The sequence below is a fragment of the Sapajus apella genome, unplaced genomic scaffold, assembly GCF_009761245.1.
Source record: "Sapajus apella isolate SASKATOON/1434 unplaced genomic scaffold, GSC_monkey_1.0 scaffold12, whole genome shotgun sequence".
Classification (NCBI taxonomy): Eukaryota; Metazoa; Chordata; class Mammalia; order Primates; family Cebidae; genus Sapajus; species Sapajus apella.
In genome coordinates this window covers 4,070,267-4,139,998 of record NW_022436952.1, presented here as the reverse complement: position 1 = coordinate 4,139,998, position 69,732 = coordinate 4,070,267, and the positions used below count along the sequence as shown (strand labels likewise).

General features: G+C 50.6%; 3 protein-coding genes and 1 non-coding gene across 7 annotated transcripts; 3 read left to right on the top strand and 1 right to left on the bottom strand.

Annotated features, from left to right (window-relative positions):
- Positions 1-9,304: 9,304 nt before the first annotated feature.
- On the bottom strand, positions 9,305-15,923 carry ORMDL3 (ORMDL sphingolipid biosynthesis regulator 3). 4 transcript variants are annotated; one of them, XM_032279803.1, is made up of 4 exons: positions 15,761-15,923; positions 12,328-12,523; positions 11,427-11,578; positions 9,305-10,946 (listed from the first exon to the last, which is right to left on the bottom strand). In XM_032279803.1, exons 2-4 carry the CDS (start codon positions 12,499-12,501, stop codon positions 10,811-10,813), a joined length of 462 nt encoding a protein of 153 aa, XP_032135694.1. In that variant the 5' UTR covers positions 12,502-12,523; positions 15,761-15,923; the 3' UTR covers positions 9,305-10,810. The 4 variants fall into 4 exon arrangements, with proteins under 4 accessions (XP_032135694.1, XP_032135695.1, XP_032135692.1 ...); XM_032279804.1 differs by having other exon boundaries at positions 12,328-12,518; positions 15,761-15,892; XM_032279801.1 differs by lacking the exon at positions 15,761-15,923 and adding an exon at positions 15,094-15,656.
- A 5,203-nt stretch (positions 15,924-21,126) lies between these two features.
- LRRC3C (leucine rich repeat containing 3C) lies at positions 21,127-33,880 on the top strand. Its single transcript, XM_032279355.1, is given in 5 exon segments — positions 21,127-21,294; positions 22,863-22,979; positions 30,320-30,375; positions 32,838-33,498; positions 33,500-33,880. Coding segments are annotated over 5 exon segments (1,143 nt in total). The 3' UTR covers positions 33,641-33,880.
- A 17,109-nt stretch (positions 33,881-50,989) lies between these two features.
- GSDMA (gasdermin A) lies at positions 50,990-67,042 on the top strand. The gene is made up of 12 exons (XM_032279800.1): positions 50,990-51,255; positions 53,679-53,897; positions 54,401-54,581; positions 58,978-59,143; positions 60,504-60,600; positions 61,107-61,154; positions 61,563-61,589; positions 62,851-62,871; positions 63,301-63,455; positions 63,930-64,044; positions 65,582-65,655; positions 66,438-67,042. Exons 2-12 carry the CDS (start codon positions 53,684-53,686, stop codon positions 66,678-66,680), a joined length of 1,341 nt encoding a protein of 446 aa, XP_032135691.1. The 5' UTR covers positions 50,990-51,255; positions 53,679-53,683; the 3' UTR covers positions 66,681-67,042.
- LOC116553585 lies at positions 59,954-60,111 on the top strand. The gene has a single exon (XR_004269821.1). It is a non-coding gene; the product is annotated as a U1 spliceosomal RNA (small nuclear RNA).
- Positions 67,043-69,732: the final 2,690 nt, after the last annotated feature.

The following is a 69,732-nucleotide window of genomic DNA, read 5'->3' as shown; positions in this document are numbered from 1 at the left end:
TGAGCGACCTCACCCAGCCTCTGTCTGATGATATTCTGCTTTGACTTTTCTTCCCCTCTCCTTAGAAAATCCCACAGAATGTAGGCACTGCCACTGAGTTTGTGAATTTCTCTTTTTCCTAAGCCAGGAAGCTGTTTTCTCCTTCTAGCTTTTGTTTTTCATCTGCCAGTTTCCTTTTACTCTTTAAATTGCTGCTTTATTTGCATCTGAGCTGTGTTCCCCTTTGCCAAGCTTTCCTTACCCCACCACCCATGCACCTGATAAATGTGTCTCAGGGTTCCTCCTGCCTTCTTCCTCCTTTTATGTTTCATAAGCTTCTTCAGTCCCTCAGAAGGAAGAACATAGATAAACTGACAGATTAGTGTGATTACCTTTAGCTCTGTGAGTGGAAAGCATGACAGTCAAAACCAAAACCTGATCTCAAGAAAAAATATTTTTAAAGTTATAAATGGGGAAAAACATTTATATCACTGCCAGGTTTGTGCAGATGTCAGCCGAGAATGGAAATTCTGGGTCTCACTGTAGCAAGCCGCTTATTTCACCAGTAATCTATTCCTCAGAATTGAACATTAAATAGTCAGAAAAGGAACTTTTATGTTTCTCCCTAAGTCAGAGAATTGTAGCTGCCAGGAGGTAATATAACTTTAGACAGCTATGGCACAACAAGGAGTCCTGTAGGTCTGAAGGCCCCTGTAGTTGTAGAAACCTGGTTGGTGTAAAAGTACAGTTCCAGGCCAGGCACAGTGGCTCACACCTGTAATCCCAGCACTTTGGGAGGCTGAGGCAGGCAGATCACTTGAAGTCAGGAATGGAAGACCAGCCTGGCCAACATGGTGAAACCCCGTCTCTACTAAAAAATACAGAAATTAGCCAAGGCTGGTGGTATGTGCCTGTAATCACAGCTACTTGGGAGGCTGAGGAATGAGAATCGCTTGAACCTGGGAGGCAGAGGTTGCAGTGAGCTGAGATTGCACCACTGCACTGCAGTCTGGATGACAGACTGAGACTCTGCCTCAAAAAAAAAAAAAAAAAAAGGAAAGGAAAGAAATTAAATATAATTATGCAGTTAAGCGCTTAACCAAGTGCCCGGCATACATTCTAACCGCTTAATAATTGTAAGCCAGTCTTGTAGGCTGAAATGAGACAAAGAAAAGTAAAGCTAAGGAAGTAGGAGCCCCAGCCAATTGGGAGATAAAACTTAAGCAGTTTTGGTGGGGTGTGGTGGCTCACACCTGTAATCCAAGAACTTTGAGAGGCCGAGGCGGGTGGATCACTTGAGGTCAGGGGTTCAAGACCAGCATGGTGAAACCTGTCTCTACCAAAAACAAAAAAAATTAGTCAGGGTGGTTGCACATACCTGTAATCCCAGCTACTCTGGAGGCCAAGGCAGGAGAATTGCTTGAACCTCAGAGGCAGAGGTTTCAGTGAGCTGAGGTCAAATCACTGCACTCCAGCCCTGGGCAACACCAAGACTCCGTCTCAAAAAAAAAAAAGAGTTCTGTCGCTGTTGTTTGTATGAACTGCACAAGTACACAAGTATAAAGTGAAGCAACCCTGGAAAGTCACCCACATGCATGGACTCTGCCCTGACTGATCAGGCACTAATAAGGTCCTTGGTTCTGAGTCAGTTGCGGCCCGGGGTTCATGGAGGATGTGTGGGCATGCTGAAGGAGCTGTGGGCCTTTGTCTCCAACCTCCCAGATGGGAACCTACAGAGGAGGGAGAGCTCCCACTGCTAGGTTCTGTGGGCAGGGCTGGATTTCCAAAGAAAAATCCATTTTGGAACTGGTGGACATGTGACAAAATTGAAAACAGTGCCTGAAATCACTATTTGTGTGTACACGAGACACTAATGTCTTAGGGATGATTTGCTTCTTGAGAAAGAAAAGGAAAATATCACAGAGAAAAGAAAAATAAAAACTAAGTGCATAAAGAGTACTATATGAAGAAGAGGAAAAAGAGTGACACCTGACAAACATTACCTCAGCCAGGTGATCAAGGTCAACATCAACCGTGATAGGTCAGGTTGATAGTACCTACCCCTGATGTGATGTAATAGCAATAGTACTTTACCTCTGTGGTCTTTGTCCCCGAGACCCAGAACCCAGTCTAACCATGAGAAAAAAACATCAAATTCCAACTGAGGGACATTCTACAATATGCCTGACCGGTACTGCTCAAAACTGCCAAGATCATCAAAAACCGGTAAAGTCTGGGAAATTGTCACAGCCAAGAGGAGCTTAAGGAGACATGACAACTAAGTGTAATGTGGAGTCCTGAATGGGATTCTGGAATAGAAAAAGGAAACTAGGTCAAAACTAAGATGATATGGGCCAGGTGTGGGTGGCTCAAGCCTGTAATCCCAACACTTTGGGAGGCTGAGGCAGGAGGATCACTTGAGGTCAGGAGTTCAAGACCAGCCTGGGCAACATGGTGAAACCCTGTCTCTACTAAAAATATAAAAATTAGCTGGGTGTAGGGGTGGGCACCTGTAATCTCAGCTACTCAGGAGGCCAAGGCAGGAGAACCACTTGAACCTGGGAGGCGGAGCTTGCAGTGAGCCGAAATTGTGCCATTGCACTACAGTCTGGGAAACAGAGGGAGCCTCAATTCAAAAAAAAAAAAAAAAAAAAAAAAAAAGATAATATGAATAAAATATGGACTTTAATAACAAAAAAATCCTATGCACACTTTTTTTTTTTTTTTTTTTTTTTTAGAAAGGTCATTCTCTTTTGCTAGGCTGGAGTACAGTGGTACAATCATTGCTCACTGCAACCTCTATCTCCCGGGTTCAAGCAATTCTTCCCACCTCAGCCTCCCAAGTAGCTGGGATTACAGGCATGTGCCACCATGCCCAGCTAATTTTTATATTTTTAGTAAAGACAGGGTTTCACCATGTTGGCCAGACTGGTCTCAAACTCCTGATCTCAAGTGATCTGCCTACTTCAGCCTCCCAAAGTACTCGGATTATAGGCATGAACCACTGCTCCTAGCCCTAAGCATACTTCAACTGCACCATCAGCATTATACAGTGTCAGGTCTCCATATGCAAGCCTGGAGCCTGAGTGTCTGAAGTCCTGCCTGCCTCAGCTGATCGTCTCCTACCCCCTGGGAGTTCACCATTGTCCGTGATCACCCAGCAGAGCTTCCCTGGACAAGCCCCTCACCCAACCCTGCCATCTTAACTGTTCTTATGATAATGTGACTACCACTCACCCATCCTGCCATCTTAACTGCTCTTCTGCCTCACCCCCACATGCCATTGTAACTGAACTTGTGGTCATGTATACTCCTTGCCCCTACCCCCACCACTGTAACTGATCTTACTCTGCAACACCCCACCCCCCAAAAAACTGCCCCAACCTATAAAGCCAATTCCTACCTTACTCCCTTTGCCTGTCCTTTCTCAGATTTGGCCCGCTTGCACCCAAGCAAGAAATAAAAGTGCCGCCCTCCTTGAGGGCCCTCCTCCCCTTCCCTCGCCTCCACCCTCTTCCCTGTAAAAAAAAAAGACAGAAAGAAAACTGCCTTGTTGTCCACACAAAGCCTGCTTGGAAGATCTCTTTATTAAATGCATTTAATATTTGGTACTATTGGACACGAATAACATACAGTTACAAAATAAATAACCCATTTAAATAGGGAGCAGGCCAAGCTGAAAATCAACTCAAATTATCAATTCTCATCATTGTAAGGATTTTCTTTTTTAAGTTTGGTTTCACCTCTGCCTCCAAACAGATGGGCTTTTCCTTAAAGGAAGCTGACTGACTTAGTCAATTTTTTTTTCCAGACTTAACACATTGCCCTGTCCCTGGGGAGTAATATTATTGTGACAAAACATCCTAGTTCTGGGTCAAAGTATTTTTCCATTTTCAGTGAATTGATCATTTGGCAAACTGACTTTTTTTAGAGCTGGCTTTTAGCACATTGGCTCTTGGCAATTTGCTTTTCAGAAAATTGACTCTGTCTTTGAAAAACGTGAATCTGAAATTTCTCCAAAAGCCCCCTTGCTTGCTTAATCAAACTCTGCTTGTGGAATGGTCCACCACTTCCAAGTAATCTGGGTACTGTGCCTGGTCACTTACGGCAGTGTCTGGCACATTGTTGTGCTCTAAAACTACTCAGGGCAGTTGTTAGAGCTTCTCTCCATCTCTTGGCATGAGACCTCATAAAAAGAAATGCTGTGGGGGGAACCCCACAAGCGCCGTGGCAAGGGTCTGAAGCCCCAGCCTGTTCCCATATAAATATTGATTTAGAAAAGAATTAGAGGCTGGGCGTGGTGGCTCACGCCTGTAATCCAAGCACTTTGGGGGCCAAGGCGGGTGGATCACCTGAGGTTGGGAGTTCAAGACCAGCCTGACCAACATGGTGAAACCCTGTCTTTAAAAAAAAAAAAAAAAAAAATTAGAAATAGAAGCACATACTTATTCCTTTATATAATTCTATATAATCTTATAGTTACTTATAATTATAAAGATACATACTCAATATAACTTTAATTTTACTAATGATTATCGGTTATGAAGCATGGAACTGAGGGGGCGTGACAGGCGTGCTGGAGGGTGCCTCAGCTGTGAGGCAGCAGCAGTGCTGGGAAAGTACCTGCTGTTTAGCCAGCTAGGGAAGGAGATGTCCAAAATGGCCAGATGTCTCCTTCCTCGGGGGAGTTGGGAGAAAACTCCGCTCCCCCAAGCTCTTGCGGTAGGCCTGACGGCTGTCAGGGACACCCACAAACATCCGGGCGTTTAACTGTCTCTATGTGATGCTGTGCTTCAGCAGTCACGTTCCATGTCCACTCTCACGCTCCACCTCTGCACCTGGTTTCTCTTTTTCTTAGAAGATAAGAATTAATAATAGTAACATAATCTTAATGTCCTTGATATTTCTGACAAATACGTGAAAAGTGCTGATGCATTAGGTTTTCTCCTTATCTCAGCTACTTGAAAGTCCTGGGACCCCTATCTCCAAGACATGTGATTTACCTGACCCTATCACTGACCACCATTCCCTCACCTTACCTTGCCTGCCCCCTGCTTTGTACTCAGTAAAAGTCAGAGTGTCCAGGCACTCGGGGCCACTGCTGGACTCCATGCTTTGGTTGGCAGTGGACCCCCCAGGCACAAACTCTGTTTTTTTCTTTCTTGGTGTCTTGTGTCTTTTATTTCCACAGTTTCTCGTCTCCACACCAGCAGAGAGGGGCTCACAGAACCCTGCAGGGCTGGACCCTAGAAAATGGACTGTATCAGAGGGGACTAAGCTATGAACTCCTTGCCATTTTTCATATTATGAAATATTTTTTCACATTATAAAATATAATGAACTCCTCACCATATTCCAGTGTGGGCTCCAAGTGAGAGCCTCAACACTTACCCTGGGGCTTCTGAAACCCAAGTACCCCAGGAATAACTGAGATCAGAGGCAGGGGGATGGAATCATTGACTCTTCCATAAATTCCCTCAATACCTTAGGGATTTCTGCTCATCAGCAACTTCCCTTTCAGTCGTGATATCCAGGGAACATGAAAGGGTAATGAGAATCACCACCACCACCACCACCAGATGATGGGAGCAACTTTTACTGAGTGCTCCTTTTGAGGCAGGCACTGTAACAAATGATTCACGTAATTTATTCTCATTCGAGTCTTACAACAGTCCTCTACAGTTGACACATGAGGAAACAAACTTAGAGCAATAAAACAACTTCTCCAAAGGTCACCTAGCTGATAAGAGGCAGAGTCAGGCTTTGAAACCAGGTGCTTCCAGCCCTAAAGCCTGCACTCTTTCTTAACCAGTCAGCAAACTGCCTTCATTACTTATCCACTTAAATGATATATACATGAAAAGAGCTCAGCTAAATTAAAAGTAGATTATTTTACAAGGGAAAAAAAATGGTAAAGGAAGGGCATTCAGGAATGGTTTCCAATGTAAATACATCTCCATCTCTCCCACTCTCCTCCCACCATGCTTTTCTGTGCATTTCTTAAGGTGTGTGGATGTGTACAAATTCCACAGTTTTGTTGTTGGTTGGTTGATATGGTTGATAACAATGGGGAATTAAGAAGGAGATGGAGTACAAGTGGTCAGGGCCTCCTGGCTGGACACCTCTCATCCACCTTATACTGACCTTGGAGCCCAGAATCCGGTTCATCTAACAGCTCATCCCCTTCCTCTTTCTCCAGAATGTCCACGAGGGTGAGGTCTGTCAGGTAGTACCGGCATCCAAAGAAACTTTCCTTCTCCCTCACCAGACAGAAGCAGTGTAATCTACCAGCATCAGTGAGGCTTCTAACGGCAATCATACCCGCTCCAGCATCCATTTCCTGAACTACAACTCTTGTGATTTCCTCAAATGTGCTGACCATTGTGCCTGGACCAGCTGGGAAACAGAAGTCAATTTCAGTTTTGGGGAGGAGGGAATTGGTTCGAATATTTAAACCTTCCACGTTTGGCAGCCTGAGGTCAAGGAAGAGCCAAAGGTTCCGGGACGACCAGGACCTGGAATGATTTCCCTACCCTACTTCTAGAAGGTGAGGCAGTCATGACTCAGTAAAGAGGGGTAAACGTCACAGATTCCAGATTCTCCTCTGCCTCTCATGGAACCCACCTGGAGGAAAAAAGTAGCAGCTATTACCCCAAATAGGGAAAGTGAGACCCATTTTCTACATCTCCCGCAGCAGAGTTGTCCCCTTGGAACAAGGGGCTGAGGGATGAAAAGGCAGGCCCACCATGCCCCAGCCAGACCCACCCCAATGTTGATGAACAGAGGAACCAGGGAGGGACAATGGGCATGGCTGCCAGACTTCACATTACTAACCTCAACTGATCGTTTTCCCTTGGCTCTGATTCTTGGGCTCTCTGTCTTGCTGCATTCTGCAAGGCAGTTGGATGGGTGCCTCCCTACCAACCATTTACGAGGTGATGGTAAGTAAGCCTCAGAAGAAACAAAAGCTTCCTGGGATTCACTTCCTCATCCTGCCTCTGGCCACGTTACCCTACATCCCTTCTGCCTGACCCAGGCACTTATCCACTCACGGTTCCCTTCTCTTGCCTCTGCCCCCATCATGGTGGTTGACCCTCAATTCACTACCAACCTGGGAATTTTAGGTGTCTAGAAAGGGTGCCCATCTCAGGTGCTACCCACCTCCTCTCCGACCTCAGCTGTTCAACAGAATGGAAATTGCGAGGATCCCCTCTGCAGATCTCTGCACAGTTCCTGGCCTCTGAATCTCAGGAAGCTAAAATAATGAAATTGAAACTTGTCCAGGTACAAGGACAGGTGAGTAGGGCTGGGCGCCCCACTTCCCAAGCCTTTAGATAAGCCACCTTATAACTGATCTGGAGGCAGATAAGGCCAGAACTCCTTCTTCTTCTTGGACCCAAGGAGTGGGCAGGAGATCCTGATATGTATTTGAGGTGAGTTTGGGCCAGACAATGGTGCACACCACGGCACGCTGGGCCATGCGATCCAGTGTATTTGGAATAGAGAAATTGAATATGGGTGGGTATCAAGTGGCAGCAGGCAATGGCTATGGCCATGCCCAGGACATGTGGACAGTAAGCCAGCAGAACCAGCTGCCCAAATGCCATGCTGTGGTCCACAGTGAAGACCTAGGACAACAGCAGCTAACACCTGGAAAGAACAGGGTGGGCCTGTAAGGCACACTCAGCCTCCCTCCCCATCCCATGCTCCCATGTACACATGCTGGTCTTCCTTATCTGGATGCCACCCACCTTCTCCACCTACTTCCTTCTCCAGGGAGAGAGGCCTCTGGCCTCACCCATGTCCTCTCTCAGAGATAACCACCCGGGTGAGCCCAGCCTGTCTTCCAGCCTTTGCATGCCTCAGTTCTGAAAGAACATTTAAAGAGATGACAGAGGCCAGGCACAGTGGCTCTGCCTATAATCCCAGCACTTTGGGAGGCCAAGGTGGGCAGATCACTTGAGGCCAGAAGTTCAAGACCAGCCTGGCCAACATGGCGAAACCCCATCTCTACACACACACACACACACACACACACAAAAATTAGCCAGATGTGGTGGCACACACCTGTAATCCCAGCTAGTTAGGAGGCTGAGGCAGGAGAATCGCTTCAACCTGGGAGGCAGAGGTTGCTGTGAGCCAAGAGCGCACTGCTGCACTCCAGCCTGGGCTACAATAAACACACAAATAAATAATAAATAAACAGACAGACAACAGTGGTGGTGGTAACAATTACAATAATAATAATATGGCTACCATACATTATTTACTATGTGCCAGGCACTGTGCTAACGCTCACAACGGCCCTAAGAGGCATTATCCTTACACATCAGCGGAAGCAACTCAAGCTCAGAAAAGTTGACAAAGCAACATGGCTAATAAGTGGCAGAGCTGGGATTTGAACCCAGATCATTGTAGATGTTCCCCAGTATCTCACGCTGACTGTACTCTTGCAGGCTGGTGAAAGCATCCAGGGCACCCCTACTCACAGGAGTGAGAGGAGTAGCCACGTTTCTCTTCCCAGTACTGTGTGGGCCCTACTCAGAGAGGGGTGGTGGCTGGACTTGGCCACATATCCCACACTCTTCCTGACACTCACTCCAAGGGTGCTGTGATGCTGGACCAGGGCCAGAGATGGGGCAGCTCCTCCCTTCTACCTGGGACTTTGTGCCTGTCCTGAGAATAGCAGCTGATACTGCCCACAATACGCTGGACGGTCAGTGCCCTCGGGAGATAAGGATTCCTTGCTATAAGACTCCTCTCTCTCTTAGCCGTGTTGGCCTTGGAAAGTCCCCAGGGGTTACCTCTTCCCCTGTCACTCAGGCTTATGGTGGGAGGAGGAAGCATGAAAACTCCCTACACAGAAAGGTCAGAAGGAAATGCAGCATTCCCAGGGGAGACATGACTGGGGAAAGGCCTAGGAGAGAGAAGTGAGAAACTGGAGAAGGGCTGGGGGACTCATCAGGAAGGTGTGGGCACCACTTGGGACCCTGGCTCCATGTGTAAACCATTGCTGGATTGCCCCCTCCCTGGCCATGGCACAAGTCACCCCAGCCTGTGGAGCCAAGGTACAAGACCTGTCAGAGAACAGTCAGGCAAAAGCACAGAGAATGTTGCTGTCTGACCACTGCTGCCACTGTCAGTTCCCTCGTAGCCCCCTTGGGGGATTTCCCTGCTGAAGGCAGCACAAAGCCCAGCAGTCCCGGAGCCCCTTCTGCCACCATCAGAGCTGCACTGATGTCCCACCAGCGCCTCAGCAGGAGCTCTGCCCACACCCCTGCCCCCTCCCCTCAGCCTTCCAGGAAGCAGAGGCCAGACACAGGGAAACAGGAACACGCTGCCCTTTTATTTGCGTTTCTCAGAATACTGTACAAAGGGAGTAAAAATCCTATTCACACGTTGCTTAGAAAGATTTTAAGGTGAAAGTTCCCTATGATACATGAGGTGGGAGATGCAGGGCCAGGAGGCAGAAAACAGGGCCAGTGACCTCTCCTGCTCCTCCGGGCCCCTGGAAGAGGATACAGGTACCCACGCCTTTTCAGAATTAACACTGCCCTTAGTCAGCCAGGGGAAGGGAGAAGGCTCCAGCCCAGGCTCAGGCTCCCGGCCTCACTTTCTTCTCTGCAGGCTGAGACAGCACCTACAGGCCACGCCTGGCTCCTTCCCCTGTGCTGCTTGACCAAAGGTCCTACAGGACTCTTGCCACTGACCCCATGTGGGGTGGCCTCACAGCACCACATGTGCCTGCCACAAGAGAGGCCCTGCACAGTGCCAGCCTACACGAGGTGGTGAAGGGGTGAGGGCCTGCAGAGGACCACAGCAGCCATTGTTTGTCACAGCTTCCCTGTACCCTACAGAAGTCAGGGCCAAGTCGGACCTGTACTAACAATAACTCATGGACCTCTTCCCCACCTGTCCACCCAACAGCCCACTCAGGAGTTAAGCCCACAGCAGCCTCCTTCCCCGATTACCATCACACTCTGTGGGTAAAATAACCCTCCAAGCCTGCTTCCCTCCCTGCCCACATCCCAAAGAAGACTGGGTCTAGCTTCCGTCCCGTCCCCTCCCTCCCTTACATCGGTGCTCTGCTGCTCCACGGCCCCGTTCTTCTAACTCTCCACTCCCTATCCCCACTGCAGCTCCCCAACCTCTAACAGGCCAGGATGGCAGCAGCCCTGGCCCCCTCACCTCTGGGACCAAGCCATCCACACTCCACCCCATCTTCCCCCCACCTGACCCTCCCCACTCCCAACCAGGACCCAGGGTGGGTTGCAAGGAAGCTGCCGAAAGCCCAAAACTCGGATTAGACAGCTCTCTGCCCAGAAGGGCAAGGCCCCGTCCCACGCTTGCTTTCATACACACAAGCACACACTGCGTGTCATCGAAAAGACCTCAGAATTACAGTGAAACAATCCAGAAGCCGTACCGCCCTCGGCTCCCTACGCAGGGGTTAAAGTGCTTTGGCTGCTTGAAACAAGTGAGCAGGGGTTTCCCCCACCCCACCCCGCCTCCTGTCCCAATGCATGGTCCATGTCAGCCCAGGAGCCCAGCCGATTCCGTGACCACCCCCATGGAGTCTCTATTCAAAAAGCAAAAGGAAAAGATCAAAAAATTCAGAAAAGGTCAGAGCCCAAGGGGGCCCCACCCCAACCCCACTACAAGCTACTCCAAGTTGGCTACTGGGGGAAACGAGGGGGGAAACTAGGCCCAGAGGCTCAACCCCCACCTCGACAGTGTCCAGAGGCTTCTTCCTTCTGTCTTCAGTGTCGCAGCACAGGCCTTTTCCCCTACCCCTCCCCTGTCACCCTGGGCAGAGGAAGGGGCTGCACCCTCAGTACTTATTGATTCCAAAAATCCGGACTCCATGGAGCTGGGGCAGCTTGGGGATGAGCACGCTCATCAGGGACACGGTGTTGAGGATGAAATGGATCTGATCGTACTTGGTGTAGAAGCTGGTGAGGAAGTACCTGGGAGGGGAAGGGTGGGGAGAGATAAAAAAGACTGCACTCCAGCCTGGGCAACAAGAGCAAAACTCCATCTCAAAAAAAAAAAAAAGACTGCTGGGAGGACCCCTTCCTCCCTCACTTCCTGGGTGCGGGAAGGCAGAATCCTGACAGCCAAAGAGTTACAGAAGAGGTCTCCAGGCCAGAGTAAGAAGCAAGAGATCTCAGGCTAAAGATGCCCCTTCTGGACCAGCGCCAACCTCCTTCCCAACTTCACCCCAAGCCTGTGGGCCTATCTCACTAGCAGGAAAGAGGTTCTAACGGAGGAAACACAGGGCCAGGGAGCACAAAGCCTGAGCCCAGTGTAAGACCCAGGAATATTCCAACTTCCTCTGTTCATCCCAACACCAGCAGCCAGAGCAGGGCTAATAAGCATGGCTGGGCCCCAGGGTCCTCCAGGCCTTGCCCTGCCTGCTGGTGTCTTCCTGAGGCACTGGCACTCACAGTACGATGGGTGTGATGGTCAAGAACTTCCGAGAGGCCGTGAACTGGACCCCATAGTCCATCTGCTCCCAGTGGGTTAGCAACCTCGCCTTGCCCTGGTCCGGGGTCTCGAATGGCGTCCCCTTCACCGTGTGCAGGAAGATATACATGCCCTGGAGGAAGACGTCTTTGTTGGAGGCTACAAAAGGCAAAAGGCCCTCCAGCCCAGCTCCTACACCCAGTCACAGACAGAAGTAACTCCCAGTGATCTGGGGCCTCCCTGTGCTGGGTAGGGAGATATGGGCTGAAGGTCACGATGGAGCAGCTGGGAGAATGGCAGGAGAAGAACAAGGTGACCCCGGGGGACAGGCTAGGCTTGGCATGAGAACGCATGGGGGGAGCTGGCCACAAGACAGGCACAGAGATGCTGCCCCTCCAGGCCACTCATAACCTCGCTGTGCCAGCTGGGAGGAGGCAAACTGATGGGACTAACCCCTGCTTACCAGCCAAAGGGTGCAAGGTAGCAAACGGTGAGGGAGCAGAGAAGGGCAAGAGTGGAAGATGGCTAGCGAAGGAAACTTGAGAAAAGGGCATTTCTGCACCAGCCTAGGCACCAGGACTCCCGGGTCCTGGGAACTCTCTGGAGCCCTTTGTTCAGCTCTCAGGGATGCGTCTTCCAGGCCCACAGCCACCCCACCCTGGCGATGTGGACAAATCTGCAGATTTGATTCCTATCATAGTGCACAGGGCAAGAACGCAGAACGGGGAGCAAGGCAGAGAGATAAGGGCTGGGCCTGGGCTCTGAAGCAGATGTCAGTACATCACCCTGACATCCGGGCCAAGACCAGCAGGCTCCTCCTATCCTTCACCCCTGCCAAAGAGCAGCTCACAGGGCAGAGGCAGGCAGCAGGCCGGCTCTCACCATGTTGTGGATGAGGTTGGTGAGAGTCCAGACGACAGGGACACTCACGAAGGGGATGCTCAGCAGCACGACATGGAGGAGCCCGATGGCCAGCACGTAAGAGAGCCAGATGCCACGGCTGTTCATCACCCGTGTGTTGGGGTTCACCTCGCTGTGCGCTGTGCCCACATTCATCCTGCCGCCCCTCTCCGCTGTTCTGTAAACAAGCAGCACAGGTCAGACAGGTCACACGGCTTTCCCTGCCCCCTCTCACCCTCCGATTCGCTGGAAGGCAGGTCCTTCCTTCCCTGGGGACTCCAGGCAGTTCCACTCTTTTGACTCTCAAGCATGGAAGGTAGAAAAAATCCACGTGGACTTAGCTCTACTCATTTCCTGCCACTGGGCTGGGATAAACCCCAGGCTGCCCCATGCATCATCCCATTGGGACAGGGGCCTGGCAGGGCTTTGGAGGACAGGTCATCAAGAGGCATGCAGCCCCAGGGCAGAGAAGTCAAGGCCCATCTCCCAGCCTCACTCCTTAGAGCATTCCCATGAGGGCCCTCTGCTGACAAAGGCCCCAGCAGAGAGTTCTCACTCAGCATGACCCCTGTTGGACTTCCTCTCACGAGGGCCTGATTTGGGATGTCTCCTCTGAAGCCCTTCCCATCAGGAGGGAAAAGAAGTGGGGTCTGTGGGTACAGGCAGCAGTGGATGAACTATTTTGAGGTCACTGCTTCCGCTCACCTCCAATTTTTTCAGTTCTGGATCTCCCCAAACCCTAACTTAGGAGGAGTGATATGGTTAAAAAAAAAAAAAAAAAAAAGGAAGAGGGGAGGGAAGAAGAAATGAGAAAACAACAGACTAGGGACAACCTCTGCCCAGATCTGGAAGGCACCCCTTCTGGGTGACACAAAACAACCCATCCAGATGTTTTTTCCATTTGGCAGCCACTCAGGCCAGCCCTTGTGATGCCACCCACTCTGCTGCCAAACCACCAGGGCCCTTTTCCCCACAAGAGGGATGAGGACAGAGAACGTGGCCAACACCTAGAGCTCCCACGGAGAGCTGGAACCCCCATCAACATATGCTTCCCAAGGGCACAGACCCGAACCTGTGGCCTCCCTCCTGTCCCCGTTCCTCTCTGTCCTACCCATCCTCACCTCAGTCTCCCTCAGCACCTGTTTCCAGCTGTACCTTAGCCCATGCCTTCCCCTGCCCAGCGCCAACAGTAGGAGGCCTGTGGCAGGAGGAACCAGGAGGTGGCCACAACCCACAGTGAGCGGGGGGGGCGGGGGGAAGCAGAGAAGGAAGGGAGGGGAATGATCTGCCCCTTGTCCAGAGCTTGGCTGTGTCCAGATCCCTGAGTGACCTGTGATCAGGAGAAGGTGGGGACAGATGGTGCCTGTGTACTGGCTCACCTCCCTATCTGAGGTAGGGTCCTGCCTGCTAAAGACCATAAGGTCATCACCATGGTAACAGCAACATCTTTCCTGGGAATGCAGAAGACTCCCAGATGGAGATATTATAGAAGTACCCAGAAAGCCACCTCCCTCACGCTCCTACAGTGACCCCTCAGTCCCAGATGCCATCTATCTCTGATAGGATCCTAGCCAAACCTGCAAAGGAGCCTGAATCCTCAGGGGTCAGTTCTTTACTTCCAGGATAACAGGAGCAAGTGTCCTCTTCTCAGACAGCTCCACACTTAGAGACCTCAGGGAAAACGTGATCCACAACACACCATCTCAACAAGCAAACACCCCTGCGCCGGCCTGGAGTGCACTCTGGGTGAAGTGACACTCCTGGGACTCATCAGCACAGCCCATTAGGCTGGGTAATTGAGCCTCACAGAAATCCAAGGATCTAAAAAGCCAGAGCTGGCCCTGACTGTTTACCTTCCCAGGGCCTTGGGGCTTCAGTTACTCTAGCAGCCCCTGGGACAGCTACTACACAAAAGCCTCTACCTTAGAGGGGAGGGCAACATGTAGCTGAGAAGTGAGGGATCTGAAGGACTTACCTCTGATTAAGGAGAGGGAGAGTTTCCCAAGTCTGACCTGGGAAACTGCCACCCCATCACTTCTCTGTTACCCACCCCCCTACGGGTTGTTGGTGTAGAAAGCCCACTAACCCTTCCTAGTATTTGTTCCGGAGTGCCAAAAGCCTTGTGGAATCCCGGATCACAAGACCCCATACCCCTTTCCGGCTTTCACAGGGCAGCCAACAAAACTTGACAAGCCTAGGAAAAGCCCAGACTTAGGTCCTAGCCGACACCCTCAGACGCTTCTCCCTGAAGCCTAAACACTAGGTGCCCTGAGAGCAGAAAACCACCAGAGACCCCTGAAAAAAAGAGATCAATAAACTAAGAAAAGGACTAGCAGCCAAAAAACACTCGAGACTTTCCTGTGTCTATGGGCACACATCACTTCCATTAGTAAAACAACCAAGTGACCCCTTCCCTAGATGAGGAGAAACAGAAGAGGCTGGCAGTGGTCTACAGCAGCTGAGCTGAAAAGTTTTACTGCCATAGTTGGCAGGTGGCTGCTGGTGCCAGGCCCTGATGTGGTTTCATAACCTGCCTCAAACCAGAGCCTGCAGCAACTCTGTTCTGTTAACCACTTTTTTTGCTGGTAGCTCTTTTCCCCTCCTTCCCTCCCCACCCCCTTGGCTCCACACGCAAATATCCGGGCCCAGCCAGTATGCCAGACACTCAAGCCAAGGCTGACCGTGCCCCAGGTCAGCCACCAGGTGAGCCCTTCTCATTCCCTCCCCCAGAAAAGAGCAGCCCTTAACAACAGCAAACCTCCTGTCTTCTGGATGAGGGGCACAAAACATCCAGGACTGGATGGGGACCCCCCAACGGGGAGTCCGTGGCAGCACATCACAGTGCCATTTCCATTCCGCCCACCCCGTAAGCTGCAGGACCACAGCCGATCACCTCTCAACTTTGGCCCAGCCAAAGGAGGGCGGTGGGAGCGGAAAGCTTGTGCTAAGGCGAACCCGCACTAAGCCGAGAAGAGGAGGAGCGAAGGGGAGGAGTCCTCACTGTTAGGGTTTTCTGAGTGAGACCTCTGGCGGGGGGCCGGGGGGAGGGGTCCCGCTCTGTTCCCCAGCCTGGGACCTCGCACTCGGAACCCGGCCGAGTGAGGGACCCCAGCGTCACCTCCACAGGTTCACCCAGCTCTGCAGGCAGCCAAACCTTTATCCCCAAAGCCCAGCCTCTCCCCGCCTCCCACCCCTAGCCGAAGCGCTCCTCCCCGACGTTCCACCACCTGACTGCGGCTCGTACTTTCTTCCTTGGCCACCTCCCCAGCCGCTGCACTCCCTCGGCTGATGCACTCCCTCTACCCCCACTCACTCTGCCCGGGTCTCTCCAGCCCAGGGCGCCTCCCTAGCAGCCCCCACCTTCTCTCCCGCCCCTCCTCTAGCCCTGGGGCCCCCTGGTTCCGTCTGGGCTCACCGTGCGGGGAAGGAGATCGAGGGCCCGGGAACGGTTCCCGGGAGCGGGGGCCGCTGCTGCTCCAGCAGCTGTAACAACCCGCGGCGGCAGCCTCCCCGCTGGCAGCTCCGGCCGAATCAGACCTCCGCGCCGGCCCCCGTGACGTCACCACTCCGCGCCGGCCCGGCCGACGCCTCCTGGGAGTTGTAGTTTTTCTGGGCTCCTTTCCCGGCCTCTCCGGGGCCGCACTGTTGGAAGCTGCACCGTGAGGCAACGGTCAGATCGCATGATAGAACTTTGGTGCGTAACAATTCCAACTTTTGCTTCTGTGCCTTTCAAGTGTATTTTACCCTTGCCCCAGTTTTGCAGATGAGGAGACTCGGACTTGTAAGTCACTTGCTGTAAGTCTTTGCTGGGTCCCAGACTGGCTCGAAACCCAGATATTCTGACCCCAAGTGCAGGGTTTTTCCACTGCACTTGGCTGCCTTCCGCCCTGGCCCCAGATTGGCTCCTCCAGAAACGGACTGGCCCGGCCCTTTGCCCTGCCGGGCCCTCCTGGGAGCGCGCTTTTCACCTTGGCTGAGGTGAGGGTCTGGAGGGCCCAGAACGGAGCCTGCCTTCTTCTCAGTCATGCTTGGCCCAGGCTGCCCCGGACGGGACCACATCCTTGGCCGCCCCGCACCTGACGTCAGAAGAGGCCACGTATCATAGATTCCTTGATAAGTAGTTAGGAGCCAGAGTTTCTGTCTCAGGTTAGCTTGTGTGGTTTTGAATGAGAGGCTCTGGTCTGCAGTTTTCACATCCGCATCCTCTAAAGGCAAGGGCACAGACTACTGCCTGGTCGACATAGGGTAGGCCCCCCCTTTATTGGCAGTGTGACCCTGGGCAAATTACTTGTCTTAATCTCCAATTTCACACCCGTGAAACCCCACCTCCAAGGTTGTGGGAACCCAAAAGAATGTATGTAAAGCACTTGTTGCATTGTAGGAATCTATTTAATATTACTGTGGGAGGTTGAACTAAATGGCTTTTGAGGTCTCCTGGGTCACTCCCATTCTCCATGTCACCAAGAGGCCTTGTCTGGGTAGTTTCAACTCCCTCCCCAGCTTCTCTCTAAGTCCACTCTATGCAGGGCAGGGCTAGAATAGCAAGATCAGATTAAGTCATCATGGCATGCCAGCCCGACTCTGAATGGCAGTTCATGGCACTCTGAAGTGAAACAGGAAGGAAGAGACTACCCCAGGAAAACTGGGGAGCACTTCACTTGGACTCCACCTACCCTTCCTTCCCCAGGGGGCTGCCAGGAAACAGTTATCACACAGCTGGAGTGGGACCCCCAGAGGCGCTTAGTGGTCACCAGGCTGGTGGATGTTTGAACCACCCAGAGCAGAACAGGCAGCTTCTTGAATATTTCCAGGGCCAATGGCCCCAAAAGAGTTCATCCCAAGATCGAAATAATCTCCCGAGTCAGAAATAGCTCTGCCTATGTCCTAAGGAAGTTTTTCTTGGTTTGTGGAGGTGCCTTTCCTTATAGTCATCTTTCTGCAGACATAAGCAAACCCAGTGTTGTTCTTTTCACAGAAACCTCCCCAGCATTAAGGCAACAAGGTGTGTCTATTTTTTCCAAAGTGAGCCTGCTTGACTTTTTTTATTTTTCTCTGGGATTCTTCATCCTCCATCAGGTTGATCGAGCCCTCTGGATCTTGATCAGTTTCTTGATATCTCTATGAAGTTCAGTGACCCAGACTGAGACATGTCTCAAATAAGGTTCTGACTAATGCACAGTCTAACAGAAAGATTACTGGACATGTCATGCACTATTAATAACTCCTTTTATCAAGGATTTTTTTTTTTCACAATAGGAATGAACAGAGTTCTGACTCACTCTAGGTTTGTGGTAAATTACAGATCACTTTCTGCTTTATTTAGCTGGAGTCCCTGTCATCATTTTTCTCCTTCTCTAACTCTTTGCCCTCATAATTACCATGTCTTCCCTAAACATCCTTCAGCTGTGAACAGCCCTAAGCACTATTCAGAGTGAGTGACAGCTCTCTTATTTGGTGCTGGGAGACACACAAACTCTTGGACAAACAATTGTCACTGTGTGCCAAGAAGCTGAAAAATTCTTCATGCCTCAGAACCATAATTACACTTTGGGTAGCATATTCTAAGGAAGTTATCCCATGTACAGGAAAAGCTGCAATGTGTCAGGATGTTCATTCCAGCAATATTTATAGTTAGTGAAAAACTGAAAGCAACCTAAATGCACACAAAAAAAATTACAGTATCTCTGCTGGATAGAATAGTATGAAGTCATTTAGGACAGATTGTGAAAACCCTGTGGCAGTATGGGGAAATGTTTGCTAGCTATATGAAAAGATAACGACACAAAATATCAGAAGACACATTCCCCAGGGATATAGTCAGCAAAATCTAGAATGAAGAAAATTAGGACAAATACCCAATTCCCTTAACAAAATTGGGGCAAGGTATGGTGACTCACGCCTGTAATTCCAGCACTTTGGGAGGCCAAGACAGGCAGATCATGAGGTCAGGAGTTCAAGACCAGCCTGGCCAACATGGTGAAACCCCGTCTCTACCAAAAATACAAAAGCGATTAGCTGGGTGTCGTTGCGTGCACCTGTAGTCCCAGCTACTCAGGCAGCTGAGGCAGAAGAATCACTGAACCTGGGAGGCAGAGGTTGCAGTGGGCTGATATCAGGCCACTGCACTCCAGCCTGGGCAATAGAGTGAGACTCCATCTCAGAAAAAAAAAGAAAAAGGAAAAAAAAAAAAGGCCAGGTGTAGTGGTGCATGCCTGTAACCCCAGCACTTTGAGAGGCCGAGACGGGCAGATCACCTGAGGTCAGGAGTTCAAGACCAGCCTGGCCAACGTGGTGAAACTCCATCTTTACTAAAACTATAAAAACTAGCCAGGTATGGAAGTAGGCACCTGTAATCCCAGCTACTCAGGAGGCTGAGGCAGAAGAATAGCTTGAACCCGGGAGGCAGAGGTTACAGTGAGCCAAGATTGCACTGTTACACTCCAGCCTGGGCGACAGAGTGAGGCTCTGTCTCAAAAAAAAAAGATTTTATTAAGTTATCAGGCAAATTTGAATACTGACAAGGTATTCAATGATATTAAGGAATTCTAAATGTTTAAGCATGAAATGGAATTGTGGTAAGTTTTTTTTTTAATTTAAAAGGGCCTCCTTTCAGACATATATACTAAAATATCTGTGGATGAAATGATACAGTGACTGCATTTGCTTCAAAATAATCTGGGCTGGGAACAATAGAGACATAATAAGATGAGCCATGAGGTGACAATTATTGAAGCTGTGTGATGAGGACATTAAGTTCCTTATATTATTTTCTCTACTTTATTTTTCCTTTTTTGAGACGGAGTCTCGCTCAGTCACCCAGGCTGGAGTGCAGTGGCGCAATTTCAGCTCACTGCAACCTCCACCTAACAGGTTCAAGCAATTCTCCTGCCTCAGCCTCCTGAGTAGCTGGGATTATAGGCACATGCGGGCTAATTTTTGTATTTTTAGTTGCGACGGGGTTTCACCATGTTGGCCAGGCTGGTCTCGAACTCCTCACCTCAAGTGATCTGTTCACCTTGGCCTCCCAAAGTGCTGGGATTACAGACATAAGCCACCATGCCCAGCCTATTTTCTTTACTTCTTTATGTTTGAAATTGTTCGTAATAAAAAGTCTAATCCTACTTGTTTGTTAATGATTAAGATAAGCAAAAATAGAGCAGCACTGGTAACGTCCTGTGGCACAAGACTGCCAGAGGTCAACTCCCAGCTCCTCTAGTTACCAGCCATGTAACCTTAAGCAGGTTACTGAACCTCTCTGTGCTTCAGTTACCTCATTGCTAAATGAAATGGCAGGTGACGCTGGTGTTCAGAAAAAAGAAAGTAAATGAAGATGGTAATGATCATCATAATACCCACCTCATGTTGTGAATATTAAATGGGCCAGTAAATGTGAAATGAAACACTTGAAACAATTCCTGGCACATAATGAAGTGCTCAGTATGTGTTGCCTTTTATTAATTCATTCCACATTTGAATGATATTTGAGCATGTACTTTACTAGTTTATGGAAATTCAACAAAATAAAAACAGACCTTGGGGCTGGGAACTGTGGCTCAAGCCTGTAATCTCGGCATTTTGGGAGGCTGAGGCGGGAGGGTTGCTTGAGGCCAGGAGTTCAAGACCAGCCTGGGCAACATAACGAGACACTCCCCACACACACTCACACACACTGCTGTCTCTACAAAAATAAATAAATTAGCCAGGCATGGTGGTGCATTCCTATAGTCCCAGCCACTCAGGAGGCTAAGGTGGGAGGATCATTTGAGCCCAGGGAGTTTGAGGCTGCAGTGATCTCACTAGTTCGCTCTAGCTTGGGCAATAAAGCAAGCCCTGTCTCTTAAAACAACAACAGGCAAGGCGTGGTGGCTCATGCCTGTAATCCTAGCACTTTGGGAGGCTGAAGCAGGTGGATCATCTGAGGTCAGGAGTTCGAGACCAGCCTGGCCAACATGGTGAAACCCCATCGCTACTAAAAATGCAAAAATTAGCCGGGCACAGTGTCATACCCCTATAATCCCAGCTACTATGAAGGCTGAGGTGGGAGAATTGCTTGAACCCAGGAGACAGAGGCTGCAGTGAGCTGAGATCGTGCCATTGCACTCCAGCCTGGGCGACAAGAGCGGAACTACATCTCAAAAAAAAAGAAAGAAAGAAAAACAACAACAAAAACAGTCTTGAATCAGAATGGGGGATTTAGGGGGATCTTTTTCATTCTCTAGTTTCAAACTTTGCATAATGTGATATTACCTTTAAATGTTTTGTGAAAAGTTTTAAAACAAAATGAGCCTAGGTCAGAGGCTCTCCCTGCCCTCTGGGGAGCTCCTTAGGCTGCTGAGGTAGACACATTCCTCAGCTCAGTGCGCTTCCATCTGGTGACTTGGGAGTGGTGATAGGGCCTCTGCCTGTGAGAGATATACTATACACCCTCTTGTGGGCTGAGATAGGATGATAAACAAGGAACACGTCCCCCGGATGCTGCTGGATGCGTTCAGAAGGTTCAGAAGCCGGGAGGAGTGGTGTCAAGAAACAGAGCCCCTTCCCCTGTAGGAAAGAATGTCACCCTCCACTCCTACTACTCCCGCCCCCAACCTGCTTCCTGCAAGGAAGGAAAGAGCTGCTTATTTCATTGACAGTTGTGTTTTTATTTTTGTTTGGGTGGGGGATACCCCAGGTATGTGATGGGAAGGGGGAGGGGGAGGGCAAAGGTTAAGCAGGCAAAGGAGCAGGGAGTGACCCTCCTGAGAACTACTGAGCCACTCAGAAGCCAGGAGTGGGTGCAGGATGGCAGCATCGCCAGCGGGCACCCTGTTCTGCCTCCCCCGCCCAGGCCTGTGGTTGGCTATTTTGGGCTGTGGAGAGAAAGGGCTGAACCAGTCAGGGCCACTGGGCCCCCATCCTTCAGCCTGTGCCTGTGAACAAGAACCCCCCTGGGGAACCAAGTGCAAGGTGGTACATTGGGAACCCCTCAAACTGCATATTCTTTGATATGGACAATTGACACTCTCCCGTGCATAAAAGCAGTCAGAAAACTGGAAATATTTCAGATCAAAAGGGCAATGGATATAAAAACAGTAGCTTCAAAACGAGACCCCCTAACTCCCTACCAACTGAGTTCCTACTCCTAGCCTCACCTATCCAGAAATTCTGGGTGGCCCCTGTCCCCAGATCACCTTCTCCTGCCTAAGGCCAGCTCCTCCTTCAGTGACGATCACAGCAAACATTATTGTTTGCTATGTTCCAGACACTGGGCAAAGGGCTTTATTTGTATGTTACAGAACTGCCCCCAGCTAGTCTGCTAGGCTTGCTCCCTGTCTCACATTTGCGTTTCCTGAACTGTGAATTCTCAATAAAAGTTAACTGAACTATGTAACAGAACTGTTACCGCAAAGGGGTCCCCTTCCAGACCCCAAGAGAGGGTTCCTGGATCTCGCACAAGAAAGCGTTCAGGGCGAGTCCACAGCGCGAAGTAAAAGCAAGTTTCTTAGGAAAGTAAAGGAATAAAAGAGTGGGAGCAACCCCAAGCAGCTGGTTGTCCATTTTTATGGTTATTTCTTGATGAGACGCTAAACAAGGGGTGGCTTATTCATGCCTCCCCTTTTAGATCATATAGGGTAACTTCCTGACGTTGACATGGCATTTGTAAACTGTCATGGCACTGCTGGGAGCATAGCAGTCAGGACACCCAGAGGTCACTCTCTTCACCACTTTGGTTTTGATGGGTTTTGGACAGCTCCTTAACTGCAAACTGTTTTATCAGCAAGGTCTTTATGACCTATATTTTGTACTGACCTCCTATCTCATCTTGTGACTTAGAATGCCTTCACTGTAGGGTTCAGCCTGATTTTACCCAGCTCCTATTTAAGATGGAGTTGCTCTGGTTCACACGCCTCTGACAGAACTGCACATCGCAGACCACAGCCAAACTGCCCTCCCTTGTTCTTGTCTCAGCCTCCTAGCCTTTTCCATCCGACAGACTCCTATACATCCCTCAAGGCCTAGCTCACTTGTCCCCTTCTCGGTGCAGCCTTTCCCAATGTTCAAGCAAAGTCCACTGCTCCATCCTCCAGGCCCCTCTGACCCTGGCAGATCCCTCAGTCCAAGCCCACCCCTAGGTGATCAGATGGCTCTATTTGTGCACACACCAGTCTTCCCTGATTGGCTGGGGGACATTTACTTTTCTTAGCCAGGCGTGGTGGCTCTCCACAAAAATACAAAAGTTGGCGGGGCGTGGTGGTGCACGCCTGCAGTCCCAGCTACTTGGGAGGGTGAGGTGGGAAGACGGCTCGAGCCCAGGAGGTTGAGGCTGCAAGTGAGCTGTGATCATGCTACTGTAGTCCAACCTGGGTGACAGAATGAGACCTGTCTCAAAAAAATTTTAAAAAAAGCAACTCTGAATCCCCAATGCCTAAGAGGCCCTGGTACGCAGTACGTGCTCAGATATGTGCTAAGTAAATGAAAGAGTACCTCCAAGCATGGCAGATTAAGTGCATGTATACAGCCCTTTCCCTTTTCCACAGGGAACAAGAATAGCAGAGGACTTTGTCTCCCTCCCCCCGAAGCTGCCCAGTAGCCTGGCATTAGATGGGTCCCTGGCTGACCTGATAAAGAAGCTAGCCCTCCTCTTTTCCTTTCAGGTATCCCCCGACCCAGGCTGGACATGGGGGTCTCCAATATCAGGGAGGGAACGGGATAGAGGTCTGCTGAACTTCCTTCCCCTATGGTCACATCTTTGGGATATAGAGTTACCACCCTCAGAGGGAGGAGCTGTGACTCAGACTGCCACGGGTGGGGGCCTGAAAGTCTCACTTTCCTGGGCCCTGACCTTGGGAGCCAGGACCCTGCTATGCCTCAGACTCTTCCCTGCTTGCCATCCTAGACACACATCAGGCTAGAAGGGATCTCAGAGACTGTGAGGGTCCACAGAACGGAAGGGCCAAGGGGATGGGGAACGGATGTGTCCTGTGGCACAAATGTCTGCTGGTCTTGGACCTAGCCCAAGAATTTTCCCAGGCCATTCACAGGCCAAGGCAGAGCATCGGCTTTTCAAGTCCCATGCCATGTGTCCCTCAGGTCTTTATGATCTCACACCTGGACCTTTGCCATAACCAGTTTTCCTGCCACCAATACATCCCCCACACAACCAACAGAGTGATCCAAATATCAAATCTAATTTTAAAACCTTTCAACCTGACCAGATGTGGTGGCTCACACTTGTAACCCCAACGCTTTGGGAAGACGAGGTGGGCAGATTGCTTGAACCCAGGAGTTTGAGACTGGCCTGCGAAACATGACCAAATCCCATCTCTACACAAAAATACAAAAAAAAAAAAAAAAAATTAGCTGGGTGTGGTAGCATGTACCTCTGGTTTTATCCCCTTGGGAGGCTGAGGTAGAAGGATCATCTGAGGCTGGGGAGGTTGAGGCTTCAGTGAACTGTGATGCCACCCTGCATTCCAGCCTGGGCGACAGTGGGACATTTTCTCGAAAAAAATACAAATGAAAACGTGGCCAGGCACAGTGGCTCATACCTATATCTCAACACTTCGTGAAGCCGAGGTGGGAGGATCACTTCGCATTAGCAGTTCAATACCAGCCTGGCCAAAATGGTGAAACCCTGTCTCTACTTAGAAAAAAATAACAATAATACAAATATTGGCCGGGCGTGGTGGTTCGTGCTTGTAATCCCAGCTACTCAGGAGGCTGAGGTAGGAGAATCCCTTGAACCCAGGAGGCAAAGGTTGCAGTGAACCAAGATCGCGCCACTGCACTCCAGCCTGGGTGACAGAATGAGACTCCGTCTCAAAAAAAACAAGTAGTATTTTTGAGTGCAGTGGCTCACACCTGTAATCTCAGCACTTTGGGAGGCCGAGGCAGGCAGATCACCTAAGGTCAGGAGTTCGAGACCAACCTGGCCAACATGGCAAAACCCCGCCTCTACTAAAAACACAAAAATTAGCCAGGTGTGGAGGCAGGCACCTGTAATCCCTGCTACTCGGGAGGCTGAGGCAGGAGAATCGCCTGACCTGGGGAGGCACACGTTGCAGTCAGCCGAGATTTCGCCACTGTACTCCAGCCTGGGTAGAGAGCGAGATTCCATCCCAATAAATAAATCAATAAAATAATAAAAAACAAATAAAACCTTTCAATCCATAAGCCACAAAATCAAGTCCCAGTGCATCCATGGCATGCAGGCCACAAGGATCCGCTCCCTTTTTACTTCTTTACCCCTGGCCTTTGTCACCACCCCCTCCATCCACCCAGTGATCTGGAAGCCAAGCCATTTCATGCTCCCTCGCTCTTGCACACTCTGTTTCTCCACCTGATTAGGCCAGCCTTGAAACCCAGCTCAGATGTCAATCCTTGGTGAAGACTTGCTTGATGGTATCCTAGAGAAGTTGGTGTACCAGGTAAGGATGCTCTCAGCTGAAAGCAACAGAAAACCCAAATAAATATTCTTATCCCAGGTTTCCATTAGAATCACCTGAGGAGCTTCTGAAAATTCCCATCACCTGGCCAAGCACGGTGGCTCACAAATATGATCCCAGCACTTTGGGAGGCCGAGACAGGTAGATTACCTGAGGTCAGGAGTTTGAGACCAGCCTGGCCAACGTGAAGAAAATTCTCTAGGTGGGGTGCAGTGGCTCACACCTGTAATTCTAGCACTTTGGGAGGCCAAGGTGGGCGGATCACCTGAGGTCTGGAGTTCAAGACCAGCCTGACCAGCATAGAAAAACCCCATCTCGACTTAGAAAAAAAAAATACAAAATTAGCCAGGTGTGCTGACACATGCCTATAATCCCAGCTACTCGGGAGGCTGAGGCAGGAGAATGGCTTGAGCCTGGGAGGCGGAGTTTTCGGTGAGCCAAGATCACACCATTGCACTCCAGCCTGGGCAACAAGAGCAAAACTGTGTGTGTGTGTCTCTCTCTCTCTCTCTCTCATACACACACACACAAACAAAACAAAACAAAACAAAAAACTACTAAAAATACAAAAATTAACTGGACGTGGTGGTATGTGCCTGTAATCCCAGCTACTTGGGAGGCTGAGGCAGGAGAATTTTTCGAACCCAGGAGTCAGAGGCTGCAGTGAGCCGGGATCGTGCCACTGCACTCCAGCCTGGGCAACAGAGTGAGACTCTGTCTCAAAAAGAAAAATATATTCCCATCACCAGACACATGCCAGATTAACTCAATTAAAATCTCCGTGGGTGTATCCAGGCATCAGGAGTTTTCAAAACTGCTTATATTCTAATGTGCAGCCAAGTTGAAAAGCTCTGAAATTAGGGGGTTCTCTTTCTCATATGCTGAGTCTAGGAGGCGGTTGCGGGTGTTGGGTGAGGAGTTCAATGGCCTCCAGCCAACAACTCAGTAATACTCAATCTTCCCTTTATGCTTTGTTGTCCTTTCATGTTGAGCCTTTCATGTTCAAAGTAGGGGTCAGGCATAGTGGCTCAGGCTGTAATCCCCAGCACTTTGGGGAGCCAAGGCAGGAGGCTTAAGAGTTCAAGACCAGCCTGGGCAACAAAGTGAGACCCTCATCTCTTAAAAAAAAAAGCTGGTTAAGATGGCACATGTCTGTGGTCCCAGCTACATAGGAGGCTAAGTCAGGAGGATTGCTTGAACTTGGTGGGGGTCAAGGCTGCAGTGAGCTGTGTTTGTACCATTGCACTCCAGTCTGGGCAATGTGAGACCCTCTCACAAAAAAAAAAAAAAAAAAAAAAAAAAGCTGGGTGCAGTGGCTCACACCTATAATCTTAGCACTTTGGGAAGCTGAGGCAGGTGAATCATCTGAAGTCAGGAGTTCAAGACCAGCCTGGCCAATATAGTGAAACCCATCTCTACTGAAAACACAAAAATTAGTGGGATGTGGTGGTGTGGGCCTGTAATCCCAGCTACTCAGGAGGCCGAGGCAGGAGGATCGCTTGAATCCTGGAGGTGGAGGTTGTAGTGAACTGAGATCACAGACTTATCTTACTAGTAAATCAAAGACTGTCCCAGACTGTCAAAGACTGTTTGCAGACTTCTGCTTACATGTCATTGACCAGAATTGGGCCACCCCCAGCTACAAAGGAGATTGGAAAAGTGGACAACAGGATTTCTGATGGGCTGAGAAGCTCAATCAGGTTGAATCGTCCAGGACTCAGTGCATTGCCACTCCTAAAGCCATGTGTGTCATCTGGTAGTAGGAGAGAAGGGATGGATACCAACAGCACAGCCAGCAGGTTCTCCCGTGTTAATACTTATTCTCTCTCTGTACACATCACTTTGGGAAGCTCTTTGTACACACATCAATTAATGAGGGCATCACATCAAAGCATGTCTGTGTCTCCCTCCAGACCAACCACTCTCAACTCAGGCTGCACATTAGACATATCCGGGGAGCTCTTGAAAGAAACCAGTGCCTAAACCCCATGCACAGAGATTTGAATGTAATTGTTTCAGATGAAGCCCCAGCATAACTAATTTGTAAAAGCTCCCCAAGTGATTTGAATGTGCAGCTGTTTTGAGAACCCTGCTACAGACCCAGCACCTTAAGAACCTTGTCTAAGCTGGGCACGGTGGCTCACACTTGTAATCCCAGCACTTTGGGAGGCTGAGATGGGCGGATTACAAGGTCAGGAGTTCGAGACCAGCCTGGCCAACACAGTGAAACACTGTCTGTAATAAAAACACAAAAATTAGCCAGGCACAGTGGCAGGCGCCTGTAATCCCAGCTACTTGGGAGGCTGAGGCAGGAGAATCTCCTGAACCCAAGAGGCAGAGGTTGCAGTGAGCCGAGATCGCGCCACGGCACTCCTGCCTGGGTGACAGAGCTAGACTCTGTCTCCAAAAAAAAAAGCCCTGTCTATATCCCCTTCAACTAGCATATAAGGCTCACAGGAAATCCTCACTGAATGAATAAATGAATACACAAATAAATAAATGGCAGAGAATTTCTGTTCCAACTCTGCAGTCCCTAGCCTGTAGTGTGCACTGTTCTAAGTGTAGTTCCTCCCTCCCCTCAGATCTGCCTCCTTCACTGAGTTTGCACTCAGCCTCCCTTCATTAACCACATCTGCAGCTCCAGCTGGGCTCCTGCTTCTCCCATGGCTGCTGTGCTGGGCATCCTGGTCCCACTCTTTTCCTGGAAGCTGCCCTAGTGTTAGAAGGAAATCACCCTCCATCCACAGGCTCAGCTTCTGTGCCTCAGTTAAAGCCCCTGTCCAGTGTGAGAGAGAAAGGAGGGAAAGGGAAGATTACTCAGCTTTCTGTCCCACATTCAGCTGCAGTTCCAAAATGGACACCCAAGTAGCCAGCAGCAGAGCGTCTGGCCTAACTAACAAGCAACCCTCAGACAAAAGTGTTGCTTGTTGCTTCTGCTGCCTGAGTATAGAAAATTATCTGATTCCTCAGACAAATGTGAGTCTGTGAAATGCCCGCGTTGACATGGCAGGAATGAGTCCATGGTGAGTACATCCTCAGAGATGACGTCATCTAGTATCCTACCATCTAGTCTGGTCCCCATCATGCTTCTGATGCCTGTCGTTTCTGAAACTGCTTGTTCAAAGGTAACCTACAAGGCCAGCCGCACAGGCATGCGGCTGATGCATTCCCACAAGACTCATGCCCTGTGCTCAGAAGAGCCCTGGACTTGGTTCTGTACTCTGCTGCTGTCGTCATCTTGAAATTCTTTATTTATTTATTTTTTTAATTATTTTTTTTTTTCTCAAGATGGGGTTTCACCATGATGGCCAGGCTGGTCTTGAACTCCTGACCTCAGGTGATCCACCCACCTTGACCTCTCAAAGTGCTAGGATTACAGGCGTGAGCCACCGTGCCCAGCCTGTTTTTATTTTTTTAGAGACAGAGTTGCACTCTGTCGCCCAGGCTGGAGTGCCGTGGTGCAGTCACAGCTCACTGCAGCCTCTACTTCCCAGGTTCAAGCCATCCTGCCACCTCAGCCTCCTGAGCAGCTGGGACTATAAGTATGCACCACCACGCTCTGCTAATTTTTTTTTCTTTTTGTAGAAAGTGTATTTGGACAGGCCAGGCATGGTGGCTCACGCCTGTAATCCCCACACTTTGGGAGGCCAAGGCAGTGGATCACCTGAGGTCGGGAGTTCAAGACTAGTCTGATCAACATGGAGAAACCCCATCTCTATAAACAAAAACAAAAAAGAAAAATTAAAAAAAAAAAAGTGTATTTGGACAAATAATTTTGTTATTGTTGTTTGGTTTTGTTTTTTGTTTTTGAGACAGAGTCTCGCTCTGTTGACAGGCGCCAGGCTGGAGTGCAATGGCACAAGCTTGGCTCACTGCAACCTCCACCACCTGGGTTTAAGCAATTCTCCTGCCTCAGCCTCCCAAGTAGCTGGGACTACAGGCACATGCCACCATGCCTGGCTAATTTTTGTATTTAAGTAGAGACGGGTTTTCACCATGTTGACCAGGATGGTCTCGATCTCTTGACCTCGTGATCCACCCACCTCGGCCTCCCAAACTTCTGGGATTACAGGCGTGAGCCACCGCGCCCGGCCTATTTGTTTGGTTTTTAGTAGAGATGAGGTCTCACTATGTTGCACAGGCCAGTCTCAAACTCATGAGGCTCCTTGGTTCTTAGCCTCTGAAAGTGCTGCAATTACAGGCATGAGCCATGCACCCAGTCTTGAAATTCTTTTTTTTTTTTTTTTTGAGACAGGGTCTTGATGCGTCACCTAGGCTGGAGTGAAGTGGTGCAACCTCGGCTCAGTGAAACTTCTGCCTCCTGGATTCAAGTGATTCTCATGCCTTAGCCTTCCAAAATAGCTGGGATTACAGGCATGTACCACCATGGCCCAGTTAATTTTTTGCATTTTTAGTAGAGATGGTGTTTCGCCATGTTGGTAAGGCTGGTCTAGAACTCCTGGTCTCAAGTGATCTACCCGCCTCGGCATCCCAAAGTGCTAGGATTACAGGCATGAGCCACCGTACCCAGCAAGGCCTTGACATTCTTAACCGTTTCAGCAGGGCATAGTCCTCACTGCATGAGCCACTACAGAATTTAAGGCTGGGTGCATGGCTCATGCCTATAATCTCAGGACTTTGGGAGGCCAGGGACCAAGCAGCCTCATAAGTTTGAGACTGGCGTGTGCAACAGAGTGACACCTTGTTGAGACTCTGTTGAGATCAGGAGTTAGAGACCAGCCTGGCCAATATGGTGAAACCCTGTCTCTACTAAAAATATAAAAATTAGCCAGACATGGTGGTGGGTGCCTGTAATCCCAGCTTTTCAGGAGGCTGAGGCTGGAGAATCACTTGAACTTGGGAGACAGAGGTTGCAGTGAGCTGAGGTTGCGCCACTGCACTCCAGCCTGGGCCACAGAGTGAGACTCCATCCCCCTGCCAAAAAAAAAAGAGCTGAGCACGGTGGCTCATGCCTGTAATCCCAGCACTTTGGGAGGCCAAGGCGGGCAGATCACCTGAGGTCAGGAGTTTAAGACCAGCCTGGCCAACACGGTGAAACCCTGTCTCTACTAAAAATACAAAAATAAGCCAGGCGTGGTGGCAGGCGCCTGTAATCCCAGCTACTCCAGAGGCTGAGGGAGGAGAATCGCTTGAACCCAGAGATGGTGGAGGTTGCAGTGAGCCGAGATCACACCATTGCACTCCAGACTGGGTGACAGAGGGAGGCTCCATCTCAAAAAAAAAAAAAAAAATTTGGCCAGGTGTGGTGGCTCACACCTGTAATCCAAGCACTTTGGAGGCTAAGGCGGACAGATCACTTGAGGTCGGGAGTTCAAGACCAGCCTGACCAACATGGTGAAACCCTGTCTTTAAAAATATATATATACATATATATATATATATATACATATGTATATATATATATTTTTTTTTTTTTTAAAGAAACTCTTAACAGGTTTTTGAAACAAGGGGCCCCTCCCCACCATTTTTATTTTGCACTGAGCTCTGCAATTCCGTGTCCCGTCCTGGTCACCACAGTCTTGCAAAAGCCAGCAAGGCTGTCCTCAGCAAGGTCTCCACTGCATATGACCTCATCTTCCTTCGTGTAAGTATATCCTGTCTGGTCTCTGTGACACCCCACTCTTCCACCTCTCTGACCTGGCAGGAGGGCTTCTGGGTGCCACACAATACCGTGGGCACCATCAGGCTCAACATGCAAGGATGTAGGGTATGGGTAAGTGTGGCACAGAGACCAGAGGTGCTAGCAGGCAATGGAAAGCAGCCGGACACGAAGTCAGAAAACAGGGCTCTGGTCTTTGACCACTGACTCACTGTGTAACTCTGGTCACACTCTCGGCCTCAGTTTACCCATCTGAAAACTAAAGAGGGGTCAACTGGCTGGCCCCTTCCTTTGAGCTCTATCAATCACTGAAGCTCTGAATCCCAGCACCAAACTGGAGATAGTGTGGGTAGGATGGTGCCACAGGAGGCACCACGTGGTTGGACTTGAATGTCAAGGGAGTTCAGGGGAGAAGCCACCATGGGCTAAGGAATGAGATGGGTCATTCACATGGATCCCATCTATGACCCCTTGTCACCCCTGCCCCTGCACAGCATACCAGAGGAGGTGGTGGGAAAAGCCTGGCGTGGTACTGAAATCATGGAGGAAGACCCGATGTGTTCTGGAAGACAGTAATCCTGCCAACTCGCCACTGCACAGTACTTCACAAAGTGCCTTCACATCCGCTCAGCCCTGGTGGCTCTTCCCAACCAGCAGCGTCAGGTCACATGCTCAGGTCACACATGAATCTCATCCTCTGCCTTGAAATCCTTCCTTTCCACTCCCCAGTGAACATTAGGAGAGGTTGGTATCACAGAGTGTCGTGGCCTGCAAATGATGCTTGGGGCCGGGACACCCTGGGGAACAAGTCATCCAAGCCCTCTTTGGTGCCCAGGCCTGAAGGAGGGTTCAAAGTGCCACCCTGAGAGTCCAGGGCTCCAGCAGAGAGAACCTGAGTTGGTTCTCATCCAGATCATAAAATCAGCAGGAAAACTCAGAGACGACCACATCAGGCTTCAGGTGCCTTAAAGAATTCCTTCCGACTCCTAGAGAGGCCATCAATCCACCACGCAGAGAACAAACTAAAGGTGAACCACAGCACCCCTGGCAGGCAAGACGGCTGGGCACTGTGAGGAGCCAGGAGATGTGGCCCCGGACAGACATGTTTTCCAAGGAAAGGCTAAGGGAAGTTTGCTCACCATGGAAGAAAGTGCCACAGAGCGTGAAGGAAGGGCAGAAGCAGCCGGGTATGGTGGCTCACACCTGCAATCCCAACACTTTGGGAGGCCGAGGCAGGCAGATTACCTGAGGTCAAGAGTTCAAGACCAGCCTAACCAACATGGAGAAACCCCGTCCCTACAAAAATACAAAAACAAAACAACAACAACAAAACAAGAAGGGCAGCAGATGGTGGCAGGGGAGGATGGAGTTGGGGGTGTACAGGTTGCTGGAGACAGTGGATGTGAGATGGGGCCCACCCAGTTCGGTTCTGCCCCCCAGGCCTGCCAAGCAGGGATCCTTCTGCCCAGCCAAGTTCTGGGCAAGAAAGAGGGGTTCTTGGAAGCAGAGTTTTAGCCTCGAAGGCTGAGGAAAGATGGCAGTATCAAGGCTGGGGAGGGGAGCCTGGGGCAGGGAATGGAACTGGGGCCTGGTATCCCCATGGCAAAGTTCATCAGGGTCCAGGATCTGCCCTCTCTTGGCATTGCCTGGCCACACCATGGCTCAGGTATCCGACACCTGGGCCCGGAGTCACATGCCAGGAAACCCAACACTCTTAAGTCCCAGCCCCCAACTTCCAGCAGCTGTGAGCAAACAGGAGGAGGAAGCGGGTCTCCAGAGCCTAGCAGCGGGGAGCCGGGAGAGGGCAGCTGCACTGGAGAAGGCTCTACCACCAAGAGGGGTGAGAGGAAGGGAGGAGGAGAGGGAGGAGGAGGGAGGCCGTGCAGGGCAGAGAGGACAGAGCTGGGCAGGCAGACAGGTGGGTGCTCCCAGAAGAGGGGTTGATGGGCATATAAGGTGGGCCAGAAGTCCATTTTACCTAGTCACCCGGCCTAGCTGGATGCCCTGGCACCCTATCACTCATCTGTCCCACTTGTCTCCATCACACGAGTGCCAACCAGACCCTCTGGTGCCTACCTAGCCCACCTGGCAGCCACCCAGGTAGGTAGGGGAAAAGACTTTATTCCAATGAGAGAGATTAATACATAGACAGAGGCAGAAACTTAGAAACCCCTGGACCCAGAATGACCAACAGGGCCTCATAGATTAACCTTCTAGAATCAATAGACCCTAAAAGAGTTTGAAGCACAAGAGACCCTTTGCCCAAAAGGCCCTATTGAGGAGCCTTAAATCAAGATACCCCAAGAAGGAAGTGAACAAGTCACCCAGCCTTGAGAGGAGGCCCCGGCCCAAAGGGACGCCCCAGAGGGACCTCAGGAGGAGAGAGCTGGCAGTGGGCATGCGATTCTGTTTACTCACTCTTCCTTTATGTGACCTTTCCTCCCCAGATCCTACTCCACTCCAGGACTATGCCAACTTGTGGCCATGCTCCCACCAGCAGGTCACCTCTTGTCCCTCCTGCTGGTGATAGGCACAGGGGGTACTGTGCCCAGTCCCCGGGTGCCTCCCCGGGGCTGCTATGTGGCAAAGGAAGCAGGTGAACGGACGTTCCGATGCAGCCAGGCAGGCCTGAGCGCTGTGCCCTCCGGCATCCCCAACGACACCCGCAAGCTCTACCTGGATGCCAACCAGCTGGCATCGGTGCCTGCTGGTGCCTTCCAACACCTGGCTGTCCTGGAGGAGCTGGATCTGTCCCATAATGCCCTTGCCCACCTCTCGGGGGCGGCTTTTCAGGGCCTGGAGGGCACACTGCGCCACCTTGACCTCTCTGCCAACCAGCTGGCCTCGGTGCCCGTGGAGGCCTTTATGGGACTACAGATCCAAGTGAACCTATCTGCCAACCCATGGCACTGTGACTGCGCCCTCCAGGAAGTGCTCAGGCAGGTGAGGCTGGCACCAGGCACTGGGACAGGCATCGTGTGTGGCCCCGGAGCCCGACCAGACTTTGTGGGGCAGGAGTTCCTGCTGCTGGCAGGGGAGAAAGAGCTGTGTGGGGCAGGGCGGGGCGGGGCCCGAAGGAGCACTGATGTGGTCCTGCTGGTCACCATGGGGGGGCTGGCTGACACTCGCAGTGGCTTACCTGGTGCATTATGTGTGGCAGAACCGAGATGAGACCCGGCGCTCCCTCAAGCGGGCCCCAGTGCTGCCCCTGCGTTCCGAGGGCTCCTCCACGCACAGCACAATGGTCTGAAGACCCGGGGAGCTCTCCAGCCACACCCCACACTCCTGCCCCTATGCCGTGTCCTTTCCTCTGACCTCCTCTGCCTCCTCTGCCCCCAGTGCGTCCCACCCTTTTCTCCTTTATTCCCCCTATACCTACTCGCTCGCTCCCTCGCTCTCTGTCATCTTACCCAACACCATCTTTGGTGCCTGGAACTTTTTAGTGCCTACTGTGTGCCTGGTTTGTGCTCAACTCAGAAAATCCAGAACAGAGAATGACCGCAGGTGGGGTGGGAGCAGGGGAGGAGGGGCTGGGGGGAGCAGGTTGAGGAGAAGCCTGCACCTGGCCCAGGGTGATCTCAAAGCCTTCACTGTAGGATGTTTAAACTGATTCTACTTTTGTTTTGTCTTTGAGATGGAGTCTGGCTCTGTCACCATGCTGCTGGAGTGCAGTGGCACAATCTTGGCTCACTGCAACCTCTGCCTCCCAGTTAAGTGATTCTTCTGCCTCAGCCTCCCAAGTAGCTGGGACTACAAGCGTGCACCACCATGCCCGGCTAATTTTTTTGTATTTTTAGTAGAGAGGGGAGTTTCACCATGTTGGCCAGGATGGTCTCCATCTCGTGACCTCGTGATCCACCCACCTCAGCCTCCCATAGTACTGGGATTACAGGCGTGAGCCACACGCCTGGCCTTTTTCTTTTTGAGACAGTCTCGCTCTGTCGCCAGGCTGGCATGCAGTGGCACGATCTCGGCTCACTGCAACCTCCGCCTCCTGGGTTCAAGCGATTCTCCTGCCTCAGCCTCCCGAGTAGCTGGGACTACAGGTGCACGCCACCACGCCTGGCTAATTTTTGTATTTTTTAGTAGAGACAGGTTTCACCCTGTTGGCCAGGCTGGTCTCGATTTCTTGACCTCGTGATCTGCCTGCCTCAGCCTTCCAAAGTGCTGAACTGATTCTTAAAGAATGGGGAAGCCGAGCACAGTGGCTCGTGCCTGTAATCCCAGCACTTTGGCAGGCCAAAGTGAGTGGATCACCTAAGGTCAGGAGTTCGACACCAGCCTGGCCAACATCGTGAAACCCCGTTTCTACTAAAAATACAAAAAATTCGCAGGGCATGGTAGCGTGCACCTGTAATCCCAGCTACTCATGAGGCGGAGACAGGAGAATCGTTTGAACCCGGGAGGTGGAGGCTGCAGTGAGCCAAGATTGTGCCACTGTGCTCCAGCCTAGGCCACAGAGCGCGAGACCCGGTCTCAAAAAAAAAAAAAAAAAAATAGGGAGAGCTTTGGACAGAAAAGAGAGAGGAGAGACAGACCCTAGATGAAAGGTGTGGAGAAAGAAAGGAAGATTTACAATGACTCAGGATGTCTGCACAGCAGCAAGGCTCACCCTAGGGCAGGAAGAGAAGGCGCAATGAGGGGAAAGGGGAGGGTGGGTGGGAACAAGCTGGAGGTGAAGACAAAAGCCAGGCTGTGGCCAGATTTAAAAGGACACTGTGGGCTCCCCTCTCTTCTCCCTCTGCCGCTGCTGAGAGCCTCCCCTCGCTTCTTGCTTCTCTTGCCCCCAGGCTCCTCCTCTTCCTGTCCCTCTGCTTGGGATCTCCCACTCCCAGAGAATCCCTATCTCTCTCCATCCCCTCTTTTAAACACCGATGAGTTTCCTGAGCTCCTTCTCATGGGAGGAAGGTGGTTTCTATTACTGAGCTGGGGATGGTGACTGGAGAGCTGGGGGAAGTGAGGAGACCCCAGGACGTCCCTGGACAACTCAATAAAGTCACTTTTATCACTGCTTCGATCTCCTATTGCTAATTTTTCCTGGGCACGTGTGACCTGGTAGTGAGGAGGACGGGTGCTGAGCTTGTCCCCAGCCCTTCCACCATCCCTTTGGTTGCTCCCGCTGGGCTGGAGGCCAACTTCCTCTCTCCCCTTCTGCCTCCCAGCCCCTGCCACCAGAGTCCATCTGCTAGACTGGCCAGGGCTATGCCGACACACTCAGAGAGGCTCCTGACTGGAACAAGTGCGCACAACCCCTGGGCTCCTCCCTGAGCATCCTGACCTCAGGCTAGTGCTTGTCCACTGGGCAAGCAGGAGGGGTGGTATAACTGGCCTCACTCCCATCCTCACCTCTGCCATGGACCAGGGATCATAGGACCCTGGGTTCTGAGAAACCACTGAAGCCTAGTGAGGCAGCTGGATGGCCTCAGTGATGTTGCCTGCTTTGGCCCTTCTGCCTGGGACAGAGGGAGAGAAAAAGCACGCTATTCTGGGAGACACACCACATCAGTCCCAAACTCTCCCACACGGAAGTGCTGGAGCCTGACTCAGGAACCAAGACAACCCAGCCTCCTGCCGGGCCAGGCCTGAGGCAAGAATCCCCGCGGCCTGGACCCAGGTCCCAGCTTGTCACCACAAGCAGCATCAGGGAGCCATGGGCTGTGATAGGAGGAGAGAGAGGCCTAAAATTGCCTTTGCAAAATTATGACTGAGACAGTGTAAGAGATTTAACTTAACTGACTCCATCTTGCTTGTAACCTCCAAGCTGTCCTCGTTCATTCCTGGGCACAGGCTGAACTACCTTTGGGAAAATCTTTGTTTATAGTTTACAGTTTAAACAAAGATGGTGACAGCCCTTTCCCAAAGCAGACCTCCTTCTTGCCTGGGGGACTAGACTGCCTTTGTAGATTAGCCACAAGATTAGAAATTATGGCTTAGAAGTTGTGCAGCTGGAGGCTACAAGCTTCTTATCCTCTCTAAACTGCTCCTAAGATCAGGGCTTGAGATATTTTGCAGACCCTGCACTTGATGGATCAGCTGGCCCCACCCAGATTGATTAACTGGCTCATCTGATCTTATGGCCCCCACCGGAACTGACTGAACACAAGAAGTAGCCTCGACTCCCTATGATTTCATCTCTGACCAATCAGCACTCCTGGTTCACTGGTTTCCCCCAACCCACTAAGTTATTTAAAAACTCTGCTCCCAGCCTGGCTCGGTAGCTCGCACCTGTAATCCCAGCACTTTGGGAGGCTGAGGCAGGCAGATCATGAGGTCAGGAGTTCAAGACTAGCCTGGTCAACATGGTGAAACCACATCTCTACCAAAAATACAAAAGTTAGCCGGGTGTGGTGGCGGGCACCTATAATCCCAGCTACTCGGGAGGCTGAGGCAGGAGTTGGAGTTTGCAGTGAGTCGAGATCGTGCCACTGCACTCCAGCCTGGTGACAGAGCAAGACTCCATCTTAAACGATAAACAAAAAACAGGCCAGGTGTGGTGGCTCACGCCTGTAATCCCAGCATTTTGGGAGGCCGAGGTGGGCAGATCACAAGGTCAAGAGATTGAGACCATCCTGGCCAACATGGTGAAGCCCGTCTCTACTAAAAAAATACAAAAATTAGCTGGGCGTGGTGGCATGCACCTGTAGTCCCAGCTACTTAGGAGGCTGAGGCAAGAGAATTGCTTGAACCCAGGAGGCAGAGTTGCAGTGAGCCGAGATCATACCACTGCACTCCAGCCTGGCAAAAGAGTGAGACTCTGTCTCATAAAAAAAAAAAAAAGAGAAAAACAAAAACCAAAAAAACTCTGCTCTCCGAATGCTCAGAGAGACTAATTTGAGTAATAATAAAACTCTGGTCTTCCACGCAGCGGGCTATGTGTGAATTACTGTTTCTCTATTGCAATTTCCCTGTCTTGACAAATCGGCTCTGTCTAGGCAGCATGCAAGGTAAACCCCTTGGGTGATTACAGGCCCACACAGCCTGTCCACCACTAGCTTCTTCCTGCCCTGCGGAGCTGAGGCCTGGAGCAGCAGAGAAAGCCAAGGGTACCCTCGGGGTACCCAGCCAAGGGGGAGTGACGCCCCACCCTTTTCTGAGTTGGGCTCATAAATAGAGGCGTCAAGCGCAATCCTGAGACTAAGGTCTCCTACAGAGTGAGGGGCATCAAAGCCAGAGGCAACCCTGGGAGCTTATTTAAGAAGGAGGGACTGCCTCCCCCATTGGACTCAGGGGAGTTCAAACTGCTAGAAACAGTTTCGCCTTAGCTCTCCGAGACTCCGCTGTCATCAACCTCTCTCACCACCAAGGAACAGCTGCCCCAAACTAGAAAGGCAAAGGGAAAGTAGAACAAGGTCTCCAAGCTGCCAAATGGAAGCCACCACAAGCCCATGCCTTCATTCAACAAGCATCTGTTGGCCGAGCGTGGTGGCTCAAGCCTGTAATCCTAGTATTTTGGGAGGTCAAGATGGGCCTTGAGCTCAGGAGTTCGAGAGCAGCCTGGCCAACATGGTGAAACTCTGTCTCTACTAAAAATACAAAAATTAGCCGGGTGGGGCCAGGTGTGGTGTCTGGCCTGTATTCCCAGCACTTTGGGAGGTTGAGGGGGGTAGATCACCTGAAGTCAGGAGTTCAAAACCAGCCTGACCAACATGGAAAAACCCTGTCTCTACTAAAAATATAAAATTAGCCTGGTATGGTGGTGGGTGCCTGTAATGCCAGCTACTTGGGAGGCTGAGGCAGAAGAATCACTTGAAACCAGGAGTTGGAGGTTACAGTGAGCCAAGATCGCACCACTGCACTCCAGCCTGGGCAACAAGAGTGAAACTTCATCTGGGAAAAAAAAAAAAAAAAGAAAGAAAGAAAGAAAACTTGGCCAGGCACGGTGGCTCATGCCTGTAATCCCAGTACTTTGGGAGGCCGAGGCAGGCAGATCATGAGGTCAGGAGTTCAAGACCAGCATAACCAACATGGTGAAGCCCTGTCTCTACTAAAAATACCAAAACTAACCGGGTATGGTGCCGCACACCTATAACCCCAGCTACTCAGGAAACTAAGGCAGGAGAATCATTTGATTTTGGTGAGGCTGCGTGCCATTGCACCCAGCCTGGATGGAGAACAAGACTCCACCGCAAAAAAAAAAAAAAAAAAAAAAATTTAGCCAGGTATGGTGGCGTGGGCCTGAATCCCAGCTACTTTGGAGGCTCAGGCAGGAGGATTGCTTGAACCAGGGAGGCAGAGGTTGCAGTGAGCCATGATCACAATGCTGCACCCCAGCCTGGGTGACAGAAGGAAACTCTGTCTCAAAACAAACAAATAAACACCATCTGTTGAGTTCCTACCGCATGCCAGGTGCTGCAGCTACAAAGATGAGGAAGTTGTGCCTGACCCTGGGGACCTGACAGGCTAGTGTATCAGTGATGACAGTCCAGGAAGACAGGACCATGCACAAGGGCCATGTGAGCCCAGAAGGGGCCTCTCAATCAAACGCCAATGAAGGGTCATGTACTTTGCTCACAGGAACCCTCTCTCAGAACTCATTTATTCTTAGTTTACAAGAGCTCTAGTAATTTCAGAACTATGGTTTCCTGCTTATAACAAGTTAGAAACAATATGTTTGAAGTAGCAAAAATTATATTACAGAGGGTCAGAATATCAGCAGTGAGAAAGTATAGCCTAGCGGCAGGAAGGGACATTAGTAAAAGTCTGAGAACTCAGGAGGCATTGCAGTAGGGCATTTTAGTGTCTCTTAAGTGGCCCTATGTGGAAAACTGACTCCCCCTGCCTCACAGGGGCCTATGCACATTGGCAAAATGCATGAGCTCAGTCACACTGACTTTGGGTTACCTGCAGAAAAGGTCCAGGCTTGGAGCGTCCATTCTCAGAAGCAGGAAGCTGGTGATGCACTTGAGAAAGAACTTCCATCTTATCAGGACTGAAGTAAATAAGGCCGAATGACTGTTGGAAAATTCTAACTCAACCTCAACTAATTCCTTTTTCCTCCTTTCTTCCCACTGGTCCAAGATCTGCCCCTGGGACCATGCAAATCAAAGCAGCCTGAAAGCTCAATCTTTGTCTTTCTTTCTTTTTCTTTTCTTTTCTTTTTTTTTTTTTCTTTTTTTTTAATTTTTAATTAGAGACAGGGTCTCACTCTTTCTCTCAGGCTGGAGTACAGTGGCGTGATCATAGATCACTGCAGCCTCAAACTCCTAAGCTCAAGCAATCCTCCCGCCTCAGCCCCCCCAAATAGATGGAACTATAGGCACAAGCCACCATGCCTGGCTAGCAAGCCCAGTATCTCCTGAGCACCACAGCCCTTTGGAAAGACGATGGCTCTGGAGTCTCCAGCACTGGGGGTGGGCACATCACGCTTCTTCACCGTTCTCTCTGTCCCCTTTCATGTCCTGCTACCACCACACATGCACATGCATGCATACACATGTGTCTGTCTCAGGCCCCTGGAATCCAGGTGATCTTCCCCAATCATAATATACCTTTCTGCTGGGCGCAGTGGCTCATGCCTGTTATCCCAGCACTTTGGGAGGACAAGGCAGGTAGATCACCTGAGAGGTCAGGAGTTCAAGACCGGCCTGGCCAACCCAGTGAAACTGTCTCTGCTAAAAATACAAAAATTAGCTGGGTGTGGTATCGGATGCCTATAATCCCAACTACTTGGGAGGCTGAGACAGGAGAATCACTTGAACCCAGGAAGCAGAGGTTGCAATGAGTCGAGATCATGCCATTGCACTGCAGCCTAGGCAACAGAGCAAGACTCCATCTCAAAAAAAAAAAATACATATATATACATTTCTACACTCACGACAATTGTCATCTTCCTCTTTTAGAACACCAGGCAAAACTTAAGTCCCCACACTAATATCAATGCCTAAGGTCAGCCCTCAATTCTCATTCACTTTTAGAGCTAAGGCAATTTATCAGGGAACGCTTCCTGCAGAGGGTATGTGGGAACAAGTACATGGGCATGTCTCTCCTGCAGATCTAAGAAAAGACTCAAGATCACCAAGACTGCAGTCACAGGGTCATGGTGATTACCTCTCTCACTGTCAAAGGCAAATGCCAAAACTCCCCCGACATCCAAAACCTCAGCCATCATGGTGAATGATGTGGAAAACCTGAGGAAGAGGTGAGCTGCAGGGTGGGGTGAGGAGGCAAGTTGAGGATACCAGGCCAGATGCTGAGGGCTGGCACAGAGGAGCAGGACCCACCCAGAACCACATGGACTGCACAAGCTGGCAGGGATCTTTATTATACAAAAGGACCCAAGAGGGGCAGCGAGTTATCCAAGGTCACATGGGGGGGAAGGAAGAAGCAGGACTAGAATCCACAGGGCCCTGACCCTCTGGGACACATATACTCTCTTTCCAATGGAATGAAATAAGGGAGAGACACGGAAAGACAACCGTGGGCCCAGGGTGCAGCTGAAATGGGCACAGGGTCTACCCACTGGCAGCCTCTGAGTCTAGCCCCACCCCTTCCACAAAGCTGAAGTAGCCAGCGCAGTCCTTCCTCCAGAAGCTTGAGGAAGGTGGGGAGAATCTATATGTGGTGACCAAGACCATGGAGATGCTGAAGGAAGCCATGCTGGAGAAGCAGGGCAAGGCCAGAGGAACAGCTCTATCCCCACCTTGCTGCTGTAGGGCTCAAGGTTGACAGTCTCTGAGACGCCTTCTCTGCCCCACCCTGTAGGGCTGAGGGCCCCACAGGGTCGTGGGGTGAGCCTTATGCTGTGCTGAAGCGCAGGATCCGAGAAATAAAGAGACAGGACACAGAAGTACAAAGAAAATGCAACTGGGCTCAGGGGGCCACGCCACCTATAAGCGGAGTCAGGTGAGGCCCTGAATGTCCAGAAGCATGAGTATTTACTGTGTATAGGTTAGGGGGCAGGGCAGTGAGTGAAATAATCTTTAAGGATAGTGATAGGGTCGTGAGCAATAAAACATGGGGTCCACCCCCATTAGGTCACCTAGGCCGGGAGGTGGACAGTGCGCAGCAAGGGGCCCATTCCCACAAAGGCAAGGGCCGTGTGCAGTAAGGGGTCCACCCCCATTAGGTCACCGAGGCTTGAAGATGGGCCGTGCGCAGTAAAGAGGGTGCAGTGTGCAATCTTCTATCTATGGGCAAACTACTTCTAAGAAGATTTATAGGAGGATGCTTTAAGTCACATAGCAGTGACAGAGCTGTCAAGGTTACCGCCACCTTCTGGCAGCTTCCAATGGGTTCTATGGGAAGAATAGAACAGCAGCGCAGTAGCAAGAGCTGATAAAGTTCACAGTCACCAAGGTGGATTGCCGGTCTGAGGGCAGCCTTCCACAAGAACTGGAGCAAGGTCCTGCAACTTCTTTATCAGGAGGAGTGGCTCTTGCCCCAAGCCTTCCATACAGCAGGTATCTTTACGATACTGAACGCTGCCGCCTGGGCCATGGATTCTTGTCCTGGTATAACTGTTTTTCCCTTAAATCATGCTCTGCACTGTGTCTGCTCTAGGCATTCCTCCGATTATAAACTGCTTATTCCTTAATTCATGCTCTGTACTGTGTCCACTCTAGGCATTCCTCCGATTATGAACTAAGATATAATTATAGGTATATACGTAGTGAAATATTCTTTAGGCACTCATACTATCAACTATTAATGATTATATATAGAGGATTATATAAAGGGATCCTTCAAGCCCTAATTCTATAAACTAATACATGATTATGTAAAGGATTATATAACAGGAAATAGCTGAGTAGTAACATTATAAAGTGAGATATTCCTCAAGCCCTAACTGTGCCAGGGTTCTGCTTAGCTCTCATTCCTCAGTGCCTATATGGGGGGTTACCCACACCACCCCTTCCATGCACACTTGCCCCCTCCTTCCCCCACGCAGCCCCCACTCTCCTCTGCATGCTGTGCCATTCCCCTTCACACTTTTATCTTTGTCAAGGACTTTTTTCATCTATCATCTCACAGGAATCCTGGGAAGAAGGCAAAACTGCTATTGCAGTCACCACTTCATAGAGTTTAGGAAACTGGACTTTGGAAAAGTCCAGGGACTGACCCAAGGTCAATCTGTGAGCAAAGCCCAGGTTTCCAGGTTCTCAGCTGGCACTTTCCCCAGGCGGCTCCACTGCAGCCAGCGTTCTCCCACCCTCTGCCAGGGTTCCCTTCTTTCATTCTATCCCATCTCCTCCCCTCCCCTCCTGCCCTGTGGACCGCTGTCTTTTCCAGGGCTCTCTGTTTCCACACAGGAGCATCATCATGGCCTTTTGCCCCAAAAAGCAGCGAGTCTGTGGGGAGAAGACCTGGAGTCACAGCCTAGAGTGCGAGGGAGGGGAGGGGAGGCGGCCTCCCAGGGATGGTTCCTATTCAGGGCCAGGCCCTCAGAGCTGAGCTGAAATTTGGAAGTTTGGAGCCTTCCAAACCAGCTGGTGACTCCACTCTCTCCTGGGACCCTTCCAATCCTTATTTCACATCCCCTGCTGTGTGACTCCCTTATGCCTGCACCCTGCACCCACCTGTCTCCTCCTGGAGGCCACACTATATGTGTTGGGTGTGGGGCAGCAGGGATGGGGGGAGGTTGAGAATCGACAGAGAGGCCAGTGCCCAGTGCCCCATTTCTCTCTTTTTTTTTTGAGGCAGAATCTCACTGTATTGCCCAGGCTGGAATGCAATGGCACAATCTTGGCTCACTGCAACCTCTACCTCCCAGGTTCAAGTGATTCTCCTGCCTCAGCCTCCTGAGTAGCTGGGACTATAGGCATGCACCACCAAACCTGGCTAATTTTTGTATTTTTAGTAGAAACGGGGTTTCACCATGTTGGTCAGGCTGATCTTGAACTCCTGACCTCGTGATCCACCCACGTGGGCCTCCCAAAGTACTGGGATTACAGGCGTGAGCCAGGGCACCCAGCCTGAGACAAGTCTCTTGTCACCCAGACTGGAGTGCAATGGTATGATCTCAGCTCACTGTAATCTCCACCTCCCGGGTTCAAGCAATTTTCCTGCCTCAGCCTCCCAAGTAGCTGACTACAGGCACACACCACCATGCCGGCTAATTTTGTGTTTTTAGTAGAGATGGGGTTTCTCCATGTTGACCAGGCTGGTCTCAAACTCCTGTCCTCAGATGATCCGCCTGCCTCAGCCTCCCAGTGTTGAGATTACAGGCATGAGCCACCAAGCCCAGCCAAGTGCCCCATTTCTGACCTTCACAGACATCCCCATCCGAGAACAAGAAGCTGAAAATGCCCTCAGAAGGTGGGAGAAGGAGAGGGCTCTTCTCCCCATCCCCGCCCCAAGGGTGGACAAAGCCTTAGAAGGTAAGAGGGACACAGAGACCCCCTTCCTAAGCAAAGGAAAGAAACCTGTCAAGTCAGCAACTGAAGCCCAGAGTCCCTTCTCAAGGGAAAAACTTTGGGGTGTTGGTGGTGGGTGGGTTGCCGAGAGGTCTCCTGGACATTGGGGGAACGTAGTGCTGACTGCGATGGTAGCCACAGGTTTCTTGGGCCTTTTCGGTGCATCCTCTCCCTCAATCCCACCACGCTGTTCTAGGTAGGTTGAGGCTAGGCCCACCCAATACTGCACCAAAGCGCAGGGCGCCTCTTCCATTTGGGCTTTCCATCCTCGTACTTTCGCTCTCCATCTATGGCAGTCATCCATGGTGACAGGGTGTGTCCCTTTCCCCAAGACAGGATCCTCAATACCTATCGGAAAACGTTGTAAGGCGTTGAGCCCCCACGCGCCCCCACCGCAAGACCCTGCTCCGACCATCTTTTCCTGGTGAAGAGTCTGCACAGGGGAACAGGGCGCCACGCCCCAGAAACGAACCTCTGCCTGGGAATGAAGGACTTGCTCAGTAAAATGAGGTCGAAGAGGGTGGAGAGGGGTAGGGTCCCCGTCACCACTGTTCTGAACCCTCAGCTCAGTCCGGGCCCGAGATGGCCCCACAGGTGCACACGGGGTTTCAGGCACTGCAGGTGGAGGTGAAGGAATTGCTGCGGTGCACAAGGGCCAGACCCGGGCCGCAGAGCTTCTGCGGAGAGAATGACAGGAGGGGCGGGGTGGAGGCGGTGCTGGGGCGGTGGGGGCGGGGCTGAGGAGGCGGGGCCGGAGGGCGGTGGGCTTACGTGTGAGGGCGGGGCTAGGGCAGAGGCGGGGTTGGGGTGATGAGGGGCAGCTGGGGCTTTGAGGACCGGGCTTGGGCGGACCTAGGGCTGAGGCGGTGAGGGCGGAGCTGGTGCGGAGGTGGGGCTGAGGCGGTGAAGGCGGGGCTGGAGCGAAGTGGGCGGAATTGCGGGCTGCCAGGCAGAGGTGGCGATGGAGTTCAGGGGGCGGGGCTGGGTGGTGACAGCAGGACTACTAGGGGCGAGAGGCGGGGCGTAAGGTCGCAGGGGGCGGGGCAGATTGCCCAGGGGCGGGGGCGGGATCTGGGACAGGGCTCAAGTGCTGAGAAACACACTTCGAGCGCCGGAAGACCGAGCCCGGGTTAGCGGGTAAGACGGATGGTGGGGGATGATAGGCTGGGCTTAAGATTGCTGAGGGCGGAGCTACAAGCTGGTAAGACCAGAGGAGGGCTGGATGGGGCGTGATCGGCCTCCTCCCCAGAGATCTTAGCCCACCTGAGGAGGCTTCTTCCTGGGGAAAGAGACTGGGCTCTTGCCCTGATGGAATGGCCATTCTGAGCGTGAAGACCTGCGTCCCCTCCTTCAGGAAGCTCGCTGTCTAATTGCCTGGGGATCATCACTTCCCATCTCTCTGCCAGGTTGATCTAGTCCTGGATCTACAGAGGGAGGACTGGGGGTAGGAACAGAGTCTCTGAATGGCTGCAGGACTGCAGGAGACTTCAGCAACCTCAACTCCATGCTGAGGGAACATTCTGTACCTGCTGGGGGCTCTGTGTGGTGAGGGTCAGGAATGAGGGTGAAGGCCATCCCTGATGTGCCAGGCCTACTAAGTTAGGCCCAATGGTACCAAGCAAGACCTACCACAAAATTTACGGGTCCCAGTGCAAAATGAAAATGCAGGACTCCTTGTTATAAAAGTTATTAAGAATTATATTTGGCCTGATGCGGTGGCTCACACCTGGAATCCCAGCACTTTGGGAGGCCAAGGGGAGGCGGATCACCTGAGGTCAATGGTTCAACACCAGCCTGGCCAATATGGTGAAACCCCATCTCTACTAAAAGTACAAAATTAGCCAGGCATGGTGGCACACCCCTGTAATTCCAGCTACTTGGGAGGCTGGGGCAGGAGAATCACTCGAACCCAGGGGGGCAGAGTTTGCAGTGAACCGAGATCACGCCACTGCACTCCAGCCTAGGCAACAGAGCAAAACTCTATCTCAAAAATAAATAAATAAATAAATTTTACTGCAGATCACTTCTGAAGTTGGTGGCTCCCTAAATGCAAAGCATCCTGTGATGTTTTTTCTCCACTGTGCAGATGGAAACTATCCTGGACTAGAATTTCTTCCAGGGGAAGGTGGGGCCCTTCTGTCTTTACTTTGAGCTACTTTGAGGTGAGGAGCTGGAAGTGGTCAGGCCCTGATGGGACTCTGTGGCCTTGACATACAAGGAGACCAAGGAGACAGACCCTCCTCACACCTGGGAGCCAAATGCCTTGACCCCACTCTGTGTCCTGTAAGCCAGCCTCTCCATATTTCGGGTGCTGGCCAACAACAGCTGGCTCTCCAGATACTTTCTGCATCAGGGATCCCCAGCCCTGCCCGCCCATGGCTAGGGAAGACAGGGTGGGGCTTGAGGACAAGCCTGGGGGAGCTGGTGAAAATACAGAGAAGCGGCTAGGCACGGTGGCTCTCACCAGTAATCTCAGCACTTTGGAAGGCCGAAGTGAGTGGATCACCTGAGATCAGGAGTTCAAGACCAGCGTAGCCAACACAGTGAAACCCCATCTCTACTGAAAATGCAACAATTAGCTGGGTGTGGGTGGCGGGCGCCTGTAATCTCTACTACTAGGGAGGCTGAGGCAGGAGAATCACGTGAACCCGGGAGGCAGAGGTTATAGTGAGCCAAGATTGCACTTCAGCCTAGACGACAGGAACAAAGCTCCATCTCAAACAAAACAAAACAACAACAACAAAAAATAAAAAACGGGAAAATAAGGAAAAACGAGTAAGGAAACAATGCTCTGCCACAATGTCGTGTCTGTCTGCAGTGCACTCTATAAGTCAGAGAGACAGGAAGGGGCCCACGGGGCAGGTGGCTGGGGCTTCCTCTCCTAAGTCAATTCCCTCTCCTCATCCCTATCTCCTAGCAACCCCACACAATCACAAGCTTGGTCCCCAAATCAGGGGTGATTATTGTCCATCATTACCTTGATTAACCACCAGAGGGAGGTAGAGAGCAAAGTTTACCACCTGCCTGAGCTGCTCGCACCCCTTGGCCTCCTGCCTCAGCATTCTCTTTTAATTGGCCTGAAGAGATCTTACAAGGCGGTCTAACTTAAATATCCATCAGCGCAACTTAAATTCTGCCACAGGCCAGGCGCAGTGGCTCACGCCTGTAACCCCAGCGCTTTGGGAGACTGAGGCAGGAGGACTGCTTGAGCCCAGGAGTTCAAGACCAGCCCGAGCAATACAGGAAGACCTCTTTCTCTACAAAAAATTAAAAACTTAGCCAGGTATGGCCGGGTGTGGTGGCCCATGCCTGTAATCCCAATACTTTGGGAGGCTGAAGAGGGCAGATCACCTGAGGTCAGGAGTTCCAGACCAGCCTGGCCAACATGGTGAAACCCCGTCTCTACTAAAAATACAAAAAAATAGCCAGGCGTGGTGGTGCATGCTTGTAATCACAGCTATTCGGGAGACTAAGGTAGGAGAATCACTTGAACCCGGGAGGTGGAGGTTGCAGTGAGCCGAGATCGCACCTTTGCACTCCAGCCTGAGTGACAAGAGTGAGACTCCATCTCAAAAACAAAAACAAAAAAGTTTGCCATGCATGGTGATGCATGCCTTGTAGTCCCAGCTACTGGGAGCAGGGAAGGGGTGCTGAGATTAGAGAATCCCATAAGCCCAGGAAGTCAAGGCTGCAGTGAGCTTTGATTGCACCACTGCACTCCAGCCTGGGCAATAGAGTGAGACCCTGTCTCAAAAATGTAAAAGAAAAAGAAAAAAAGGCAGCCAGGTGCGGTGGCTCACACCTGTAATCCCAACACTTTCTGAGGCCAAGGCGGGTGAATCACCTGAGGTCAAGAGTTCGAGACCAGCCTGGCTAATATGGTGAAACCCCGTCTCTACCAAAAATACAAAAATTAGTTGGGAGCAGTGGCGTGCACCTGTAATCCCAGCTACTTGGGAGGGTTAGGTAGGAAAATCTCTTGAACCCAGGAGGCAGAGGCTGCAGTGAGCAGAGATTGTGCCACTGCACGCCAGCCTGGGAGACAGAGTGAGACTCCATCTCAAAAAAAGAAAAGAAAGGAAAGGAAAGGAAGGAAGAAGGAAGGAAGGAAGAGAGAGAGAGAGACAGAGAGAGAGAGAGGCAGGGCACCCTGGATGGGAGGAAGGAGCAGCACCAAGACAAGGCTACATGTGGATATTTTCGTTCCAAAAGCACAAAAGCTTCACCCTGGCTGACCCCACCTGCCCATGTGTCTCCTCCCTGCCTGGAACCCACCAAGCCCCCTGCTTGGAACGTCATTAGGCCATCTGCGGGAATGAGGCAATGCGGTACAGGCAGGGTAGGAAGGACACCAGGAGTGTGAGGACAGGCCGGGCAGAGGGCTCTGAGATCAGAGTGAAGGCAGGAGAAATGAAAGAAGCAAGACGTCCCGGTCAGAGAGCTGGCTAGATGGGCTTTGCGGGTCCTTGGGGAGAGCAGAGCCATGTGTGGCTTTTCAAAGCCACTGTTCCCGAGATCTTTTCAGAACCACTAGACTAGGAAACTTGGCCTGCAGCCCATGAGAGGAGGGTCATCACTGGAAAGAAACTCCCAAAAGTCTAACCGAGGCTATGCCAAGCTGGTGAGAGGGTGGGAGTGGGACCACCTTCCCCGGAGGTGATTAAGGCATAGGAGACTGCACAGCCTCAGGACTATATGCTGAAATGCAGGCTTCACATCAGTGTAGGGCGGAGAGGTACAGGAAGAGGTGGAAATCCAGGAAGCACTGGGAAAACAGACAGAGATGAAAAGGATTTAACACATACAACAAGTTTCTATGTAAATATGTATTGTGATAGGGACAAGATGACTAACGATAACCTTTTTTTCTTTTGAGATGGAGTCTCACTCTGTCACCCAGGCTGGAGTGCAGTGGCACAATCTCGGCTCACTGCAACCTCCACCTCCTGGGTTCAAGTGATTCCCCTGCCTCAGTGTGGGTGGGAGACCCCGTGGGAGACCCTGCAAGAGCCGAGGCAAGGGTCTGAAGCCTCAGCCTGTTCCCATATGAATACAGAATTAGAAAAGAATTAGAGAGGGCCGGGCATGGTGGCTCAGGCCTGAAATCCAAGCACTTTGGAGGCCAAGGCGGGCAGATCACCTGAGGTTGGGAGTTCAAGACCAGCCTGACCAACATGGTGAAACCCTGTCTTTAAAAAAAAAAAAAGAAAGAAAAAAAATAATTAGAGATATAGTTACATAGTTATTCCTATACATAATCATGAATAATCACATAGTTACCCATATGTAATCACAGAAATATATATACTCAATATAATCTTTTAATCTTACTAATGATTATTGGGTTATGAATCATGGAACTGAGGTGACATTGTGAACAAAGTGATCCTAAGGCAAGATGCTCTAAGCCCTCTGTCACGCCCGCATAAGGGCGGCTGGACGGTGCCTCAGCTGTGCAGCAGCACCAGCTCTGGGAAAGTGCCCGCTATTTAGCCACTAGGGAAGGAGATGTCCAAAATGCCCAAGACATCTCCTTCCTCGGGGGAGTTAGGAGAAAACTGCGCTTCTCCAATCTCTTGTGGCAGGCCTGACGGCTGTCAGGTAGACCCATACACATCCGGGGGTTTAACTGTCTCTATGTGATGCTGTGCTTCAGCGGTCACATTCCCTGTCCACTCTCATGCTCTGCCTCTGCACCTGGTCCCTCCTTCTCTTAAAAGATAAAATCAGTAATAGTAACATAAATCTTAATGTCTTTGTTCTTTCTTGACAAGTATGAAAAAGTGCCGTCGCATTAGGTTTTCTCCTCGCCTCGGCTACTTGAAAGTCCTGGGACCCCTATCTCCAAGACACGTGATTCACTGACCACCATTACCTCACCCTACCTACCCTTCCCCCTGCTCTGTACTCAGTAGAAGTCAGAGTGTCCAGGCACTCGGGGCCAAAGGACTCCGTGCTTTGGTTGGCAGTGGGCCCCTGGGTCCAAACTCTGTTTTCTCTTTCTCAGTGTCTTGTCTTTTATTTCCACAGTTTCTCGTCTCCACGCCTGTAGAGAGGGGCTCACAGGACCCTGTAGGACTGGAGCTGTGGAAGGAGGATGAAGTCACGGATGGCTGCAGTGAGCCGTGATCGCACCACTGCACTCCAGCCTGGTGGCAGAGCGAGGCCCTGTCTCAAAAAGGCATAGGGTGGATAAGAAGGGATGTAAACAGAGAGTGTGCGGAGAGGCAGGGCCAAGGCTTGGTTTTGTTCTTTTTTAAGATGTAGAGAAGAAATATTTGGGAGCATCTGTCAAATTGAATGAGACTTTGGGGACACAAGTGGAGTGATGACATTTTTAGGGAGTTTTCCTGAGTGTGGAACGGTCTAGTCTCATTCACCACCAGCCCCTCACAAAAACCTTCAGTAAACATGGAATTTACTCTTCACGGCATTCAGGGTTGCGTTTCTTTTTCGATGAGTGATACTGAGAGGGGCCTCCAGGTGGGAGCAGAAAGGCTCAGCTGTGTCCGGTTATACCTGCACACATGCACGGCCACATAGCCCAACACTATCAGGGCCTTGCTTGTAAGTCCCTTATTCTGTCCTCTAGGGATGTGACCATGTAGGCAAAATTTGAAATTCTTTTAAAATCCCTCCAGGCAGAGATTTAAGCTAAGAGAAGGACTTGAGTGACCTCTCGTGTGACATCTGAAAGCCCACGACAAGCACCCTGGGCTTTTCCACGAATATCACCGTGCCTCTGCCTACGGATATGCGTATGTGTGTATACAACATTCCGTGAGGAGCAGAGACGAGGAGCACTCAACAACAGAAAACCATTTGGTCTAACTCCTTCTCTGCCTACTCAGACATCTGCTTCTAGCGGTACCAGAGATATGTCCATGCAGCTAAAACAAATGGAGTGAGGCAGCGCTACGCAGGCTGACAAGCGCAGGGCTGGAGGGCAGCACTGCAGATGCTCTGCTGTCTGCTGGGATGTGTGGACAGGCAGTACTCCTCATCCCTGTGTCGCACCCGTAGACCCCACCATGAATCCGAGATGCTCCCCAATGACCATGATGATGACAGAACAGAGACATCATCCCTGGGCACTCACACTCACACACACACACACACACACACACACACACACACACTGCCTCCCTCTGCACCCCTCCCAAAGGCACCTGCCTTCCTCTCCTCTCAGCCCGCAAGCCAACCTCCAGCTGCCGCCTCTCTATCAGCCTTGGCTACCCCCACCCACGCTGGCACCTGCCTGGCAGCTCCCCATCCACCCCCTCAGCCCTCAGGAGGCCAGGGCACACGTGGAACAGGTTGATGCTGTTCTCCCGGAAGTGGAGCGGGAGGGGGGTGGGGTCACTAGGGCAGGCGGGGTCCCTGGAAGCCTCTGACCCTGCATAAAGCAGCCTGTCCTGGCAAGGGACGGTCATCCTCTCAACCTACAGACCAAGCGAGTCCTAGGCCCTCACCCCAGACCTAGCTGCCCGACAGGACCCAGCCCTGCTCCCAGGTAAGGACTTGATGACAGCAGGGGAGGCAGGGGTGTTCTAGGGACACAGGGAGATGGGTGGACCAAGAAGGGCATGGAACTCCCCTAGAGTCCAGTGGGATAAGTATTCCGATAGGCCTTGGGAGGGATGGGAGAGGCAGGCCTGTGGGCATCTGTCCGGCGAAAAGGAGCCTGCCATTGCCCAAGCCCTTCCCAGGTGCACCCAGATGGTGCCAGGAGGTTGTCCTGCCCCGTTCTGGCCTTTCCAGGAAAGAGGGTTAAAAAAAAAAAAAAAAGAAAAAGCTCCTCAAAGCTGGCAGAACAGCCCCACATACCTGTACTGTGCTTCCTGTCCCCTGCTGCTGTGACATGCCTGCGGTGGACGTGGGGTGCCTCCATGCCAGCTGGTGTGGCCTCTTCCACCCACAGGGATAACTCGGGTATGCCAATCGGCCAGAGCACCTGGACTCAGACTTCAAAGACAGAGACTTAAGATGTTGATCCTCAGCCTGGGTGCAGTGGCTCACACCTGTAAGCCCAGCACTTTGGGAGGCTCAGGCAGGTGGATCACCTGAGGCCAGGAGTTTCGGACCAGCCTGACCAACATGGGGAAACACCGTCTCTACTGAAAACACAAAAAGTAGCCAGGCATGGTGGCGGGTGCCTATAATCCCAGCTACTTGAGAGGCTGAGTCAGGAGAATCACTTGAACCCAGGAGGTGGATGGTGAGCTGAGACCGCGCCATTGCACTCCAGGCTGGGCAACAAGAATGAAACTCCGTGTCCAAAAAAATAGATGTTGACCCTCAGGCTTTCATGGGCCCCACATTCTCTAGGGTCCTCTCACCCTAGCACATGTCTCTCGGGGCCACATTCATTGGTTCTTTCCACACACATTTGCCAAGCTCCAACTCTGTGCCAGGCATGGTATTTGCCACTGCTGCTGCTGCAGAGGTGACTAAGGCCCATTTCCTGCCCTCTGGGAAGTCACAGGCGAGGAGGAGAGAGGGTCAGGTGAGCAGATTGTAACAACAGGAAGGGCAGGTGTTCGGCAGAGTGCTTTGGGAACACAGGTACAGTCACCAGCTGGCTGGAGGAGTGAGGGAAGAGGTCACAGGAGGTGACCTGAATTGCGTGTTAGAGGACGACTAGGGGTTGTTCAGATGCGGAAGGGGGTATTATTGTAAGCAGAGGAGGCAGAGGGAAAGAGCATCGAAATGCCTGGATCCTGGCCAGGCGCAGCGGCTCACGCCTGTAATCCCAGCACTTTGGGAGGCCAAGGAGGGCGGATCACTTAAGATCAGGAGTTTGAGACCAGCATGCCCAACATGGTGAAACCCCATCCCTATTAAAAATACAAACATTAGCCAGGCATGGTAGCACATGCCTGTAGTCCCAGCTACTTGGGAGGCTGAGGCAGGAGAATCACTTGAATCCGAGAGGTGGAGGTTGCAGGGAGCAGAGATGGCACAACTGCACTCCAGCCTGGGCGACAGTGAGACTCTGTCTCAAAAAAAGAAAAAAAGTCTGGATCTAGGCATCCCAGGGGCTGTGAGAAGAGAGTGTTTCTACTCATACCTGTGAGCTGGGAGGCACGCACGAGGAAAGAACAGGTGCAGGGACGTGTGCCCCACACACAGAGAGGGCAACTGGGGCAGGTGAACAGCTCGGCCGCCCAGGTCCTTAGTGCCAGCAGCACCTCCTTCCCTCCCCTGTGTCCTCAGACCCTGGCTACTGCTAGTCTCTGGAGTGAGGAAGCTTTACTTCCATTGCTAAATGAATGCTCTAGATAAGGCACAGTGGCTCACACCTGTCATCCCAGCACTTCAGGAGGCCGAGGTGGGAGGATCACTTGAGCCAGGAGTTTGAGACCAGCCTGGGAAACATAACAAAACCCTGTCTCTACAAAAAAGACATTTTAAAAATTAGCTAAGTGTGTGACTGCAGTCCCAGCTACTCAGGAGGCTGAAGTGGGGGGACTGATCAAGCCTTGGCGGTCAAGGCTGCAGTGAGCTGTGATCACGCCACTGCCCTCCAGCCTGGGCAACAGAGTAAGACCCTGTCTCGGAAGACAAAAGAAGGGAAGAGGAGGGGAGGGGAGGGGAGGAAGGGGGAGGGGGAGGGGGGAGAAGAAAGGGGAGGGGGAAAGAAAGAAAGAGAAAGACATGCTCCAGCTGGGCTCCCTGGCAGTGAAGAAAATGAGCGTGGGGTGAGAAAAGGGCCTTGACAAAGAAAAGGGAGGTGTGGCTTTGCTGGCCATCTATGGAACTTTGAGGCAACTGTTTCAACTCTCCAGCCCTAGGTTCGTCATCATAAAATGCAGACTCCGTTGGTTCTTTCCAGCTATGGCAGGAGACAATCTAGGCATCTCTGCAGGGGCCTAGCTCATGTCCCGGGCTCCTCAGCAGCCGCCTTGACACTCTCCTGTCTCCCCATCTCCACAGAGACCATGACCATGTTTGAAAATGTCACCCGGGCCCTCACCAGACAGCTGAACCCTCGAGGGGACCTGACACCCCTTGACAGCCTCATCGACTTCAAGCGCTTCCATCCCTTCTGTCTGGTGCTGAGGAAGAGGAAGAGCACGCTTTTCTGGGGGGCCCGGTATGTCCGCACTGACTACACGCTCCTGGATGTGCTTGAGCCCGGCAGCTCACCTTCAGGTCAGCCTCGAGCAGGGCCGGGAACGGAGGGATACTGAGGGGCAGGGGCTGGGCACCTGGCCTGTGAGGAGGACCTCAAAGCTCCCTCTGGCCAGAGGTGGTTAGATGTCATCTAGCCCAAAGCTATCATCTGGAGCTGAGGAGGCCAGGAGTCGGGGGTACCTCTCAGCTTAGCCTTTTTTTTTTTGGAGGCAGAGTCTCACTCTATCCCCCAGGTTGAGTGCAGTGGCGCGATCTCAGCTCACTGCAACCTCTGCCTTCCGAATTCAAGTGATTCTCCTGCCTCAGCCTCCCAGGTAGCTGAGATTAAAGGCACCTGTCATCACCTGCAGCTAATTTTTGTATTTTTAGTAGAGATGGGGTTTTGCCATGTTGCCCAGGCTGGGTCTCAAACTTCTGGGCTCAAGCAATCCTTCCATCTTGGTCTCCCAAAATGCTGGGATTATAGATGTGAGTTACCACGCCCAGCCAGCCCAGCCCCTTTCATCTTTTCCCTCCTGCAGACCCAACAGACACTGGGAATTTTGGCTTTAAGAATATGCTGGACACCCGAGTGGAGGGAGAAGTTGACGTACCAAAGACGGTGAAGGTGAAGGGAACGGCAGGGCTCTCGCAGAACAGCACTCTGGAGGTCCAGACGCTCAGTGTGGCTCCCAAGGCCCTGGAGACCTTGCAGCAGGAGAGGTGAGAGTCAGCAGGATCCAGGGGCGACTGGGAGGTGGGGGGGGGGGCAGTGTGTGGAAAGGGTGCTTTGGGCCTTGAGTTGAAAGGTAGGACCCTTGCTCTGACCTTTGCCAATGTGGTCACCACAGGGGAGCTCTTGAAGGCAACCCTTCCGGCCCATGGCTGCATCTGGGCCATTTCCTAGTCACACCTCCAGGTCTGCCACTGCCTCCAGGACCACCTCCCCACTATCACACATGCACAGGGAGGACTACGTCCACACCAGCTTGCTGTGTGATCTTGGAAAAGTCACTTCTCTTGGGACCTCAGTTTTTTTTCTGCAAAATGATGGGATTGGATGATCATCTCTAAGGCTCCTTCTAACTCTAAGACTATGCGATACACTAGAAAGAGGAGGGATGGGTCTTAACCGCCCCCAGCTGAGGCCTGAGCGCTGTGTTCTGCTCCCATAAATGAAGCCTCCTGCCTGGCCCCAGTACACACTAGGCACGCCCTCGGGAATGCTGCCCCACAGCACAAGGGTGTGGCAGGTGCCACCTTGATCCCGGGCACCATGGATGTTTGGCTTGACACGGGAACTGGCTTTTAAGTAGTTAAGTAGTGGTTGAAAGAAGGAGGTAAGGACTGGGAAGGTCAGAAGGAAGGGCTGGGGTAGTCATCTAGCAAGCATGTATATAGTAAAGCACTCTATTACGGGCTTGGGTGCACCTAGAACATCTTTGTCCAAGAACCTTGCAATCTAGGAAGGTGAAAAATTTTAAAATCTATGCAGGCTGGGTGCAGTGGCTCACACCTGAAATCCCAGCACTTTGGGAGGCTGAGGCAGGCGGATCATGAGGTCAGGAGTTCAAGACCAGCCTGACCAGCATGGTGAAATCCCGTCTCTACTAAAAATACAAAAATTAACTGGGCCTGGTGCACGTACCTGGAATCCCAGCTACTCAAGGGGCTGAGACAGAAGAATTGCTTGAACCAGGAAGGCAGAGGTTGCGGTGAACCAAGATTGTGCCACTGCACTCCAGCCTGGGCGAAAGAGCAAGAGTCCATCTCAAAAACAAACCAACAAACAAAGCCTGTGCAGCAGTAATTATAATTATAATCCAAGCCAGGAAGTGGTTAGTGCTGTAGGAATGGTTTGACTGAGTCTTGCGGCAGGTCAAAGGGACTTCTGGTTGGAGAAATAAGGGACGATCTCATAGACATGGCAGCCTCTGTTCTGGGCCTTGAAAGATGAGCAGAAATTGGGCACGCAGGGTTGGGAGAAGGGTATTATCAAGGCACACAGGTGCAATCTCAACCACCAGGGGCCAGCATGGCAGGGGCAGATGAGGTGTGAGTAGAACGAGCAGGAAATGCAGGGTCAACCCAAACTACGGAGGAGCCAAGTGGCAGGTCCAGGAGATTGAATTGTTCTGTAGGCATCAGGAAGGCCCTGAAAATGCTGTGATGTGTCCCATGACTAATCCAGCCAGATGGAGGAAGTGTGTCAGATAGGGGAAGAGGGACAGGGGTTGGAAGCAGTCAGACCAGGCAAGATACTGTTTTTTTTCTTTTTTTTTTTTTTTTTTTTGAGACAGAATGTTGCTCTGTCACCCAGGCTGGAGTGCAGTGGTGCAATCTTGGCTCATTATAGCCTCCGCCTCCCTGGTTCAAGCGAATCTCCTGCCTCAGCCTCCAGAGTAGCTGGGATTACAAGTGCCCGTCACCACACCCAGCTAATTTTTGTATTTTTGGAAGAGACGGGGTTTCAGCACATTAGCCAGGCTGGTCTTAAACTCCTGACCTCAGGTGATCCACCCACCTCGGCTTCCCAAAGTGCTGGGATTACAGGTGTGAGTCACCGCACCCAGCCAAGACACTGTTTATTCTATCCCACGAGCAATGTAAACTGAGGACCCGAGCTGAGGAAGAGGGATAGGAGTGAAGAGGAAGGAATGGAGCAGGGCATATTAACAAGGGCCGTAGAATGGCCTGGACTTGGTAGCTGATTGCAGGATGAGGGAAAGGGTTTTGTCAAAGGTGACTGTGAGATTTGACTCAGGTTGCGATGTTATAGGACATTAAAGGTACCATTACCAGTGACAAACAGGAAGACAGAGGTTAGAGGTAGATTTGGAGATTGTGAGTTCCTTTTGGATGTTTTGAGTTTCTGGCTCTGCTGAGACATCAGCTGAGAATGTTTACCAGGTGGTTGGAAATAAGGTCCTTGAGCTCAGGAAAGAGGTCAAGGTGAAGATACACACGGGGTAATCAGTGATATAAAGATGAAAACTGTAGGGGCCGGGGGAGGAGATTCACTCTATCATCTCAACACTTCAGGTAGCCGAGGCAGGAGGATTGCTTGAGCCCAGGAGTTCGAACCAGCCTGGGCAAGATAATGAAACCCTCATCACTACAAAAAATGCAAATATTAGCCAGGCGTGGTGGTGTGCCTATAGTCCTAGCTATTGAGGAGGTTGAGGCAAGAGGATCACTTGAACCCAGGAGTTCAAGGCTGCAGTGAGTTACGATCGAGCCACTGCACTTCAGCCTGGGCAACCGAGTGAGACCTTAAAAAAAAAAAAACACTGTAGGAGTGAGTTGGGCGTTTCAGAGGGAGTTGAGAAAACAGGACTGAGAACAGAATCTTACAGAACATAAAATTGTAGAGAACCAAATAAAATGGAAAATGAGGTGCAGACAGAATGGATAAGATTTAGAAGCTAGAAGCACTGGAGTTGAACCAGGGTGGTACAGCGTGACTGCAAGCCAAGGGAAGCCAGCGTTGCTCTGAGGGTTTGGGCAGCAGGATTGAGTATTGCACAGAGTTAGGCAAGGTCATTGAGACTGACAGGTAAGAGGTCATTGTAATCTCAGCTGAGAAGGAAATAAAAGGCAAACTATAAAGCATTTAGGCAGACTAGGGCCAGACACACTGGCTCACGCCTGTAATCCCAGCACTTTGGGAGGCCGAGGCGGGCGGATCACAAGGTCAGGACTGAGACCATCCTGGCTAATATGGTGAAGCCCTGTCTCTACTAAAAATACAAAAAAATAGCCGGGCGTGGTGGCACCCTCCTGTAGTCCCAGTTACTCGGGAGGCTGATGCAGGAGAATCACTTAAACCCAGGAGGCAGAGGGAGCAGTGAGCCGAGATCGAGCCCCTGGATTCCAGCCTGGTGACAGAGCGAGACTCCATCTAAGAAAGAAAGAAAGAAAGAAAGAAGGAAAGAAGGAAGGAAGGAAGGATGGCAGGCAAGAAAGAAAGAGAGAAAGAGAAAAAGAAGGAAGGAAGGAAGGAAGGAAAGAAAGAGAGAGAGAGAAAGAAAGAAAGAAAGAGGCCAGGTGCGGTGGCTCACACCTATAATCCCAGCACTTTGGGAGGCCGAGGCGGGTGGATCACAAGGTCAAGAGATCGAGACCATCCTGGTCAACGTGGTGAAACCCTGTCTCTACTAAAAATACAAAAATTAGCTGGGCATGGTGGTGCGTGCCTGTAGTCCCAGCTACTCGGGAGGCTGAGGCAGGAGAATTGCCTGAACCCAGGAGGCGGAGGTTGTGGTGAGCTGAGATCGGGCCATTGCATTCCAGCCTGGGTAACAAGAGCGAAACACAAAAAAAAAAAAAAAAAAAAGAAAGAAAGAAAGAAAGAGAATTTAGGTGGACTGGGCACGGTGGCCCACATCTGTAATCCCAGCTATATTTGGGAGGCTGAGGCAGGAGAATCACTTGAACCCAGGAGGCAGAGGTTGCAGTGAGCCAAGATCATGCCACTGCACTCCAGTCTAGGCCATAGAGTGAGTGATACTCTATCTAAAAAAAAAAAAAAAAAGAATTTAGGAGTAGGGGTGGGCATATCTTTTGATATATTTGCCAATGAAATGAGGGGAAAAATAGGGTAGTAATTTGAGAGAGCAGCGTGATCAAAGCAAACAAATTTGTTAGGATTCAGACACGTTTATATATGGAAGCAGACAGGAGGAGCAAGTAGAGAAGAGAAACTGGCGTTAGCAAGAGAGCGAGAGACATGGAGAGAAAGGGTCCCAGAGAGATGAATGGGGAGGAAACAGGGAAGCATCTACCTCTGAACCAGAGGAAAAGGGGGTAAGAAGCACCTGAGAGGCCCTATTCCCGGCCAGGTGCTGGCCCAGATAATTACCCAGTTTATCTCTGAGCAACCCAGGATGTCAGCATCATTACACTCACTTCATAGATGGGGCAGCTAAGACTCAGAGAAGCTGCCCTGCCAGTAAGCAGGAGACCTGGGTTTCGCCCTCAGCCCTGGTCCAGAATCCTCACTCACTCCTTCCCTGCCACCACAATGTCTAGCTCCTGGGAATGATAGAAGAAAAGAGGAGGGTGTGGCACAGGCAGGAAGAAGCTCTGAACGGGTTCCCTTATGTTTCTCCTGCCACAGGAAGCTGGCAGCAGATCACCCATTCCTGAAAGAGGTTCGAGATCAAGGCGAGAACCTGTATGTGGTGATGGAGGTGGTGGAGACGGTGCAGGAGGTCACACTGGAGCGAGCCGGCAAGGCAGAGGCCTGCTTCTCCCTCCCCTTCTTCTCCCCACTGGGGCTACAGGTTTGATTCAAACACACACACACACACACACACACACACACACACACACACACACATACATTCACACTCACACATACACATTTACATTCAGCCCCTCCCTGGAGGCTTCATTAGCTTTGCCTGATCACAGTGCGCACCCAGGATGCTGAAAAGGACCACTCCTTCCCCTGGCTCTTCAAGATTCAAACCCCAGACACACACCCCCTCCCTGGACACTGGCACCCAGTGAGGGCAGATCCCTGTGCCAGATGCCACAGGGAACTACTGGGGAAGGGGAAAGTTCCATTCATAGGTTTTCCCTCATGGTGCTCCCAATCCAAAGAGGAGACATCCTTGCTCTCAGAAAGTTCTCAGGCTCATAGAGGAGACACAGAGGTTGAAGCCCAGAGAACACAGGCTTGGAAAAGTCAATGGAAATGGGAATGCTCCACATACCTCTACCTATTGCATCTAAATATTCAAGGGATGATTTGGGATTTGGAGCCAGGAGTAGAGGTTAGTCATGGAAGGCTTCCTGTAAGAGATAAGCATGGGACAGATGACAAAGAGGAAGAAGGAACCAGGGCTTGGATGGAAGCTTTAGGGTGATGCACAGGCAGGAGATGGAGCAGGTTGGCCTGGTTTCCTTCATGCATCTGAAGCAGGAAGAGAGATACAGGTCGCCAGAGGGAAAATCAGCAGAGCCAGGCGCGATGGATCAGGCCGGTAATCCCAGCACTTTGGGATGCTGAGGCAGATCACGAGGTCAAGGGATCAAGACCATACTGGCCAACATGGTGAAACCTCGTCTCTACTAAACATACAAAAATTATACTTACCTGGCAGGGGAGATACCATGATCAAGAAGGTGGTTTTCCCAGGGCAAGGCTGTGCACTCCAGATGTGCTGACCCCTGCAATTTCCCCAAATGTGTGAAACTCGACAGCATAATTTGTGGTAGTGGGGGACTGTGTTTGCACTTTCCTCTGATTAAAAAAAAAAAAATTAGCCAGTGTGGTGGTGCAAACCTGTAGTTTCAGCTACTCGGGAGGCTGAGGCAGGAGAATGGCTTGAACCCGGAGGCGGAGGTTATAGTGAGCCAAGATCGCACCACTGCACTCACTCCAGCCTGGGCTACAGAGAAAGACTCCATCTAAATTAAAAAAAAAAAAAAAAAAAAGGAAAATCCGCAGAAATGAGTGCAAGGGCTTTGAAGTCCTTCCTCAGAGCTCAGACAAACCAGGGACACCACTGAAGGCTTCCAACTTCTTATCACCCTGAAGGCTCTTAGCCCTGACCCCACACCTCCCCCAACCAACACTCCCAATATCTCATACTAAAGATCTCCAGAGATTCACAAATTCTCATCATCTAATTCTAGGGATCTGTAAACCACAAGGAGGCTGTAACCATCCCCAAGGGCTGCGTCCTGGCTTTTCGAGTGAGACAGCTGATAGTCAAAGGCAAAGATGAGTGGGGTGAGCAGAGACCCACATATTCTCCCCGCAAGACAAGAATTACCTGCACCAATACTGAGGCACCCTGGTCCCCTCTTGTGGCAACGCCAGAGAATGAGTAGGGGCATATGTTGTACTGTGGTCCAACTGCAGCCATGGAGGCTGCTCTGGAGAGAGGGATGAAGAGGCTCCTGGGTTCTGAGCATCTCCTGGGTGCTGGGCACTATGGTCACTGGGGGAGGGGGTACAAAGATGAACAGGCATCACCTCTGCTCTCAAGACGTTGGTGGCCAAAGGAGGAAACAGACAGAGACTGGAATGGAAGGTAGAAAGTAGTGTTATCATAGTAGAGAATTTATCAAGGAAGAAAAGATTGATTCCAGCAATGGAGGCTGAAGCAGGGAATTAGATGAAGCATTTGGGGCACAAGGTCCTAGTCCTTAGCAGAGCCCTTTGGCTTGAGACTGGAGAAGGAAATGTGGGGCAGCTGGTAAGTGTCCTCCTGCCCTCTCTCTTGCCCATCACAGATATTCCACATATCTGCAATGAGAACATGCAAACCTTCCCTCCTGGAGGTAAGTGAAATTACTTACAGGCTTCCCACGTCTTCTGCCCTACTCCTGACATTATCTGCTAAAATCCTCCACCCTCTCCTAGCTTATACTATAATCCCCCAAGGAGCCTCTGCTTTTGTTTCCCAAGTCCCTAAAAATACCCAGCCTCAACTTCAGGAAAGAGAGATAGAGATGTATAAATACTGCCCCAGAGAGATGCAGAAACTGACAGGGACCGGAAGGCACAGTCAGCAGCAGAATAAGGCTGGGAGACAAGTGTGTTCCCAAATTTCGGGGGTGGATGAGCTAACATCATCTCCACGTGTTTTTATAATGATAACTGATAAAAACTGCCTTGACAACTGCTTTAGATGAAAAGGCAGAAATGGGTTTTGTGCTGACAGATGTGCATTTTTTTTCTGTCTTCAGGAAAGTCAGGAGAGGAGAAGGTCATCCGTAAGTGTTTCCTTTCATTCCACTGAAACTTTCTTGACTTAGAATTTTAAAACTCCAGTCTTTTCCTTCCCTTCTCATGGGACTGACAGAAATGGCAGAGCAAGTCTCAGAAAATAATTGTCCCCAAAACATGGCAGATATTCCAATAGCTTGGGAAAAAGCAGTGGAAAGGGGGAGTCTTTGGACCAGATACCCAGATGGTCTGATGCCTGAGACCTCTTTCCTCAAGAGGCTTAGTAGCAGCCAGGCACAGTGACTCACGCCTATAATCCCAGCACTTTGGGAGGCTGAGGCAGGAGAATCCCTTGAGCTCAGGAATTCGAGACCAGCCTGGGCAACATAGTGAGACCAGACCCTGTCTCTATTTAAAAAAAAAAAAAATTTTTTTTGTTTGTGCCCACACTGGAGTGCAATGGCCAGATCTTGGCTCACTGCAACATCTGCCTCCCAGGTTCAAGGAATACTCCTGCTTCAGACTCCCAAGTAGCTGGGATTACAGGCACCTGCCACCATGCCCCACTAATTTTTTATATTTTTAGTAGAGATGGGGTTTCACCGTGTTGGTCAGGCTGGTCTCAAACTCCTGACCTCAGATGATCTGCCCGCCTTGAACTCCCAAAGTGCTGGGATTTCACTTTTTTTTTAAGGCCAGGCACTGAGCCACTGTGCCTGACCTTAAAAAATATACTGGAGCAGATGTTTCTAAAAAAAAAAAAATTTGGCCAGATGCAGTGGCTCACACCTGTAATCCCAGTACTTTGGGAGGCCAAGACAGCCAGATCACAAGGTCAGGAGTTCAAGACCAGCCTGGCCAATATGGTGAAACCCCGTCTCTATTAAAAATATAAAAATTAGTTGAGTATGGTGGCACATACCTGTAGTCTCAGCTACTCAGGAGGCTAAGGCAAGAGAATCCCTTCAACCTGGGAGCAGAGGTTGCAGTGAGCCAAGACTGTGCCACTGCACTCCAGCCTGGATGACAGAGCAAGACTCTGTCTCAAAAAAGAAATTTTTTTTTTAAGAGTCTTAGTAGCTATAATCTGCTACACACACATATGCAACTCGGTCACCCAGCAACGAGGCCAAAGCCACTGAGTCACAGTAACACCAGGAACGAGGTAGCTGGGATCTCCCAGGAGACAGGCAGGATGTATTTCCTCATCTTCCTTAGTGTCTCATCCCCTGGTATGGCTGCCATTCTGGAGGTTTTCTTTTTTTCCTTTTTTTTTTTTTTTTTTTTTTTTTTTTCTTATTTTCTCAGTTATCCAGGCATCCGATGTTGGTAAGCAACTTTGTTTGTTTCTCGCAAGACTTTGGCATGGAGGTAGCATTAGGGTAGAGAGAGGAGAAGGCAAAGTCATTCTTCTTTGTCAACTAACTCATGAGAAGGGAATACAGACCTTCTTTCTCTACCTTTGGCTGGAATCTTAGAGAAAGAGAAGTCAATTGTGTACTGATGTGGGATGTGGCCTAGAATCTCAGGAAAATTCACTGTTGGGTTAGATGATAGCATGCATCCTGGTCTGCCTTCTCGCCCCAACCCTCAGGCCGGGGCTGGTGGATACCCCCGTAACCACATTCCCTGGTAAAGAAAAAAGGGGCCAGGCTCAAACTGGTGAATAGGGCATGGGGACCGAAAGGGGGTGAGCATGGGAGCCCTGCAGGGAGAATGCTTACTGGAGGGCCGTGTGCCCCATTACTGTCCCCACAGGGGATGTACACGAAGGCTTCAGGACACTAAAAGAAGAAGTTCAGAGAGAGACCCAACAAGTGGAGAAGCTGAGCCGAGTGGGCCAAAGCTCCCTGCTCAGCTCCCTCAGCAAACTTCTAGGGAAGAAAAAGGAGCTACAAGACCTCGAGCTGGCGGTGAGGACCCAGTGGAAGTGGGGAAGGGTGGGAGAAGGCACATTTTGGTAAAGTTTTGGTGGGGGCGGGTATTGCAGCAGGTGGGGAGATCTGACAGTGGCAGGAGGTGGCCAGTGGCCAGGGGAGTCCATCGTAGATCCTTCCCCAAGGCCGGCCACGTGTACCCTGGCTGTCAGGCCACTGCTCCTTTCTTTGTCCCCTGGGAAAGGGCAAACATGCTCCCTCTGATGGCCAGAGAGTAGGAGGCAGGCCAGAAGGGCCATCTGCGGGAGGGGCTGGAAACTTCCCTTTCCAGAGTCCAAAACTCAGGGACCAGGGAACCCAGCAGTCCAGTACTCTTCAGGACTTGAGGCCTTGAAAAAGAAATGGGGACATGGGAGAGACTTCACACCTGTCAGGGGATTATTACGTGCTGGGCCCTGGGTTGGGACCTTTCCTATGTTATCTTCAATAGTCGCCCACCTTCCCCCACAGCTTGAAGGGGCTCTAGACAAGGGACATGAAGTGACTCTGGAGGCACTCCCAAGAGATGTCCTGCTATCAAAGGAGGCCGTGGGTGCCATCCTCTATTTTGTTGGAGCCCTAACAGGTAAGTGGGGAATAAGGTCTTCATTTATAGACCTTTTCAGTGACAGGAATGAGTCACTTGGATCAATTCCCAAATGGATGAATAAATAAATGAATGAATGACAAATTATACCATAGTTAAGTAGTTTATATCTACATTTTTATAAATTGTTTTCATGACCGGGCATGGTGGCTCACATCTATAATCCCAGCACTTTGGGAGGCTGAAGCAGGTGGATCACCTGAGGTCAAGAGTTCAAGACCAGCCTGGCCAAAATGGTGAAACCCTATCTCTACTAAAAATACAAAAATTAGCCCGGTGTGGTGGTGGGTGCCTATAATCCCAGCTACTTGGAAGGCTGAGGTGGGAGAATTGCTTGAACCCGGGAGGGGTAGGTTGCAGTGAGCTGAGATCACTCCACTGCACTCCAGCCTGGGCAATAGAGCGAGGCTCCGTCGAAAAAAAATTGGGGCCGGGCACGGTGGCTCACGCCTGTAATCCCAGCACTTTGGGAAGCCAAGGCAGGGGGATCACAAGGTCAGGAGATCGAGACCATCCTGGCCAACATGGTGAAACCCCATCTCTACTTTAAAAACACAAAAATTACCTAGGTATGGTGGCACATGCCTGTAATCTCAGCTACTTGGGAGGCTGAGGCACAAGAATCGCTTGAATCCAGGAGGCAGAGGTTGCAGTGAGCCGAGATCACACCACTGCACTCCAGCCTGGCAACAGAGTAAGACTCCGTCTCAAAAAAAAAAAAAAATTGCTTTCATTCCTAAGTATTCACTTGGTCACGTTGGATGGTCTGAAAAGACAGTCTAGTCTTGCTAATAGAGGTTGAATAATCCTAGTTTTATCAGCCACATATTTAAAATTTCTGCATATAGCTAAGCTCATCACTTCTATCTTGATAACTGTTAGATTTAATTTCAGGAAGTAACATTTTCTGATCTTGCCCCTAAAAGCGCTTCTTCCCTCCACATTTTCCAGTTTTCCACTTAGAAAAACTCCGTGACCTGGCCGGGCACGGTGGCTCACGCCTGTAATCTCAGCACTTTGGGAGGCCAAGGCGGGTGGATCACGAGGTCAGGAGTTGGAGACCAGCCTGACCAACATGGTGAAACCACATCTCTACTAAAAATACAAAAATTAGCTGGGTGTGATGGCACACGCCTGTAATCCTAGCTACTCAGGAGGCTGAGACAGGGAAATCAATTGAACCTGGGAGGTGGAGGTTGCAATGAGCCAAGACAGCACCATTGCACTCCAGCCTGGGTGACAGAGCAAGACTCTGTCTCAAAAAAAAGAAAAAAAAAAAAAAAGAACTCTGTGATCCTTCAGATGTAAACTGAAATGTTTGTTCCCTTAAGAAGCCTACCCTCTGACTCCAAGACCAAAGTGGACCCCTCAGCTATGGCTCCCTTAACACCTGTATTGTAATTACATACAATGAATGAATGCTGAAATTCTAGAAGTGCACTCTTTGGAGTCTGTAGTCCCCTCTGCACCAGTGACACATATCTTTCTCTATTTTTGTTTTTGTTTTTTTCTCCAGAGCTAAGTGAAGCCCAACAGAAGCTGCTGGTAAAATCCATGGAGAAAAAGATCCTACCCGTGCAGCTAAAGCTGGTGAGAGAAAAACAGCAGATGCTGGGGAGAGTCTGGGAGTAGCTGGAGCCAACAGAGATGTGATTTCCCCTAAGGATGGAGCCATTCTGGAGGACCCTCAACTTATCCCAGGGGCTTTTGCCCACTCCTCCTTTCTCTATATATTTCTTCTTTTTTGTTATTTCACAACAAGCACTAGAAGACTGAATTTCTGGGCAATGATATGGGTTTATCAGCCTGATCTTGGGAGAAAAGACAGAAACTCTGGCCTTGCTTATTCATAGCCAAATGTTGTGAGCAATTTTTTTTTGTTTGTTTTTGAGAAGGAGTTTTACTCTTTCTATTGTTGCCTAGGCTGGAGTGCACCACAACCTCCACCTCCTAGGTTCAAGTGATTCTCCTGCCTCAGCCTCCCAAGTAGCTGAGATTACAGCCATGCGCCACCATGCCTGGCTAATTTTGTATTTTTAGTAGAGATGGGGTTTCTCCATGTTGGTCAGGTTGCTCAAACTCCCGACCTCAGGTGATCCACCCACCTCGGCCTCCCAGAGTGCTGGGATTACAGGCGTGAGCCACCACACCCAGCCGTGAGCAAATTTTTAATGTATCTGAGTCTGTCTCAATTTGTTCCTCTGTAAAATGGGGCTATAAATCAATGTGCTGCCCTGACCCAGATGGGGTTGCAATGTAAGGTAAAGTAAGGGATTCTAATAAGGGGAATGTAACCTTCTTGGGATTTCCGTGAGTTAGAAGGAGAGAGGTTTCCAGTTCTTTTCTTTTCATGCTGCTTTGGTTCCCTCCAGGTGGAGAGCACGATGGAACAGAACTTCCTGCAGGATAAAGACGGTGTCTTCCCCCTGCAACCTGAGCTGCTCTCTTCCCTTGGGGACGAGGAGCTGACTCTCACGGAGGCCCTAGTCGGGCTGAGCGGCCTGGAAGTGCAGAGATCGGGCCCCCAGTACATGTGGGACCCAGACACCCTCCCTCGCCTCTGTGCTCTTTATGCTGGCCTCTCCCTCCTGAAGCAGCTGAGCAAGGCCTCCTAATTTGCCCTTTCCATCTCCCTTATGCTTCCCTAATGCCTTCCCAACCTCGTGGTGCTGTGTCCTTAAGGGCATTTCAGAGCCATCAGCTGAAGACAACTGAAATCTTAGCTGTTCACCCAGGATAACCAATATCCACCTGCCCAACCATCTATCACCCGCTACCCCTCCAGCTCTGCAACCCATTAGCCCAACTGCTGATGCTTAAATTTTCTAGAAGCAGCACTCAACTGTTAAAACTATGAGCCGTTTCAGCATCACAGAAAACAAAGATCAATTAATTTTCTATCCTAATCCCGCCTTATACTTCAAAAAAAAAACAAGCTTTACTGGAATTAATGGAAAATATTATGTCAGTCTTAGGATGATATGTCTTCTGGTCTTTTTCTTTAAAGAATTGATCCTACGGAAATTCTTAATTTGTGCCAGAAAAAGAAATGATTGTTGTACTGCACATAGATCATACGTACATGACCGCTACTCTATACTGTCCTCAGGCTAGCTGGAAAATGCTCACAGGGTATACAGTGTGGAATCTAGATTCTTTTTTTTTTTTTTTTTTCTGTTCAATTAGTTTTCTTTCTCTTTTTTTGAGATGGAATCTCACTCTGTCGCCCAGGCTGGAGTGCAGTGGCACGATCTCGGCTCACTGCAACCTCCGCCTCCCAAGTTCAAGCAATTCTCCTGCCTCAGCCTCCTGAGTAGCTGGGATTATATGTGCAAGCCACCACACCCGGCTAATTTTTGTATTTTTAGTAGAGATGGGGCTTCACCATGTTGGTCAGGCTGGTCTCGAACTCCTGACTTCCTGATCCGCCTGTCTCAGCCTCCCAAAGTCCTGGGATTACAGGCGTGAGCCACCGTGCCTGGCGTCAATTAGTTTTCTTTAATGAAATTTACATTCTAAAGTGAGAAGATATCAAAGCAGTTTGTCTTCAAAGAAGAGCATTTGGGGGTCCCCTGGTTCCGGGTTGAGGGAAAGACCCAGAGATAGGTAGTAGAAGCCCAAAACAAAAAAAATAAATAAAATAAAATAAAAAAAGAAGCCCAAAACAAAAATAAGATGAATTTCAAGTTTATTGAACAGAATATGCAGATGGGCCTTTAAAAAAGGGGGGTAACCCAAGAATAAGACTAACCCAAAACTTAAAAACTAAATTGTGATATTGTTTCACCGTTCTCTGTTCTGCCCTGAAATTTAGGGTTCTTGTAGGAGGAAGTACTGTGGGTAGGATTTGCATGTGGACCTACTACTAATATGGATATTACAGTCTCATCAAACTGCTGGGTTGATCTCATCCTCTTCCACCTAAAAGCTGGGTTTGAACATCTTTCACCAATCTCTTTTTTTTTTGAGATGGAGTCTTGCTCTGTTGCCCAGGCTGGAGTGCAGTGGCGAGATCTCAGCTCACTGCAACCTCTGCCTCCTGAGTTCAAGCAATTCTCGGCCTCAGCCTCCCAAGTAGCTGGGATTATAGGCACACACCACCACGTTGGCTAATTTTTGTATTTTTAGTACAGACAGGGTTTCACCATGTTGGTAAGGCTGGTCTGGAACTCCTGACCTGGTAATCCACCCGCCTTGGCGTTCCAAAGTGCTGAGATTACAGGCACCTGGCCTACCACCCTCTTTAAAGCAGTTTTAGGACCGGATGCAGTGTCTCACACCTGTAATCCCAGCAGTTTGGGAGACCAATGCGGGCAGATCGCTTGAATCCAGGAGTTCAGGACCAGCCTGGGCAATATGGCGAAATTCCATCTCTATAAAATATACAAAAAATTAGCCAGGCATGGTGGCATGTATCTATGGTTCCAGCTACTTGGGAGGCTGAAGTGGATCACTTGAGCCTGGGAGGCTGAGTCTGCACTTAGCTAAGATAGTACCACTGCACTCCAGCCTGGGTGACAGAGCGAGATCCTGTCTCAAAAAGTAAAAATAATTTCTTAATAAGTAGTTTATGAGTGCAGCTCCTGCCTACAATCTAGCACTTTGCAAGGCCGAGTCTGTGGATCACCGGAGGTCAGGAGTTTGAGACCAGCCTACCCAACATGGTGAAGCCCTATCTCTACTAAAAATTTAAAAAAAAACTTTTTTTTTAAATAGCTGGACATGGTGGCTCGCACCTGTAGTCTCAGCTACTCAGGAGGAAGAGACAGGAGGATCGCTTGAACCCCAGAGTGGGAGGTTGCAGTGAGCCAAGATCATGCCACTGCACTCCAGCCTTGGCAACAGAGCAAGATTCCGTTAAAAAAAAAAAAAAAAAAAAAAAGTTTTATGAGTGGAATAGTTTCTCTAAGGATTTTGGTCCCAGGAGTCAGACTCTCCCCCAGTGTCTTAGCCACCCCCTGCCCAGGCTGGTTCCCTCATCCACCAAGAATTCATGACCAACTGCCAGAAGCTTTGTGTTATGCCGCCATCCTCCCCGATCCTGGGCACCTTCCAAAGCCTCACTCTATTGCTCATGGATATACCGGGTTGTTATGTGCTGACTTGGTTGTTTTCTCTGCGTGATGTAAACTTAATAGAGGTGAGCTAACACCCAAACTATCCAGAAGAGTAACTCCTTTGATTGTTAAGGATGAACATAACTCATCTGTTTTCTTCCTTACCATTCTCACCCACCTTCCGTTGCAGATACAGTGTTATGAAGAAGAGGTTCTAATGAGTTTATTTCTATGATGATTCAAAACTCCTGTTATCCATCCCCCTCCAGCCCTGGACGGTGAGAGAACAGTTGAGGAGGAACTGGTCAAGGCATGTTCCCTCAAACTAGAGCACATATCTTTCCAGTTAGCAAGTGGCTGTTTAATGCAAGGAACATCCTGCAATCCTACGAAAGATACAAAAGAGGCTGGGTGCGGTGGCTCACGCCTGTAATCCCAGCACTTTGGGAGGCCAAGGCAGGTGGATCACCTGAAGTCAGGAGTTTGAGACCAGCCTGGCCAACATGGTGAAACACCGTCTGAAAAAAAAAAAAAAAGATACAAAAGATACGTAGGCTATCCTTTATATATGTAAAGGAGGAGGAGATCAAAACATATTTCCTGCCTTCTG

Excerpts from the sequence above, each read along its gene's own strand:
- ORMDL3 (XM_032279801.1), bottom strand. The coding sequence starts at position 15,182 with ATGTGCTGCCACGGACTCCCCGTTGGGGGGTCCCCATCCAGTCCTGGA. Across the intron at positions 11,579-12,327 it reads CCAACCTCATCCACAACATG|GGCATGTATATCTTCCTGCA; the intron begins GTGAGAGCCGGC and ends GTCTTCCTCCAG. Across the intron at positions 10,947-11,426 it reads ACCATCACACCCATCGTACT|GTACTTCCTCACCAGCTTCT; the intron begins GTGAGTGCCAGT and ends TTCCCCTCCCAG.
- GSDMA (XM_032279800.1), top strand. The coding sequence starts at position 53,684 with ATGACCATGTTTGAAAATGTCACCCGGGCCCTCACCAGACAGCTGAAC. Across the intron at positions 62,872-63,300 it reads TATCCAGGCATCCGATGTTG|GGGATGTACACGAAGGCTTC; the intron begins GTAAGCAACTTT and ends CTGTCCCCACAG. Across the intron at positions 65,656-66,437 it reads TACCCGTGCAGCTAAAGCTG|GTGGAGAGCACGATGGAACA; the intron begins GTGAGAGAAAAA and ends GGTTCCCTCCAG.